The sequence below is a fragment of the Capsicum annuum genome, chromosome 11, assembly GCF_002878395.1.
Source record: "Capsicum annuum cultivar UCD-10X-F1 chromosome 11, UCD10Xv1.1, whole genome shotgun sequence".
Taxonomy (NCBI): Eukaryota; Viridiplantae; Streptophyta; class Magnoliopsida; order Solanales; family Solanaceae; genus Capsicum; species Capsicum annuum.
The window spans coordinates 176973197-177035242 of NC_061121.1; the positions used below are offsets into that span (position 1 = coordinate 176973197).

A 62046-nucleotide genomic window follows, 5' to 3' on the forward strand; every position below is an offset into this window, starting at 1 on the left:
TCTATCGATCATCTAATCCTCGATCTAGCTTAGCCCCACTGCTACATCATTGAGCGGAGATGTGAGAACTAAGCCAAATGCATTTATATTTAATACTTATTGAACCAAATAGGTCACTTAGGTATATTTCTATCCTAAGTGCAAATTACAACTTCGTTCTATAGAAATTTATAATCTTATTTTCTTTATCCCCACGTTCTATCCTCTTGTCCCTCCTCTAGGGCTCACAGGATGACAATGGATGTATTCTAAGGGTAGATAATCCTTAAAATAGTTATAACAAGGATAAATAAACAACAAAATATGATAATCAAACAAAAAAATCAATTCAAATCAATAGTAACCATGTTCTTAACCACAACCCCGGAAAAGGGCTTTTAGCCGCTCATGGACATAATCGTAATCACGATAGATGAATACATATTAAAATCCATAACAAAACTATAGTAAAGAAATAAAACCCCTAATTGAAGTGTTTTTCAGCCTCCCTACAAGTCTCTAAGTCGTCCAAGGTATCTAGCCTAATGTTTAAGTATCCTATTTGAAGGAGGTCAAATCTGCCTAAATTGGACTAGGGTCCGTGTCATGCTCTATCTCTGTACCTAGGGTGTGCGACACACCCTAATATTGGATAAAAAATTTTTTGTGTCCCTTAATAAGCTTTATATGTTTGTAATTCACCCCATAATATTAGATAACCTCCATGATGCGCTAGTGAACCCCAAGAGGTCCGTTTTACGTCAAATATTGTCTCGTGCTTTTATCCATCCATTCCAAGCCTTGTGATGTTGTGTACACATGATTCCCAGATTTTTTATGATCAAAATATCATCATAAAACTCACAAAGCATCCTATATCATCAAACACCATGAATTAGAGCTCAAAACAATACAACATCCAAGAGGGTGAATTAGAAACTTAAGCTAAGAATGCTAGTTTTGTCCTTTTATCTTTAACTTAGTTTTGACTCTTGGCTTAATTCAACTGATTCTTAAAAACCATAAACAAGGTGTTCCAGACATAATTACACAATCATACCATTAGTAACTCATTACGCATACTATATTCCATCAAGATCAACTAGAACAACACCTAGCTCAAGCTAGTAACACTAGTTTTCTCGTTTTCACTCTAAGTGACCAATTTAAGTACAAACTTGTTTGGAAAACACCTTAAACATTGTAATCAAGTAATTAAACATTTTTATGCTCAATTATATCATTATTTACTCATTAATCACTTGAGAACTCCTCAAAATAAGACTAATTAAGCTCGGATTACAACTCTGAGGTGTATAAATCCACCTCAGATCAAAGCTCTTCCCAAAGATCAAAGTAAATTAAGAACCTCTGCCTGGCGCAATAGAAAAATGTACCCCATGGATCCTTAAAATCTCTTTCATATAAATCTTAGCTAACATAGATATATTATAACCCACTCTTAAAGGATGAAATAAGCTGACTTGGTCGGTCGATCGATGATAGCCCATATATAGTCACACTTTCTCAAAGTATTAGAAAGAACCATAACAAATTCCACAGTTATCCATTCCTTCTTATATTTTGAAAAGAGAATTCTCTGGAAGGTGCCACCAGGTTTTTAATGTTTATACTTGACATACTGATAATTATGACACTTGTTCTTTAAATCTACAATGTCATGCTTTATTCTTCTCCACTAATAAAGTTGTCTCAAGTTTCTATATAAGTTAGTTATAACCGGATGTATAGAGTACATAGAATTATGAGCCTCTATAATAATAATAGGGATTAAGTTGTCCACAAAAGGTACACGTATGCACCCCAAATTCTCAACACTCCTTCATCAAGAATGAATTCTTTAGCCACCTTACAATACTTTTTTTCTAATGTTATTTAGCTTTTTAGCTTTGAATTGTCTACTCTTGATCATTTTGAAAAACATGGACTTAACCTTTACATAGGCTAAAAATCCTACCTCGCTAGTTGCCTACAATGTCATGAAATCATTAACCACCTCTCTAGCCAATTGGTATCTTGACATCTCCAACTATGACAAGATTTTCATGCTTATCGTCTTTTGGCTCAATGCATCTTCCACCATATTTCCCTTGCCTAAATAATATAGGATTGAGATGTCATAGTCCTTGACCAATTTTACCCACCCTCTCTATCTCAATCAAGTCTCTTTGAGTAACCACATGTCGCAAACTATGATGATTTATGAACACCTCATACTATACCCTATAGAGGTAGTGTCTCCAAATCTTCAAAGCAAAGACGACAGGCGCTAACTTCAAGTCATGTGTTGGATCTTTCTATTTGTTAAAATCCTGGGACTGTAGGTCACCGTACAAGAACAATTGAGAATGTCTAAGAATATTACTCATAGACTATCTAAAATATGAAAGGAAATATGAAAAAGTCTTTGAACCAAAATAAGGGACATGAACACAATTTAGAAGATTTAATGGTTGCTCAGTCATGGTGCTTACCCCTGAATCAAAGACTTGAACTACTAGCTAAAGTTAAGGTCTTATCTAAAATACTAGAAAATTCTCTACACTCAAAATAAAAACATAGAAAGTGTCAATACATTAAAAACTACTTGTAGGTATCATAGGTTGAATCAACTCAACAATATGCAAATAAGTAAATCAAATATTTGTAGTAGAGATCACAACAGAACTTATAACTAATGACAACTAGCCATAAATATGACACTTAAATTTAGGGCGAATATAAGTGCACAAATACAACTTTACACTTAAGTCAATTTGTCAACAAAATTCATCACAACAGATAAGTATAATGTACATTTAAATGCATATGATGAATGTATGTATACAAGATATGTATCATCACAATTATCTCATCATCATCGATGTCATTATGAACACCATTATTATCATCATAGTTTTAATTTCAGCATTAATATCATCAACTAATCTCTACAGTGACAACATATGACCATCAACAATAATGAAATATAATATAATAAAAATCACTATTACTGTTCGAAAATAGTTACAAACACTTAATTCAGATATAAGAACAGAGTCAAGAAAGCCTAATTTACACAAATAAACCATAACCTACCTCAATTCCTGCTTGAATCACTTCAAGTCCACAAGTTGAAATCTATAGCTTGTAAGGAAAAGACCGATGGGGGGTCTCCATATCTGTATACCTCGCCTGGACTCAAACTAGTACTTCCATATCAATATACTCATAATACGACCCAGATTCAAATTGAGACTAAAATATTCCTTTTCTTTCTAGAAAAATTCCTTTTTAAAATGGAGTTAAAATATTATATTTTACATCAAATCATAATATGTACCATGAATGTGTAAATCGATACAGGTAACCATCAATTAACCAATTCACCAATAGGATAGTATTATAATAATCAAGAGAAAACTCTACATAAGAGATGTTATAACCAAAGTGATACCTCGCCCGCTAATATTCTCAACTCGAAGGCCCTCACAATCCCATAAACAAAGATGGAATAACTAGAGGAGCAATACTAAATAGTACATGTAGGAAAAAAGTAATCTAATGAAGCAATTTACCCAAATCTAGTCTAAGACTTCCCAGTAGTAATCCTAATACTAAGAAAACAACCTAGGCTAAGGCCCAAGCACTAAGCAACTAGCCCAAGCACTAAGCAACTACCAAAACTAAGGTCTGATAGCAAGTTTACTTTCCCTTTTGATCCTTTCTTGATCTATAACAATAAATTTACACACCCATTTCAATTATTTCATCCATTATAATCACTAGGAATAATTAATAATCAATTTCAATAATGTATTTTCCCTAGTTCATCACCTTAGGGGTTTCTAACCATTAAAACCCTAGAATTCCACTTGTTTCAGCATGAATAATCATAGTTCTGCTCCAACTTGTATTTTTTAACACCCTAGGATCATTACCACTTGATTTTAATCACATTTCTATTAATTTTCATTTAGTACATAAATTAGGGATAAACCTTATTTCTACTACAAACAGGATTCAAGCAATTTTTAAGAATTCTAGAAAGTAATTCAAGTTTAAAAAGTAAAGAACCCTTACCTTTAAAGATGAAAACCCCAAAAGTGCAGAAAATTACCTTTGCTAAGCTTAGACTTGTTTTTGGAAAAAGTTGAATGAAAAAATTAGTTTTGGGGTTTTAAAAAAGCCAAAAACTGCATTTTTACTGTTATGGCAGTAAAGTTATTGCTGCAGCGGTACCACTGCGGCATAAATTACCAATGTAGTATTTCACAAGGCAATTGAGTCCACCACTGTAGTGGTACTTTTACCATTGCAGCGGTCTTGAGGTAGAATCTTAGGAACTCTTCTCAAAACAATCTATTTTACAATACACCCTTTAAAATATGATATCGCAAACTAACCCTTTCAAGTGAACTCTATAATCGGAGTTTTATTAACTTATTTTACGTATCAAAATTTGATACATCTTCCTAAATTCATTATATACTACAAAATCAAATCAAACAAACCCACCAATGCACTAATTATTACCAATTTTTCTTAGACTATCACACTCTCAAAATATACCTAAGACTAAATCAATCCTGAATTTTCAAAATTTGTCTAAGGGAAAATTAGTAAGAATTCTACTCCTTATTTTAGTGCAACAATGAACTAGATCATTATATAAATGAATGATGGACATACACTAGATGAATATGATTTTAGAGCTAAAATTATTATTGCTTGTGAGTTAAAGGATTTCAAGCTAGTGTTATGTCAAATATGAAATAAAAACATGGTGTTTTCTTGAAATCTTGTGTCACGATTGAATTTCTCAGGTTACAATGGCGCCTATTATAATCTACTAGTAGGCAAGCCAATAGCGTAGTTTGGAACTGCTAGTAAGGGAATACCAAAAGAATGAAGGAGATAATGCAAAATAGATGTATAAAATAATAACATATATAAGATAATCCCAAAACCTGGTGAAATTAGGACAAAAGCTTCTAACATAAGAAGGAAACAAAAGACGTACTAAATGAATATATAGAATATAACCATCTATGAACATAACATAGAGACTACTCTAGTACATAAGAGGGAGAAAAGTAATACTCAAAACGTCCGAAGCTCACCCTACGTCTCCAAACCATAGATGTTATGCAGGATGTATACAACAATGGCGATAACCTATACTATGATCTGCAGGTTGTAGAAGTGTAGTATGAGTACCAAACATGTGGTACTCAGTAGGCAATTGCTGACTAAACTCCAAAGATATATACAACATATAAACAGAATGGAAAACTACACCCAAATGTCCAGTAATCAAATAAGAAAGCCAATGAGATAATAAGGATAAACAATCCTATTCATGTCTAAGAAACTAAAATAGTAAGGCTAAGAAAATATTAAGGGTGAACTATCCTATTCCAGCCATACTCAGGAATCTTAAAACTATACCATATATCACCGACCAATATACGAAATAAGGGTGAAAACAAGATATATATCAGTATACAAGGTCAAGGAATGAATATATAATCTAAATAAATGAAAGAAAAGGATATACGGCAACTACATAGTTACATATGAATAGATATACATATATATTATATAAAAAAGGTCAGCTCGAGGTACAACCTATATCATAAGTCTAGTATTTTTAAGGCCTCATAACTATGCAGGAACTAGCACTTTAATACATCAGGGTTTCTAATCCAAACATCCAATCATGAGATAATCATGCATAGATACAAGAGCAAGAATCATACCTCAAATATCAATACTAAATCCTTAACCAATCTGTCACAAACTAGCCATAAAAATGATCATAACAATAATAATAACAATATCAACGATAATGTGAGTAATCAGCTAGTCCAAAAAAATACCTAACCAAACCTATCACGAACCCCCATACCCTAGGCTCAGAAGGTTCAATCAATATGTAACATACCACAATTCATACTTACCACCCATACCTATGTAACCCCCTATAAGGCAGATAGATATAGGTGCATACTGGTGATAGGCAATGCACATGTAAGAATAAATGCCAGAATATAATCCATAATACTATAACCAATCCAAATATCATAAGAAGTAGCAGGACTCAAATCGACAATCATAATCATCAATGTCATAATTAACCTTCAAAATTAAATCAGGCATAATCAATATCATACTAATCCTTAGGAATCAAACCAGATATAATCATCATCAATATCATCTTTCAGAATTGAATCGGGTATAATCAATATCATTATCATCTTCCAAAATTTAATCAAGTATAATCAATATCATCATCATCTTTAAAAACTAAACCAGGTATAAGCATATCATCATAATCATCCTCCGGTCTTCCCGGGTATATAAGCATATTATCAACACATATATATATATAACATCAATACTACAATTTATCATCAGGTTTTACCTGAAATTCATATCATCAATATTATCATCTTTCTTCATCCCATATCAGAGAGATGTGCATAGATATATATAATAGGTATAAGGACTTAAGTCGTGGCTAAAAGAGTGTAAATTTGTAAATCTATTACCCAAGTAAATTTTGGAACTAAATCATTATAAAAGTGTTGAAAGGGTCAAAATCTCTCATGACTGGAGTAATTAGTGGTACCAAACCATAGCCAAAATTTGTCTCAATAAAATCCTTAATAAATTATTATCAATCTTATTACACATAAGTCATCCATTAAGGTAGTGCCATTATTGTTACAAAGAAATCTGTTTTAAGGTAAAAAGTGAGATTTAACCTTTATTTAGGAAAAATAGCTATAAAATAATATTTTAGTTGGAATCATATCATTTACCAATTTAATAATCATGAAAGTACCGAATCTATGCATGCCATCACCAGTATTCAAACAATGGAACCATAAGCATCAATATATCTATAAACTACAACCACATCCTTTACCAGGATAAACACTTCCCGAATGTCAAACCAAAATCATAACACGACCTTGGTCATAATAATATGTCCAAAATAATTGCAACATCATAATTATATTCTTAGACCCACATATGTATCTAGAACCCATATTAATAATCATATCCATAAGCCATCTCCTATCTATAAGCCATAGAATATTAATGAGGCATATCGTATCTATAGGCCATAAATTATCTCTATAAGGCATCTCACATCAATGAGGCATATCATATCAATATTCCATAAATTATAACTACAAATCATATCACATCTATAGGCTATAAATTATAATCTGGGAAAATCATCACTGTTTACCAAGTCATAAAGTAACCTTTTACTAAAGTCTCAATTGTCTCAACTATGTCTAACATGTGTAAATAGGTCCACAAGGGATAACACAAGTCTTGGCCTATAGTGGTCTGAAAGAACCCACTTCTAATCCTTGAATTCCATAGTTAGGCAATTTTTTCACCGGACTAGGCTGAGGTGTCTATATTAACATCTAGATGGTACATAGGCCATAATTATCCCTAAGATAGGAATTCCATATAGAACATGAGAAATTAATTCAACTCTGCTAAAATTACAATTTAAGGTTGCTGAATATTCCACATAAAGGTATTCATACTTATCACACTTCCAACACTTAAGTTACATCTTAAATCTAGCATAATGGCACAATCATTTTATAAATTAGCTCAATCTATGAACAAAGTAAAGGGGAACCTAAAAGTTTAATAATCATTTCACCATATGGGTTAATCACTTATCTAATCCCTACGCATTCAATAATTAAGACTAAGTTATGGGTTTTACCCAAAATCAATCTTAACATTCACATTCACATACAATATGTAAAACACATCATCTTATGAAGAAGAGTAGATAGAACCCTACCTCAAAGTTGAATTATAAACCCTTGAATCGTCCATCAAACGTCCATGTAATACCCTAAATTTTAGTCCTTCAAAAATTGTTGAGTTATAAGCTCACTACCCTGACCACGACTAGTCCATATGAGTCGTAATGTGACTATATAATTCATAAAATATTAATTGTATCCTTACCATTGTAGGTGACAAATGTTCCTTCTTTAAACACACTAAACTCAGTGAGTCTTAATTACTCTATATGAGTCATAAGATACCAATCAAAGGGTGACTAATGTGATTACCCAATATATTTTATCTTTTGTACGACTAGGACTCTATGAGTCGAAGGGTTACTTGATGATTCATGTGATGTAAGTTGTATGGTCAACAGTATGGGTACCCAATAACACTACCTGGACTATGACTCATGGACACAAGTCATAATATGTCTTAACGAGTCATCATGAGACCCGTAGCGATTGGGCGGCAAAATTTCAGCATTTTAAGTAAGGGCATTTTGTTCAATTCCCTCATTCCCAACTTAAACCCCACATCCATAAAACACCAAAAAGCGGTTATTATCATCCATAACTTAATCAAATACAACTCTTTGCTCTCTTGAATTCCTCATTTACAAACAAGGCTAGGGTTTCAAGAAACTGGTCATCTAGGGCCTAAGGGTGATTTTTCTTCAAATTTCTAGGTGATTAAGGCATATATCTCTCTCCCTAAACTTGTATTTTAAATTATGGCATGAATTTCTTTGGTATTCACATGATTTTGATGTGGGTTTTGAATAACGGGTTGAGGGTTTTGGATAATCATTGTTTAAATATTTTTCCCATGGTTTTTATGGATTAATTATGCTTTGAATTGATGATTTATAAACCCATTAGCGTGCATGGGAATGGTGATCTAATGGGTATTGTGTATTCCCCAAAATAATGAAATGTTTGGTATTAAAATTGATGAGAACCTCAACCCATTTACATGCTTAGTTTTGGAATATAGATAACCATTTAGATTTGCCTACGACTTTAAACTAATTACTTGCATAAATGGATAAAATGGTTTTAAAAAGGTCTAAAGGGACATGGAATAGTTTTAACTTAGAATTTCAGAGTCCTATTGGCCGAGGGGTTAGAGTCTCACTTGGATAGATGATTTAGTTCTGACTTGGACCTTTTGTTTCCTATTATCTAAGGGATTAAAGTCCCTCTTTGTTGAATGGTATGGTTCCTAATTAGAGCATTAGAGTCTTTTTAGCTAGTGGGTTAGAGTCCTAATTGTCTAATTGTTTCAATTTGGCATAATGATATTTGCTTGCAAGCTATAATTGGTATGAAGATACCACTTGATATTGCCTAAATGAATGAATACTTGATTTAATGAATGGGTTATGTGCTAAATATTTTAATTGGCTTAAACAGGGTTGTGTAGTTTACCATGAAAGTGGAGGTCTCAAGAGGACTAATACAAGAAATCATGTTTGCCAGTGTGGGGGTAAAAATGGCCAGGTGTTCAAGTCACCCTTGCTTTATGATTGGGTGTTCATGTCACCCTTGATGTATGACTGGAGATTTGAGTCCCCTGTTCATATACATTATAATTATTCTCTAATTCGTACAGTTACACGCACTGGAGCCCGACCAGGGGTGAGAGCTGGGGCCCATATAGCTCATTGGTACTATTAAAATGGTTACTTAACACAACCTAGGCTAATGTTTTACTTTCATGCTAAACCTTGTTCCCTCTTCCATCATTATATATATATATATGGATTTTTACATGTGCATTTATTTCTAATTTGTCTTGGATTAATGGCATTATTTTATCCTCTTATCCCTAAGCTATATGCTAGAGCTCAACCCACTAACCATATTCGGATGTTATATCCCTATATGATGTAGGGATCGAGGACACATTTATTTTTTTGGCACAGTGATAGGTGATTCTTGGACCGTTTGCAATTCATGCTTGAAGTGGTGAGCCTCATTCTTTGGTAAGGCCATTATTTCTTGGTTCATTAGTGTCATAGACTATTTCTAATAGTTTATTTTGGCTATCATCGGGGGCATGTCCTAACTTAAATTGGTTTGGTTTGTTTAGAGGCTTTGTGGATTACTATGGATTGGGATGTTGTTGAGATTCGTAAATTACTTTCTAAGTTGCCTATCTTGTCATATGTTCATAACTTAGCTTATCTTGTTATATAATCAGGATTCATCTATTATTTGTTGTATTGTGTTTTGTTTGGCTAGATAAAGAGGGTGGTCTCCAGTCCACGATGAACTAGAGATACCCATCATGGTCAAGCCTTGGTTTGCGTCATGAAAAGTTGGTATAAAAGCCTAGGTTTATAGTTAATTGGGTGTCCACAAAGTTGTGTTAAGTAGAGTTTCTTTTATGGGTGTGTAGTATGTCATACTTATAAGGGGGAGGCTATAAGGCATTTAAGAATGTGTCCCCTTCTTATCATCTATTTTTAGGCTATAGAGTCTAAGGTCTTGAAAACTCCTCCAATTTAGCTTTACGTATTTTAGATCATGCCTCCTCGAAGATCTGATGCTCTTGGAAACTCTTTTGTCCCGCCTAAGGACAATGTTAATGGAACTCGTCCTACTCACAGAGTATAGACCCGGTCTATGATCCAGCTCTTAATGGTACTACCCCTCATGGAGTTCCACCAGTTCTTACCAGTCCTTCTCAAGCTTCTAGGGCTGATGATGATCATGCCCCACCGCCCCAAGGAGATATTTCCAATAGTGAGTTTCATCAGTCTACTCATCTTCTGACTTAGTTGGTGACTTCTTAGTCTCATCAGCCTGATTGTGTTAGTTCTGTTGCTCTATATTCTGAGGTCACTAGGGTTGGCTAGTTCATGAGGCTGAATCCCCCAACTTTTACTAGATCTAGGGTTGAGGAGGATCTTTAAGGATTTATTGATAAGATAAAAAAGATATTCAGGGTAATTCATGCTTCTGACTCTGAGGGTGTGGAGTTTGCTACATATCAGTTAAAAAATGTGGCATATTAGTGGTATGAAAAGTGGGAGCAGTTGAGAGGAGATAATGTTGAGCCAGTGATGTAGGAAGACTTCTCTAGCATTTTTTTGATCACTTCTTTCTTCAAGAGTTGAGGGAGGCGGGGGATGAGGAGTTCATGAATCTGAAATAGGGTAAGATGAGTGTGAAGAATTATGCACTGAAATTTCATCAGCTATCTCGCTATGAACCTGAGCCAGTGTATAGAATAAGGTCTAGGATGAGAAAGTGTACTTTGGGCTTGTCTCGGGAATTAGTGTTGGAGTGCAAGGCCTCCTTGCTGAATTATGACATGGATATCTCTTGGTTGGTGGTATACATGCAACAAGTGGAGGATAAGAAGAAGAAGCATGTTGAAATATGGAAAGGCAGAGTTACAACTTCAGGTATTCTGAGCAAGGTGAAGGCCAGCAGAATAGTGGTAGAGATGGCAGGCAATGGTCTAAGAAGAAGTGGGGAAATTTTGGTTTCTATTCTCTCGCTAGTGGTCCATATCCAATGTCGCTTGATGATCTTTGATTTCAAATCGATAGTGGGTTCAAGGTACAAGGTGCCCAATCTCAATCCAGTAGATCTTAGTCAGCTTCATTATATCCTCCTTGCAGATTTTGTGGGCAGGTGCATCATGGAGTGTGTGATGAGGGGAGGAATCGGTGTCTTTGGTGTGTTTATCTTGGTCATATGCAGTCGGATTATCCTTTATCTAGGATTGCAACAGGAGTAAATAAGGTCTTGGTTGCTACTTTTTTATCTCCTGAGCCAAAGGGTGCTATCTGTAGCTCCTGCATTGGTCAGAACCGTCTTTATTCTATTGCCACATGTTAGGAATATAAGGCATCTCCTGATGTTATCACTGGTACTCTACTACTCTTCTCTCATGACGTTTATTGCTTACTTGATCCTGGGTCTACTCTTTCTTATATGACCCCTTATGTGGCTATTCATTTTGGTTTTTGTCCTGAGTGTATTTATGTCCCCTTTTCTGTCTCTACCCTAGTGGGTGACTCTTTTATGGCTAGAAAAGTCTATAGGGGTTGTGTTGTATCTATCTGTGGTATGGAGACGTTGGTGAATCTGATAGAGTTGGATATGTTTGACTTTGATGTCATTTTAGGATGGATTGGTTCCATTCGTGCTATGCATATCTTGATTGTAGGACCCAAAGGGTAAGTTTCCAATTCCTAAATGAACCAGTGATTGAGTGGGAAGGTAATTCCCTAGTGTTGAAGAGAAGGTCCATTTCTTATCTTCTATCCCGGAAGTTTATTTCCAAGGGGTGTCTTTATCACTTGGTCCGGGTTAAATATTCTAACTCAAAGGGTCCTTCTTTACAGCCTGTCCCTATCATCTGTGAGTTTCCCAAAGTGTTTCCAGATGAATGTCATGGCCCGAACCAGGGTCTGGCAGTGACGGGTATCTCAAATCCCACATGGACTGGAGACCACCCCTGTGCACCTAACCAAACAACACAATATCCCCAAAGTCGAATGAATTCTAAACATATAACAAGATAAGTTTAAAGAATAAAGGGTATGTCTATAACCAATAACCATCGACCGGACAAAAAAATTGACCAACATCACCCAATTCCAAAGTAATACAACAAAGCCTTCTAACACAAGAACCAAAAACTAGTCTTGGTCAGGACAAGTCCCCGACTCTGACGGATGACAATGACAATGAAAATGATAATGTTAATGATAATGAAAGTAACTAAACTCAAAGATAATAATAAAAGCTGGTGAAATGTGTAAGCTTTTTGGAGAATGGAAGCTCACCACTTTACCACAACACAACAAACTGATGAACTGAGCCGACCAACCTAACTCTTTGCAGGAAAAGTAAAAGTAGCTCTAGTTCCTGCATCGCATAGGGATACAACATCTAAAGACGGTTAGTAGGGTGAACACTAGAATGAAACTCATGCATAAGGATAACATAATTCCATGATCAACAGTTCCAAATCATTCCAAACCAATGCACATAATCAAATGCATATACATATATATAGGGAAAAAGGATTAACATGCACTTTAAAACTTTAGCCTGGATTGTGTAGCTCAACCGTCATAACATACAAAGGCAACCAAGGGATATATGAGCCCAGCTCTATCCTAGCTAGTAGGGCCCTAGTACGTGTAGTTGCACGAACCAAAGGGTATACATATACACTGTAGGGGACTCGAACCTCCAAGCATATCAAGGTGACACAAGCACCAAATCACGTAATATAATATGGAGGACTCAAATATCCCAATCATATGATAATAATAGTAAGGGGACTCGAACCTCCCGATAATATAGACCCCCGTGTTGGCAACCAGGGTTTCCAGTGTTGGTCCCTCGAGACCTCCATTTTCATGTCTCAGCTACACATCCCTCTTTTAAGCCCAATTAAAATAATTGTCACACATTCCCATTCATTAAACCATATTACATATTAAGGAATACTTTGTAAGTATCGCCATTCCAACTGCACTTGCAACGTAACAACAACATGCCAAAACAATCTCATCACTTGGGGGAATTCACAACCCCTAAGTTCAATTATGACATAGCTTGTGAAAACACGAAACCCACAAGGTTCAATTCGAAACTATTATGCCTCATTAGCTTTTCACATTATGCAAAGCTTCAAGAGTAGTTCAACATGCATACTTTTCATATTCAACACTAATTTCACCATATGGGGTTGAGGTTATAGCCACATCAAAAGTCACTAATTTAGGGAAAATCACAATTCCTTATTTCATTGACCACACCCATGAACCCATAAGTTCAAAATTGCAATTAAAGAATCAATAATCATATGTAAACCATGGAAAAACATTGTTCAATTAATAAGAATTCAAAACCCTCAAGCCTTGTTTCAAAACCAACATAAATATCTCAAGAACAGTACTTTAAAACATATTCTTTTAAGAAATTAATAATAAAGGAAGAGTAACATGCCTAAAATACCAAGTTTCGTGAAAAGAATTCAATCTTTGAGCCCTTGGATGACCTACTTCTTGGAAACCCTAAGTATGGCTGCTTGAGTGGATTTGAGAGAGCTTTGGAAGTGTTTGAGTACTATATGAATGAAAATAACTTCTTAACTGCTTTATGAACATGGGGTTTTAATTGGGTGAGAGGGGAATTGTCCAAAGTGCCCTTTAATTAAAAGTTGGATATTAGTCGTCAGTGATTGGGTCGTTATATGACTCATTATGACTTGTCACCATGAATCATAACCAAGATATTCTCCAAGACAATCAAACTTTGTTGACCCTATGATTCATAAATTATGACTCATAATGGGGCCCTACGACTCGTAGGGTTCAGTTGTAGTCAACCCAGTAACTATTTGGGGTATACACTGGACACCCTATGATTAACTTCCAACGACTCATAACAAGTCCGTATGACTCATAGTCAGCCACTCGTACTCAGAGCAGAACTCAGACATATGCTTACTTATTTGGTTATGATTCAAGCCCAACAACTAGTCAAGACTCCCTTCGACTCATCAGGGGAGTCATAATAAGGATAGTAACTCAAGTACCATTCACTAGACACCTTATGACTAGGTTCATCTGACCTATTAATACACCCTACGACTCATAGGTTGAGTCATAGTCAATACAATAAGAATAAAATTTTAGAAAATTTTCAAAGACCGAAAACCTAGGCCATTACATACTCCTTCCTTAGGATCATTCATCCTCGAATGATAGAATAAGGTATTTATTATACGATTTAACTCCACACACAACTACACTTACCTTTAACAAAGACAAAAAACCAAGATATTAAGGAATACACATACCTCAAGCACGATTATCCAGAACGGGAAACAAGAACAGATACTCTAATTTCATGTTCTCCTAGGCTTCCCAAGTGGCTTCTTTGACTTTTTGGTTTCTCCTAAATACCTTTACTGATGCTACGTTCTTGGTCCACAACCGATAGACTTGCTGATCCAAAATCTTAATCGGGACTTCCTTATGAGACAAGGAATCTAAAATACCAACCTTTTCCAAAGTAACAAAATCTATATTAATTATCTCTCATTTCCACACTAGCACCTTAATCTCCTAAGTTAACGCACCGGACCTCAAATGCTCTACCTTCACTTGCTAACACACTACGCACTTAGCCATAAAATTGGCCACATCCCTCTTTGTAACATTCTACCAATAGATATCCTTAAGATCATGATACATTTTTGTCAAACCAAGATAAATAGTATAATGCGACTCATGAGCATCGACCAAAATTCTTCCTCGCAACCCATCAACATCAAGAACACATAATCTACCTTGATACCTCAAGAAACCATCACCACTAATCTTGAAAAAAATCACCTTCTACATACCTACATTATTCTTAATATACATCAAAATAGGATCTAACATCTATTTCTCCTTTACCTCAGCACAAAGAGAAGACTTTGCCACCTCTTGACCAATCACACCACCACTTTTGGAGTCCAAAAGACGAACTTCAAGATTAGCCAAATGGTGAATATCCTTCACCAAATCCCACTTCTCTTAGACAACCTGCTAAGAGCATCAGCAACCACGTTAACTTTACCTAGATGATAGTGAAGACTCGTTTCATATTTCGTGAGCAACTCAAGACATATCCTTTGTCAAAGATTTACTTATTCTAAGTGAACATGTATTGATGGATCTTATGATCGGAATAGATTCGACATGGACCCTATACAAATAATGTCTCTAGATCTTAATAAAAATACCATAGCTAACAATTCCAAATCATGGGTCGGATTATTTTTCTCAAGGACTTTCAATTGTCTAGAGGCATAAGCAACTACCTGGCCATGCTGCATCAATATATAACTCAGTCCTATGCATCACAATAGACAACAAAACTATCACTGCCCTAAAGTAGAGTCATGACTGGAGCCAAAGTCAACTTGTCTTTTAGCTTCTCAAAACTACCCTCACAGGCATCAGACCACAAGAATTTCACCTTCTTCTAAACTTACTCAATGGGGCAGTAATAAAAGGAAAATTCTCCATAAACCTTCTATAATAGCTGGCTAAACCCAAGAAGCTCCGAATGTCAGATAGAGTCATAGGTCTAGGCCACTTCTTAACCATCATAACCTTCTGTGGATCCACTATGATCCCTTACTAGAAATAACATAAACCGGATAGGTCACAATATTTAACCAAAACTCATACTTAGAAAATTTAGCATACAACTACTGCTCCTTAAGATTCCGCAACACCAGGCAAAGGTGATCGACATGACCAGTCTCACTCTTAGAGTACACCAAAATATCATTGATAAAGACAATCATAAATAAAACCAAGAACTGATAGAAAACTCGATTCATAAGATCCATAATGTTGCCAGGACATTGGTCAAATTGAAGGAAATCACCAAAAACTCAAAGTGACCATACTGCATTTGAAAAGCAGTCTTAGGGATATCCACCTCCCTAATATTCAATAGATGATAACCCAGCCAAAGATCAATCTTAGAAAAGAATTTAGCACCCTAAAAGTTGATCAAATAGATCCTCAATTCTTAGAAGGAGATACTTATTCTTTACGGTCACCTTATTCAGTTGGGGGTAATTAATACACATCTGAAAGGACCCATTCTTCTTATGCATGAAAAAAGCAGGAGCACCCCACGAGGATACACCTTGGTAGATAAAAATATTGTCAAGAGGATCTTTTAACTTCTCTTTAAATTCTTTCAACTTAGTCAGAGCCATTCTATAAGGAGGGATAAAAATAGGATGAGTGCTTGAAAGAAGATCAATCCCAAAATCAATTTCTCTATTAGGAGGTACAGCTGGAAGATCATCAAAGAAGACCTCAGGAAATTATAGACCACAGGGACAGTCTACATTAAAGGAACTTCGGATCTCAAATCCTTAACATGCACTGAGTGATAAAGGTACCCTTTTGAAACCAATTTCTAGGCTCTAAAATGAGAAATAAACCTTTCCTTGGGTACTAGGGATCTTCCTATTCAATCACCGGCTTATTTGGGAAATAGAAACTGAGCTTTCAGGTCCGACAATAAAGAACCACATAGCACGAATACAACTAATCCATCTCCAAAATTACATCAAAGTCTAACATGTCCAACTCTATCAGGTCTACTAGGGTCTCTCTACCATAGACCGACATCATACAACCCCTATAGACCCTTTTAGACACAATGTAGTCACCCATTGGGTTGGGCATAGAGAAAGGATCTGAAATACATTAAGGATCAAAACCAAAATAGATAGCCACATAGGGGTCACATAGGAGAGGGTAAACCCAGGATCAAGTAGATAATATCATGAGAGAAGAGTTTGAGAATACCAGTAATAACATCAGGGGATGCCTCAAAATCCTGGTGAATGGTAAGAGAATACAAACAGTTTTGACAAGTACCGGATCCAAAAATAGATGCAGCACTTTTTGGTACGAGAGCTGATGAAGTGGCAACATGAATCTTATTTGAGCTAAAAGCAACCTTAGAAGGACAATCTCTCTGCATATGACCAATCTGACCATGTTTAAAGCACTTGTTCCTCCCCTCTTTACAAACACTATGGTACACTAGAACACAAAATCTATAGGGAGGTACAATGGAACTGACTTAGCCCCACTAGCCTAAGGTTGGGTTTCAGGTTCTCTAAACCCACTATTACACTGAGAATGACAATCATTCAATGGATTTTGATAAAGAGCACTACTCGTAGAGTATGAAATAAAATTGCCCCATTTTTTTAGACTATTTCCCACCGTCTCTACCACTTTGCTGTTGACCTCCACCCTGATCTGAATAGAAAAACTTCTTATTCTACTTTTACTCATCTTTGATTGCTTTTTCATTTCCTCTTCCACTTGTTGTATGTAAAATACAAGGATATAGATGTCCATATCCTTGTTCAAATAGGCATCTTTGCTCTCCAAGATTAACTCACGAGACAACCCAGAGGTTAACTTCATTATTATAACCCTCATGCTAGACACCAATTAGGGAGAATAATATAATAGCTGATGAAAGTTTAAAGCATACTCCTTTACTATCATCCTTTCTTACATCAAATTCATGAATTACTTGATCTTCACCTTCCTCAACTCCTAAGGAAAGAACCGATCAAGGAAGGCACTAGAAAAATCATCCCACAATGCGAACTCAGTATTATCTCTCTTAGACTGGTCTCATTCCTCATACCACTGATACGCTACATTTTTCAACCAATAAGATGTGAACTCTAAGCCCTCCACATCAGTAGCATGCATCACACTGAAGATTTTTTCCATCCCAACAATGAAATTTTAAGGATCTTTATCAACTTTAGAACTAGTGAAAATAGAAGGACCCAACCCATAAATTGGCCAACTTTAGTAGCCTCAAAGAATAGATCAACATAAGCAACATGCTCAGTTTAGGAGGCCACATACTAGGTAATCAAATCAAGCAACTAGCAAAACTCACCATTAGACATGTTGGCCTAAGGTGCTTGATGAGTAACAGAGGGAACTGGTGGAGCTCCCTCAAGGCAATTAGAAGCAGCGACCTACAACTGGGTCTGAACTCTTAGAGTAAGGTGATTTACATCCATATTATCCTCAGATAGGACAGAAAAGTTCCCACAGATATCATATCTTCTTTGAGGTATAATACTAAAAGCGAGCAAATAAGGATTAGAGATATTCAAGACCTTAGACTCTATAGTTTGATATAGAATAATAAGAAAAGAGAAATATTTCTAAATATGTTGTAGCCTCTCCCTCATAAGTATGGTGTGTTTCATACCCATAAATAAGACTCTACTTGACACTGCTTTGTAGGGCACCCAATGACACCAAACCTCGGCTCTGATACCATCTTTCTCATAACCCAAACTAGGGCCTTGACGTGGTGGGTATCTTAAGTTTCATGTGGACCAGAGACCACCCATGTGTATCTAATCAAACAACACACTATCACTAATGTTGAATAAATTCCAAACATATAACAAGATAAGTTTAAAGAATAACGGTTATGTCTATAATCGATAAACTTCGACCGGCCAAAACAATCCACCAACATCACCCAAGTCCATAGTAATCCAACAAAGCATTCTAACACAAGAACCAAAAACCAGTCTTGGTCAGGACATGTCCCCGAATCTAACAAATGACAATGAAAATGATAATGTTAATGATAATAAAAGTAACTATCAACTCAAATCTAATAATGAAAGATAGTGAAATGCCTAATCCTTTTAGAGAATAGAAGCTCACCACTTCACCACAACACAATAAATCGAGCTGATTAACCTAAATTTATGAAAGAAATATAGAAGTAGCTCTAGTGCCTGCATCACTTGGGGATACAATTTTTGAAGATAGTTAGTGGGGTGAATACTAGTATAAAACTCAAGGATAAGAATAACATAATACAATGATCAATAGTTCCAAATCATTCAAAATCAATGCACATAATCAAATACATATACATAATTATATATCACATGTCGAGGTTGGGAATAAGGGTTACCATGCGCATTAAAACATTAGCGTGGATTCTATAGCTCAACCAACATAACATACAAAGGCACTCAGGGGATATATGGGCCCAACTCTTCCCCAACTGGTTGGTCCTTAATATGTATGGCCTCATAAACTAGAGGGTATACATATGCACTATGGGGGACTCAAACCTCTTAGCATATCAAGGTGACACAAGCACCAAATTATGTAATATAAGATGGTGGACTCGAACCTCCCAATCATATGATAATAGTAATAAGGAGGACTCAAACCTCCTGGTCATATAGACCCTATGTCGGCAACTACGATTTCCAGTGTTGGTGCCTCAGTACCTCCACTTTCACGACTCATCTACACAACCCTCTTTTAATACCAATTAAAATAATTATCAGACATTCCCATTCATTAAACCACATTACACATTAAGGCATATTTTGTTGGTATTGTCATTCCAACTACACTTGCAAGGTAACAACATGCTAAAACAATCTCATCACTTGGGGGAATTCCAAACCCTCTTAGATTAATTATGAAATAGCATGTGAAAACACGAAACCCACATGGTTCAATTCTAAACCATTATGCCTCATTAGATTTTCACATTATGCAATGCTTCAAGAGTAGTTCAACATACAAAGTTTTCATATTCAAAACTAATTTCACCATATGGGGTTGAGGTCATAACCACTTTAAAAGTCACAAGTTGGGGGGAAATCATAATTTCTTAGTTCATTCACCATAACCATGCACCCACAAGATCAAAACCATAATTAAAGCATGAATAATCATATGTAAACCATGGGAAAACATTATTCAATCAATAAGCATTGAAAAACCTCAAACCTTATTTCAAAACCAACCTAAATATCTCAAGAATAATACTTTATATCAAATGCTTTTAAAAAATTAACAATGAAGGAAGAGCAACATGCCTGAAATAACAAGTTTCATGAAAAGAATTTAACCCTTATGCTGTTGGATGGCCTACTTCTTGGAAACCCTATTTATAGCTTATTGAGAGGATATGAGAGAGATTTGGAAGTTTTTTAGTATGATATAAATGAAAAATAATACCCTTAAGTGCTTTATGAATGTGGGGTTTTAATTGGACGAGAGGGGAATTGTCCAAAGTGCCCTTAAATTAAAATCTAGAATTTAATTATTAGTGACTGCCGGTCACTATACGAATCATATATACTCATTATGACTTATCACTATAAGTTTTAACCAAGATAGTCTCCAAGCCAATCAAAATTTGTAGACCCTGCGACTCATATAATACTACTCGTAATGGAACCCTATGACTCATAAGGTCCAGTCGTAGTCAACCCAGCAACCATTTAGGGTATACACTAGATACTCTATGATTAACACCCAACAGCTTATAAAAAATCCTTATGACTCATAGTGATCCATTCGTACTCAGAGTAGAACTCAGCCATACATTAATTGATTTGGTTATGAATTGAGTCCAACTACTTATAAAGACTCTCTATGACTCATTAAGAGTGTTGTAGTTAGGATGGTAGCTCAAGCACCATTTACTGGACACCTTACGACTACGGTTACTTGACCCATCAAGACACTTTACAACTCGTAGGGTGAGTCATAGTAAACACAATGAGAATAAAATTTCAAAAAAAATTCAATAATAAAAAAACCAAGGCCTTATAATGACCTTCCTAGTATTTTTCTCGATAGGGAAATTAATTTTGGGATTGATTTTCATCGTATATCTATCCTTTCTTATAGAATAGATCGGCTGAGTTAAAAGAACTTAAGCAACTGTTGAAAGATCTTCTTGCTAAGGGTTTTATTCACCCTAGTGTTTCTTTATGGGGTGCTCCTATAGTTTTTATGTGTAAGAAAGATGGTTCCCTTCGGATATGTATAGATTACAACAAGTTGTACAAAGTGATAGTGAAAAATAAATACCTTTTTCCTAGGATTGATGATGTGTTTGACCAGCTTCTAGGAGCTAAGTACTTTTATAAGATTGATCTTCGATCGGGTTATCATCCATTGAAGATTAGGGAGATGGATATCCCTAAGATTGTATTTTGTACCCGATGTGGTCACTATGAATATTTGGTGTTGTCCTTTGTTTGACTATCATTTCTTCATTATAAATTGAGATCTTCTTCGAACTTGATGCACACTAATCCTCCTATGGCATTCATGGATCTAATAAATGTCTTAGATTAGTTTGTGATTATATTAATTGATGATATTCTTATATATTCTAAGAGTCAGGAGGATCATGTCGGTAACCTACGTATAGTGTTCTAGACCCTAAAGGATCAGCGGTTGTATGCTAAATTTTCTAAGTATGAGTTTGGGTTGAATATTGTTACTTTTTGGATCTTGTTTTTTCTAGTATAGGGATCATGGTGTATCCTTAAAAAGTTGAGGCAGTGAAGAAGTCACCTAGACCCACGACTGACATTTGAAGATTCTTGGGTTTAGCCAAGTACTATAGAAAGTTTGTGGAAAGTTTCTCATCAATTGCTACTCCATTGACAAAGTTGACCTAGAAAAAGGTAAAGTTTCTATGGTTTGATGCTTGTGAGGGATATTTTGAAAAATTAAAAGACAAGTTGACTTTTGCTCTGGTCTTGACCTTGACCGAGGGTATGGATGGGCTTGTTGTTTATTATGATACATCCCATATGGGACTAGGTTGTGTATAGATGAAGTATGGTAATGTGGTAGTATATATTTCTAGGTAGCTAAAAGTTAATGAGAAAAATTATCTAACACACGACTTGGAATTGTTAACTGTGGTATTTGCTTTGAAGATTTGGCACCATTATTTGTATGGGATTCATGTTGATATATATTCAGATCATAAGAGCTTGCAATAGGTGTTCACCCAGAAGGAGTTGAATCTCAGGCAAAGGAGATGGCTCGAGTTGCACAAAGATATGACTTGAGTCTCCATTATCATTCAGGTAAAGCTAACGTGGTTATTGATGTTCTTAGAAGGTTGTCCAGGGGAATATTATCTCATGTGGATGATAAAAATGGAGGTTTAGGGAAGTATATTCACTACTTATCTAATTTTGGAGTTCATCTTTTAGATTCTAAGGTTGGAGGTGTGATTATGCTAAAAGTAGTGAAGTCATCTCTTGGTGATAAGGTGAAGTAAAAATAAGTGTCGGACCCTATCTTGATACATATTAAGGATTCAGTAGGGGGTCACAAAATTTGAGATTAGTGGCGATGGTATCTTGAGGTACCAAGGTAGATTTTGTGCTCCTAATGTTAATGGGTTGCAATAAAAAATTTTGGTTGAGGACCATGAGTTGCGGTAAGCAGTTCATCTAGTTTCGATGAAGATGTACCATGATTTTAAGGAAATTTGTTGGTGGAATAACATGAAGCAGAATGTGGCTAATTTTGTGGTTAAGTGCATGGTGTGTCAACAAGTGAAGGTAGAGCACTTGAGGCCTGGTAGGTTATCTTAAGAAATTTATTTGCCTGTATGGAAGTGGGAGGTTATTATTATGAAGTTTGTTATGGGTCTTTCATGATATCAAAACTAGTTTGATTCAATTTGGGTCATTGTGGATAGGATGACTAAATTTGTTTATTTCTTGCCTATAAGGACTAACTATTCTGGGGAGGACTATGTGAAATCATTTATTCAGGAGATCTTGAAGTTACATGGTGCTCCAGTTTCTATCGTATCTGATTGAGGTACTTAGTTCTCATCCTATTTTTGGCATTTCTCAGAGAGGTTTGGGAACCAAGATGAACCTTAGCACCACTTTCCACCCTCAGATAGATGGACAAGAAAAGAGGACAGTTCAAACTTTGGAAGATATGTTAAAGGGCATATGTGATTGGCTTTGGTAGTAGTTGGGTTAATCATTTGCCTAGCATAGAGTTTGTTTATAATAACAGTTATCACTCGAGTATTCAGATGACCCTATTCAAATCTTTGTATGATAGGAGGTGTATATCTCTTATTGGGTGGTTCGAAGTTGATGAGACTAGATTATTTGGTCCTGATTTGGTACACTAAGCTATTTAGAAGTTAAAGGTGATTTGGGATATGTGTAAGATCACCAAAAATTGCAAGAAGTCCTATAAGGATATGAGCCGAAAAGAATTAGAACTTGATGTTAGTGATTAGGTATTCTTGAAGGTGTCTCCCATGAAAGGAGTGATGAGATCTGGAAAGAAGGGGAAGCTCAGTCCCGCTATATTAGCCCATACTTGATTTTGAAGAGAAAAGGAAATGTGGCTTATGAGTTGGAGTTTTCTTTGATTTTGGGTTCTATCCATCCAGGGAATCATGTTTTGGTGTTGAAGAATTGTGTGGCTGGACCTTCCTTGATTTTTTCTTTAAAAAGTGTGGGTATTTCGGATTCCTTGTCTTATGAGGAAGTCCTGGTTAGAATTTTGGATAGGCAGGTCCATCATTTAAGGACTAAGGATGGGGATTCAGGAAAGGTTCTATGGAGGAACCAAAAGTTTGAAGAAGATACTTGGGAAGTCGAAGAGGATATGAAGTCAAAGTATCCATTCTTGTTTCCCGGTTTGGATTATCGTTCTTAAGGTATGTGTATTCCATAATATCTTTATTTTCTTCCTTTAAAGTAAATTGTGATTATGTTCTGTGTTCAATCATGCTAATTGATGCCTTTCTTGATTATTCAAGGACGAATGTTCCTAAGGAGGGAGAATGTAACGCCTCAAATTTTGGTCCTTGAAAAATCCCTAGGCTTTAATCTCACTTCCCTGACCACTACTTGTCCATACGAGTCATAATGTATCTATACAAGTCATATAGCGTAAATCATCCCCTCACCGGTGTAGGAGCCAAATGTTCTTGCTTTGATTATGACTAGACTCAATGGGTTGTAATGACTTTGTACAAGTCATAAGGTACCAACCATAAGGTGACCTACGTGATTACTTAAATATTCTGTCTTTTGTATGACTAGGGCTCTACGAGTTATAAGGTCACTTCATGAGTCATTTGATGTGAGTCGTAGGGTCAATAGTATAGGTTCTCAATGACACTACCTGGACTACGACTCGTGGCGATGAGTCATAATGTTTCTTAACGAGTCGTCATGAAACTCGTACCAACTGGGCAGCCAAATTTCATTATTTTAAGTAAGGGCATTTTGGTTAATTCTGTTATCCCCCACTTAAACCCCACATCCACAAAACACCAAAAAGGGGTTATTAGTATCCAAAACCTAATCAAATGTAACTCTTTACTCTCTCAAACTCCCCATTCAAAGACAAGGCTAGGGTTTTAAGAAATTGGTCATCTAGGTCTCTAAGGGTGATTTCTTCTACAAATTTCATGGTGATTAAGGCATGTATCTCTCTCCCTAAACTTGTGCTTTAAATTATAGCATGAATTTCTTTGGTATTCACATGATTTTGATGTGGGTTTCAAATGATGGGTCGAGGGTTTTGGATAATGATTGTTTAAATATTATTCCCATAGTTGTTATGGATAACTATGCCTTGAATTGATGATTTATGAACCCATTGGGGTGCATGGGCATGGTGATGTAATGGGGATTGTGGATTCCCCTAAATAAGTAAAATATTGGTATTAAAATTGATTAGAACCTCAACCCACTTGCATGATTTAGTTTGGAATGTTGATAATCATCAGGCTTTACCTACTACTTTAAACTAATGCCTTGCATAAATGGGTAAAATGGTTTTGGAATGGTCTTAAGGGACACGGAATGGTTTTAACTTGGATTTTCAGAGTCCTACTAGCCAAGGGATTAGATTCCAGCTTGTCTAGATGATTTGGTTCTGACTTGGACCTTTGGATTCCTATTGGCCGAGGGGTTAGAGTCCTGCTTAGCTAAATGGTATGGTTCCCACTTGGAACATTGGAGTCTTGTTGGTTAGTGGGTTGGAGTCCCAATTGGCCAATTATTTTAATTTGGTATAATGACATTTGCTTGCAAGCTATAGTCGGTATGACGATACCACTTGGTATTGCCTAAATGAATGACTCCTTGATTTAATGAATGGGTTATGTGTTAAAGGTTTTAAATGGGCTTAAAGGGGGTTGTGTAGTTCACCACGAAAGTGGAGGTCCCGAGAGGACTAATACTGGAAACTGCATTTGCTGGAGTAAGGGTCTAAATGGTTGAGTGTTCGAGTCACCCGTGCTTTATGATCGGATGTTCATGTCACCCTTGATGTATGACCAGGAGGTTTGAGTCCCCTATGCATACACATTATAATTATTGTCTGATTCATGCGGCTACACGCACTGGGGCCTGACCAGGGGGTGAGATCTTGGGCCCATATATCCCATGGGTACTATTATGATGGTTACGCTACATAACCAAGGCTAATGTTTTACTTTCATACTAAACCTTGTTCCCTCTCCCAGCATCATATATACGTATATGTATATGCATGTATTTGTACATGTGCATTGATTTTGAATTGGTCTTCGATTGATGGCATTATTTTATCCCTTTATCTCTGATTTACATGTTAGCTCTTAAACCACTTATCATCTCTAAACATTGTTTCCTCAAGCGATTCATGGAATGAGGTCATTTCTTTTTTTCTGCATAGTGATAGGTGATTCTTCGACCGTTAGTAAGCCAGCTTGAAATGGTGAGACTTCTTCTTCCGGAAGGTTGTTACTTCTTGGTTAATTTAGTGTCAGAGAATGTTTCTCATGGTTTATTTTGTTTATTGTTGGGGGCATGTCCTGACTTAGATTGGTTTGGTTTGTTTAGAGGTTTTGTGGATTACTGTGGATTGGGATGTTGTTGAGATTCTTAAATTCCTTTCTGAGTTACCTATCTTGTTATATATTTTAAACTTAGCTTATCTTGTTAAATGTTTAGGATTCATCCACTGCTAGTCGTATTATGTTTTGTTTGGTTAGGCAAAAGGGGTGGTCTTCGGCCTACTGCGGACTTGAGATACCCATCACGGCTAGGCCCTGACTCAATTCATGACAGTCTATATTCACTCCACGATCTCGAAATGCCGCTGGATTATTAAAATTGTAATCCATGTATTATTAGGAGTAGAAACAAGACCCATATTTCCATATAATAAGTCAGATCAAATTTCGGATCGAGAACGAGCCTATGGGGCCCTCTAGTGAAATCCAAAAATTGAACCCATCACGAGGTCCCTCAAAGGAGAAGGAAGTTGTGCTCAAAAATTAAGCACTAACGGAACACAAATCAAATCTCAAATCAACCCTTAAAGTTTAGGAATTCAAAGACATAATTTCTAAGAATTTATCAAGAAATCGAAGGAATCTTACTAGGAATTCGAAGGGAAATCATAGAATAATGGATACTCAAGCTCCCCAAATCATCTAGAACTTCAATCCCACTTAATCTCACTCTTTAGGGTGTTTAGCTCTCAAGAAACAAGTGAGAAATAGGACCAAATGAGCTGATAATGGGGTATTTACACCTACTCCAAGTTTTTGGGAGTCGCTATCGTGATTGTCATATCTTGTGGCTGCATATGCTAGCCACGATCGCGACCAGAGGCTCGCGATCGTAACACATGGGGAATGATCAGACTTGTCCCTATCGTGACATATATACTGCGATCGTAGTATATTGGTGACTACCAAGGGTATCACGATAGCGACCCTTGACACCGCGATAGTGATGCACCATATACAACAATAGACTTGGAAAATCTCCAAATCTCCGCCAAGCCCTTGGAATTTACTTGGAATCCATATACACAAATGAACTATGTAGCCATACCAAATTCAACATTCCAGACACAATAGAGCAACAAAATTTTCCATCTGAGTTCGTTGAGACCAAATGTGGGCTCCACACCCATATTTCTTTTTCTTAACTTTCTGACCAATTGCTCGAAATTAGCCTACGTGCCTTGAGACTCAAACCAAGAGTCTGGCTAGCCTAAAATAGTCATTTCAGAGTTATTTTCGTAGTCAAAATTTGCTTTCGAGGTCATCTACTAAGAGTTTTGGTCCGAGACCAAATCCTAAACAGCAAAAGATCTAAAAATAGGGAAATGAGCCTAAAATCCAAACAAATTGTCTGATTACCGAACCGATAGTTCCAACAATTCATAGATGACCTGTAGCCATTGTGGGAAGGCTCGAAATATCGAAAAAGGCAAGCAAATTGAGGAAATGACCTAGAGGGTCATTACAATATCCATTACTAAAAGGACTTTCATCCGTGAAAGCCAATGGATAGAAAGGTCTCAAAAGTTCAAAGGGATGAGGTACTAGGCATGCATGCTCCGAGCATGACTTTTCAGATAACCTCCACAAAGAGAGAACACTTTTAAGGGATTTTTACACAGGTATCCCTTTTTTAACCAGCCCTCTCTCTTCACGTCCAAATAGCCAAAACACAACCTCAACCAACAACTAGCCTCCAACTGAATCGAAAAAGGTTGATGCACACAGATCAAAACCACAACACACTGATAAAATCTCGATACCTATACAAATCAACAAAGGCTCATCCAAGCCAAAAGTAAACTAAGGCATGAGTCATACAACCAACTCCAAATCCAAATATTACCTTCCTTTACCATTCCACACCTGTTATCCACCCCAAACCAGGAGGAAAATTACCTGAGGTTTGTCTGTGCAATCTCATCATAGAGAACTCAAGGAACTGAAGTTGATCCGTTGAAAGTCCATACAACAAATATGAGAATAAGCCCATAAGGCACTATCTGGTCAAACAAATGGAGAGAATCAAGGAATGCAATCTATGCCAGTGCTATAACTAGTCTGTATGGTAGCCGAAACTGAAATCTAAAAGATCAAGGCATAACTACTCATCACTAAATGATTTGCTCCAGGATGTCCCATCAACAGAGAATGAAGGAAAACTGAATCCAGATCAAGCATACTACTGCCACTTAGTATATCATCCAAAATTTTCAAAGAAAACTGAAGATCTGAGGTCAAAGCTAAAGGAACCAATACAGGGTCCATGGGCTATTATCTGAATACTTATCAACTATAATCTATCCAAGTCAAGAAGACCGTATAGGTAACCACAGAGTAGGCTCAGCCAACCTATAAATGAAATAGGAACTGAGACAATCTAAAATAAAGGCTGCACTCAAGCTCTACAACTCCAAGCTGAAATCTCAACACCAAGGCTGATTCGCTCAATCTCAACTACCCAAACCAAACCTAAAGATGGGTAGGCATTCATACTCCAGTCTATCATAACTTCCAAATCTCCATTCCAAGTTGTCAAATCCAAAATTGAGATAACAAATCTAAACTACAGTCAAATACTCACATCGACCATAAAATCCAAATCAAACACATTGTACTAAATCATGTTGAGACAAAATCAAAACATAGCTAAAGATTAAATCACAAGAAAAATCATTAGTTGAAATCACAAGGAATCAACTCCATGTCCACTAGAGCGCATGAACTATCAAAAAATGCTCAAGAACTCCCTAAGGTTGTAAACCACACTAGTAATGGCAGAAACTCAAGCAACTCGAAGAAATACTACCTTAGCCGAAAACTAACCAATCAAGTACTCAATCTTAGTAAAGGATAGCCATAAGCATTTATCACCAAGGAGAATAACTCCACCAAGCCTCATTAGGCTGAACAAACTCTAAAATAGGGATTTCCTAAATCCATCCAAGCATGACAATCATAAATCAAACAAACCATGAATCACCTCATCGAGGAAGAAAGTACTAAGTCTGACACTTATATCAAGGTCAAGATCACAACCAAAAAATAAACCAATAATTCAAGATAAAGAATTTCCAATTTGCCGACTCAAGAAGCGATCATAAGAAAGAACACATGGAGAAAACCATCATAAGGAGATGAACCCAATAAATCTAGGTCATCTTGATATCAATATCAAACCACTATCGGGAGATGAAATAGCCACAACCAAAGAATGGACCCTAAACTGGTCAACCTCAAAAACAAGCTATATAGGAAGGATATCCACCAGAAAAACCTTCGCAACCTCAAAGGCAAGTCTAAGAATCTCAAACTCAAGAATGAGCAATATAATTAAATTGCCAACTCTAGAATCATAACAGATCCACAGAAAGTCAACTTACCTTCAATACCATAGTATGCTCCATGATCAATCTAGATAGCTAACAAAAGAGGAAAACAACCAACCTTACCTCACTATAGAAAAAAAATCATCCAATCGGGCTATAGCTTCCTGAGCCTATGAATAAGAACCATAAGGAAGGGCATTCTAACTAGATAACACCAGTATAAATAGCTACCCAGTGAGTATTAGTAAAATCAATCAATGACAACAATAACGACAATAATATAACATCAATATAATTAGTAGGCGATACCAAAAATAAACATCAATAGCAAGTACCACTCAAGGGCCACAATAAGGCCAATATGCTAAAGTAAATGGAACTCAAACCCAAATGCTACACCTATAGGGACAAAATATCAATACAGATCTACTTCATCCACTACTAAAAGAAATAAACCACGTGGGTAGTAATATAATCATAAATTTAATAACAAGGCACACACCAACCAATATGAACTCACCGAGGTAAATAATCATTAATAGGTATGAAGACCCCATTACACATAATGAAAAAGGCAAATACGAGGAAATAAAATTACACCAATCATGGTGAAATCTGCAACCACATGCCTGATGGATCTAAGAAAGAATAAATCTAAACGGTTCCAAACTCAAACTGACTGATAGAATTATTAATCGAGAAGCCAAGCACAATATCTCGCTCTAAAGGTGCTATAACATCACAAGGCTGATCTAAATTATCTGAATGATTAGCAATCCCATGTTGGTGACACTCTCTAAACTAGTGACCGATCTCTTTATAGTCGTACCAAACTTTTGAAGCCCTAACCTAGCAAGAAATACGAACTAATCCCAAATGGTTGGCCAACTAATGTTGAGAGCACTCTCTACTACCATGATCATCCTTCATGTAGTCATAACCTACCTCAAGAACACTAGGATGATGGGGAATACATGCTAACTCTATCTGATCAACTAACTCGTGTTTGGGGCACTCTCTGAACCAATTTCCAATCTCACCACAACAAAAACAAGCTCCTAGAATATTTTAAGGTGCTACACACTCTAATCCAGAATGATCACCAAGACCAACCTGAGAGTCACCTACAATCTAAAATGCTATCTATGTAGAACTATGGGCAACAAGTAAAGCCGACCTCTACTGGAAGGATCCTCACTCCCAGATAAAATATTGATTGCACTATACTAATGGCATGGCCTCTTGCTGCCACCTCCATAAGTTTTAATACAAGCTCTCTCTATGGACCTTGTATAATCAACAACCTGAGAGAAAAAAGGCCCAATTGTTATCAAGTGCTCCAATTCCAAATGGAGTGGTAATGCTAATTGTCTAATAAATTAATGCACCATGTCCCACTCTGAAGGATATAGCATCAAAATATGATTGGCCAACTCAAGAAATGCAATCTCATACTCAGAAATTAATTGAGAACTTTGATGAACACCAACAAATCTCACTCTATCCTGAGAACTTACTCGATAAAATGGATATCATCCCTAACTAAGAGGTATCACAAAGAGACTTGGGATCCTTAAAGATAAATGTCGAAGGTCTGAAGTATTCGTGAGCTCTACTAGAGCCTGAGATGGCCTTAAATCCTTTGCCTTATGCTAAAGATCTTTGATATCTATCCTAGACTCTCTAATCTGATGTTACACCAAAACACGTGTTAAAGTCTCATTCGCATCTATCGATAACTTGCATCATCTATTAGGGATAGAATAGGATCAAATTCTTGAGTCTCATAGCAAAGATTACACATGACAAGGAATCAAGAAATGAATTTCCTAAGAATATCTTTGTAGACTCTCAAAGATGGGATGGACGTCTCTGCACTGATCTACAGGACTTTACTAAACACTTAGCTCTTATACTAATACATCAGAAAACCTAGGCTCTGATAACAATTTGTCACAAACTAATTTCTCAGGTGATGATGGTGCCTACTATAACCCACTAGTAGGCAAGCCAATCCTATAATCCAGAACTGCTAGTAACAAAATACCAAGAGAATAAAGGGAAAAATGTGAAATAGATGTATAAAAGAATAACATACGTAAGATAATCCCAAAACCTAGTAAAATTAGTATAAGAGCTTCTAACATAAGAAGGATACAAAAGAGGTACTAACTTCATATACAGAATACAACCATCTATGAACACAACATAGAGACTAATCTAGTACATAAAAGAGAGGAAAGTAATACTTTAAATGTCCAATCACCAAACGTCTCTAAACTATAACTGCTCTGCATGATACATACAATAAGGGAAATAACCCATACTATAATCTGTTAGCTATAAAAGTATAGTATGAGTACCAAACACATGGTACTCAGTAGGCAACTGCCGACTGAGCTCCAAAGATAATGCAGATATATACAACATACAAATAGAATGGAAAACAATGCCCAAATGTCCAAAAATCATATAAGAAATCAAATGAGATAATAAGGATAAACTATCTTATTCATGTCTAAGAAACTAACATAATAAGGCTAAGGAAATATTAAGGGTGAACTATCCTATTCCAGCCATACTCAATAATCTCAACACTATATCGTGTATCATCGATCGATATAATAAGGTAAAAAAGAAGATATATATGAGTATACGAGGCCAAGGAATGAATATAAAATTAGAATAAATAAAAAAGGGATATGCGGTAACTACAAAGTTACATATGGATAGCTATACATGTATATATGAACAAGGTCAACTCGAGGTACAGTCTAAATCATTAGTCTGGCATTTATAAGGACTCATATTCAAAGCAAAAACTAGCACTAGAATACAACAGGGTTTTTAATACAAATGGCTAATCATGCATAGTAAAATAATTATAAGATATAAGAGCCAGAATCGTACCTCAAATCTTGAAACTGAATCCTTAACTAATTTGTCACAAACTAGCCATAAAATGATCATAACAATAATAATAACAATAGCAATGACAACGCAACCAGCTTGTCCAGAGAAATAATACCTAATCAAGCCTTTCATGAACCCCCACTGCCTCAAGATCAGAAGGTTCAATCAACAAACAGCACACCACAAGCCATACTCATCACCCATACTTGTTCAACTCCCTATAAGGCTGATGGATATAGGTGTATACTGGTGATAGGAAATGCACATGTAAGAATGAATGCAAGAAGATAATCCATAATACCATAACCAATTCAAATATCATAAGAAGTAGTCAAACTCGAATCGGTAATCATAATCATCAATGTCAAAATCAACCTTTGAAATTAAACCAGGAATAATCAATATCATACTCATCCTCAGGAATTGAATCGGGTATAATCATCATCAATATCAACTTTTGAAATTGAACCAAATATAATCAATACCATTATTATTTTTTGGAATTAAATGGGGCATAATCATTATCATCAACATGTTTTGAAATTAAACTGGTATAAGCATATCATTATAATCTTTCTCCAGCCTTGTCAAGTATATAAGCATATCATCGACACACATATATATAACATCAATACCATAATCTATCATTGAGTTTTACCTAAAATTCATATCATCAATATATCATCCTCCTCCGTCCCATACCAAAGAGATGTGTATAGAGATATACAATTGGTGCACAAACTTAAGACGTGGCTAAAAGAGTATAAATCCATAAATTCATTGCTCGAGTTAAAATTCAGGACTAAATCATTAGAAAAGTATAAAAAAGGTCAAAATCTCTCACGACCAAAGTAATTAGTGGTATTAAATCATAGAACTAAATCTGTCTCATTCAAATCCTTAATACATCATTATCAATCTCATTACATATAAGTCATCCATTAAGGTCTTAGCCATTTAAGTTTACACTTTAATAATTATAAATTAATAAATAGATCTTTGCAGGATATTAAAGGACCGCCAATGATAAAAGAATGAAGGAAGCAAGTAAGGAAGTTGGCTCCAAGAATAGAAGGACATCAAATCATGATCCGCAGCATCCAAGTGAATCAATAAAAATGAAAACCAACGGAAAGAAAATCTCAATCCTAAAAATACAGCAAATCAGATCAAATCACAATGAAGTAAAAGGAAGGAAAGATCACAAACAATCTCAGAAGAGCATCAATCACTACAAGAACTAAAAAAAGAAAAGATCACAGACATATCTGATATGGATATGAGTAAGATCCATAATTGGACATATCTGATATGGATATATCATATGGCTATATTCCTCAATTAAGGAATCTACTTAAATCCTTGATTGAGAAGAGATCTCTTGGGTTTCCTTATGAAGAGTAGCAGCCGGAGACCATAAAAAAGGAAGATTAAAGGTGGACACAGGTTATGCAATTTCAAAGAAGAATATCAAAGTGTCTTAATCTTAGTCTCACAAGGTTTTGTAACTTTTAGTTTAGAATTTTTATATAAAGACTAGGATCGAATCAACTTTGTAACATCAACAAAAGTTGTATCACAAGATCTGAAGAACAAAATAAGTCTTCAGAATGTGTTTGTCATCATTGTACTTGATCCAACTTTGAATGATCTAAGGAAACTTTGAAACCCAAGGGGACTGGAAATAGGCACCACATTAGTGTTCTGAACCAGGATAAATCTTGGTGTATTTACTTAATGTTTGATTATTTATTTTCTTAATTATTTTAAATCTAATTTATCTAGTGAAGTGTGTTGACCTGCAGGTAAGTCGACTGTGAAGAGTCAGTAGTTGACTCACAAAAAATTTTCAGTCAGTAGTTGACTCACAAAAAATTTTCAGTCTACCCCTTCTTCTTAAATTTTAATTTGTATCAGAGAAGGTCTCACTAATAGTATTGCTTAACGGCAAGTGAGCAAAGATCAAATGGGAAATTATCAAATTCCTGGTGCTCTTCTTCAAGATGGCCACTCCTCCACAAGACCGCCATACTTCAATGGACAGCACTACTCATACTAGAAAAATAAATTCAGAATCTTTGTCCAATCAAATGACTTCCAAGCCTAGGTCATCATCTAGAAGGTTCTAAAGCCAATTCTAGGACTTAAAGAAAAGAAAAAAGACAAGGACCAAGAATCCAGCAGTGTCGACATAGAAGACCTTAAAAGTTTTGAGGTCACCATGGAATAGCAAGAGGTAATCCAAACTAATGCATGTGCTATAAGTTTACTTCTGTGTGTGTGCAGTTAGTAGAGAAAAATACGACAAGATATCAACTTGTGAAACCATAACAGAAATGTGGGACAAATTAGAGGTAACCTATTAAGGAACCACCAAAGTCAAAAATTCAAAGATCATTGCCCTGGTCAATGAATATAAGTTGTTCAAAATGGAAGAGAATGAGCACATTGAAACAATGTTTGCTAGGTTCAGTAAGATCGTATGCGAACTGAAATCACTCGGATAATTTATTCACATAGCCTCCAAGTCCAGAAGCTGGTTCAAAGTCTTCCAAAGAATTAAGAAACAAAGGCTACCATTCTAGAATACAAAGATCTACACAACATAACTTATGATGAAATACAAGGTAACCTCATTGCATATGAACAAAATTATATCAACAGGTACCATAAGAAGAAAAAAAAGAACCAGTAGCCTACAACGCTACTCCAACTGAAGAAGAGGACATCTTGAAAGATGTCAATAGCAAAGGAATTTCCCTCATTAATTATGAAGAAAGGCAAATCATGAGACAGAGACATCAAAGATCACAAGGAGCCAAAAATAATGACTCCACTAGAAACATCATTGTTACTACTACGGAAGGCCTAGCCACTTTAAACAAAACTGTCCTGAACTTATGAATTAAAACTTTGGAGCCTAGAGTGATGAAGATGAAACCAAAGAAGAAATAGAAGCCGCCAATATATGTTTCATGGCAACGGGTAAATCCACTGAGGTAAGACTACACGATTGTCATAATTCTAATACTCTTGAATCTAATTTGGATATGATGACTGACAAGCTTTAAAAATTTATAGATAAATATAACAAGCTCACTCAAGAGAAGAAAAGCTGTGAAGCTCAATCTAAATAAAAACTCAAGGGAAACAAAGAAGGTATCAAATAGAAATTGAGGCATATCAAATTGAAGTTGACTTACTTCATGAAGAGCTTATCAAATTGAAGTTGACTTACTTCATGAAGAGCTTAATGATGTAAAAATATAATTAAAAATTATTAAGAGATCACCAAGTCACAGTTTTTTGAGATCAAACTCTTCTAAAAATAATTCAAGTTCCTTATCAAAATTGCTTAAATCAGCAAAGACCTCTTTCTCCTATCAAGTACCTATCTATTTTAACTATGGATAGAGAGGGCACAAATCCTACAGCTGTAGGCATAATCCTAAAAAGGTGTGGGTGTGGAAGCCCAAAGAAAACACTGCTAACCCATAAGGACCCAAGACCGCTTGGATACCTAAACAAAATTAATTTTCTTATTTTGCAGGAATAGGTTTGCAAGAGCTATAAGAAGGGAATGTGGGTCATTGATAGCGGATGTCCTAGACACATGACCAAAAAGAAAGAAAATTTTTCTACTCTAAAAAATTGGATGAAGGATTAGCCAGATTTGGTGATAATGCTAGAGGCAACGTCATCGAAGTCGGCTCAGTAAAACTCAGCTCATCATGTGAATTCATTGAAGTATATCTAGTAGATGTCCTTAAACATCATCTTCTTAGCATCAGTCAGTTGTGTGACGTCGGATTTAGAGTTTTCTTCAAATCTAAAAATTGCTCAATTAAATACGATAAAAGAGACATATCTCTCATTGAAAGTTGCAGAGAGAGGTTGGACACCTCATACTTACGTTCAGAGTGATCATGGAAGAGAATTAAAAAAATAAGGCATTTGAGGAGTGTTGTGCTCAGAATGGATACTCTCAAAACTTTCCCTCATCACGGTCTCCTCTATAAAATAGTGTAGTGGAGCGAAAGAATCGGTCTCTCTAGGAGACTTCCAGGACTATACTGTTAGAACATAATCTCCTAAATCACTTTTGGGCAAAAGCAATAAGCACAGCATGCCACATCATCAATAGATGCCTGATTAGACTTATTCTAGAAAATACCTTATGAACTATGGAGAGGAAAAAATCCCAACATCGGCTATTTCTATCCTTTTGGCTGTAAATATTTTATTCACAACAATGGTAAGAATAACTTGGAAAAATTCAATTCATGAAGTGACAAAGGTATTTTCCTAGGGTACTCTCCCACTATTCATGCTTACAGGGCCTATAATAAAAGAACTTTATGTGTTGAGGAATCTATGTATATTGTTTTTGATGAATATAATCACCCCCTATGAGTTTAAGTGTTGATAAAAAATAGGTGAGTAATTCTATAGTTTGGATAAAATAACAGCACAAGCGTTGAGCCATCACAAGAAGATTAGACTACACCCCCTCCAGAGTCGACTACCACAACAAAAATAGTGAAACTAAGTGTTCCAAGAAAATAGAAATATGATATTATCCATACAAACAAACTCATCATTGAAAATCCAGAGGATAAAGTGCAGACAAGAGCATTATTAAGAAGACGAGCATATGTTGACTTGGTGTCTCAAATTAAACCAAAGAAAACTGATGAGTCCCTTAAAGATAAATCGTGTCCCATAACTACGAAGGAAGAATTGGACCAGTTTGAACAAAATCAAGTTTGGAGCTTGGTTAAAAGATCGAGAAACTGCTCAGTGATTAGAACTAGATGGATCTACAGGAACAAATTGAATGAAGAATGTAAGGTTATCGGAAATAAAGCCAGACTTGTAGCTGAAGGCTATTCCCAACAAGAAGGTATTGATTATGATGAGATCTTTGCCCCTATGTCGAATTTAGAGTTAATTTAAATTTTATTAGCTTTTACTGCCTTCAAATGTTTTAAGCTATATCAAATGGACGTTAAAAGTTCCTTCTTAAATGGTTTTATTCATGAAGAAGTTTTTGTAAAACAACCCCTAAGGTTTAAAAATCCATCATATCCAAAACATTTTTTCAAATTATCAAAAGCACTCTACGGCCTCAAACAAGCTCTAAATGTTTGGTATGAGAGATTGAGTACTTTATTACTAAATAATAATTTATAAAGGGTTAAAATTGATACAACTCTGTTCATACAGAAGCTTGATTCAAATCTTCTCATTATGCAAATTTATGTTGATGATACTATTTTTGGTAGTTCTAATGTCTCTCTGTGTGAGAATTTTGCTAACTTGATGAAAGGAGAATTCGAAATGAGTCTTATGGGTGAACTAATATTCTTCTTGGGATTACAAATCAAACAAATTCCCAAAGACACTTTCATCAGTCAAGCCCAGTACACGAAGGAACTCATCAAAAAATTTGGTATGGAAAAAGGAAAGGCCTATGGAAATCTAATGAGCCCATCCACCAGCCTTAATTTAAACAAATATAGTAAGAATGTTGATGAGAAAATATACAGGGGAATGATAGTATCACTACTCTACCTAGCTACCAGTTGACCAGACATCATGTTCATCGTATGTAGTGTGCGAAGTTCTAGTTGACTCCCAAAGAGTCTCATTTGACTGTCATCAAAATGATCATATGATACCTTATAGGAACACAAGACATTAGACTATGGTACCCTTGATCTTCTTATTTTGACTTAATTAGATACTCAGACGTTGACTTTGCAGGTGATAAAAGTGATAGAAAAAGCACCAGTGAAACCTGTTAAATTCTTGGTGATGCCGTAATTTCCTGGCATAGGAAGAATCAAACTTTAATTGCACTGTCAACAAAGGAAGCCGAATACATAGCTGTTGGAAGTTGTGGTACCCAAATTTTATGGATTATGCATCAACTACTTAATTTTAATTTGTCTTTTGAATCTGTTCCTATTATGTGCAATAATACCAGCGCTATTAGTCTGTCTAAATATATTGTGCATCATTCTAGGGCAAAGCACATTGATATCAAGCATCATTTTATTCAAGGTCATGTAGAAAATAGTGATTTTTTTGTTAACATTTGTTGATTCCGAAAATCATCTGGCAGGCATTTTTACTAAATCCCTGTTGGAAAATAGATTTTGTTATCTTAGAAAACGACTTGGTATTCTTAGAATCAATGACTTGTGAGCTTTAATTTTGGACAAAAAAAATTTGTGCATTTGTTTTAAAGAATTTTTTTTATTTTCAAAAGGAAAGTCATCATTACCCTTACTATTTTTCACACCATTATTATCGCCTCTTCAACCCTTTACCTTTCCAATACTCCTTTGACTGCCACCCTTTCACCTCCATCAGCCACCCTTTCCCTTACACCTCTTCAGCTTCCCCTCATCCATCTTTTCCAACAGTCACATACTTTATCCATACTATCTTTAAGTTTTAAGATTTATCCCTTATCTTTCATATCTGTGGACTTCTGGTATATGAGGATACAGTTTACATATTTTATCTGAATCTTTGCCTCTCCCGTGATAGTGGTGAACTCGAGACTCTCGTGCTTGGAACGAGAATCATTGTGAATAATTTTTTATTCGAGAATGCCTTTGATACTAAGTTCTTCGATCATATTTGCTTTATGAATGGTAATTGGCCCGATGATTTTGAAGCCACCTATGAAGAGACCAAGAAATTTTTGTTGGACACTGACTCTGCTTTAACCAGCTTTGTTCCCCTATCCCTCTATTTTAAGTTTCGTATTATGGCTCACATAATTGCTACTACTCTTAATTCCCCAAAAATGATCTCTGAGTGATATCACCGGTCGAGATATTTTTATCCTGTATTGTTTAGTTAAGAAAATCAAAATCAATTGGGCAACCTAGATCCGTGAGTACATGCTTAAAAGTGCAGTCGATGCACATACCTTTGCCATTTTACCATATGGCTAGCTTATTACTCGGATTCTTCAGTATTACTCCATTGATCTATCTACTTACACCCAGTACGGGTTGCTGTCACTTATGACTCTAAGACATTTTCAAGCATGGGTATGTCTTTGTTGAAGAGGAATGCTGCAAACAAAATTCTGCTCGGGCAAGGTTGGAACTCCCAAGGTAAGAAAATATGTCTTTAACCCTATGATTCCTATTTTAAAGGTACTGGAGGAGATTATGGATCGACTCAAAGCCATCGAAAAAAGTGTTGCGCTATTGTGGAGTCGACATCTACACTTCTGGACATCGAGAAAAGTACCAGAAATGACATAGGCATGGTTCAGTTGGCTCTTGATGGGTTCAAACTGGAGAGCATGCAAATCTTCACTTGGATGTTCACCCGAATGGATTCCCTCAAGACCTAAGTCCACTCCTCCAATGATGATCTCGCTATTTTTGTCCAGCATTTCTATTCCTCCTTCTTCAAAAACGTCAAAAAACTTTACGACACCTTTTGTCATAACATGCATAATACTCTGACCTACTTTCTCAAGAAGCGATGAACAATGATAACTTTTTGTTTTTATTTAAAAGGGGGTCCTGTCCCTTGTGTTGATGGGTTGTAAGATGATTTGTTGCACTTTAACTGCTCCATTATTTTTGCTCTGCCTTGTTAATATACTATTTCGTACGCATCTCTGCCGCTTGTTGTGTGTTTTATATTTTACTATGCCAAAAGGGAGAGAAAAGAGGAACATCAGGAACTCGAGAAGCGCCCACTAGTCAGGGGGAGCAAGCCGACTGATGATAAATGAAAGTCGACCAATATTCAAGAAGCATATACAAGTCAGGAGGAGCAAGCTGACAGATAGAGAAGTTAATTGATGTTTACACTCATTTATCATTATCAAAAAGAGGGAGATTGTTAGCCTCCTAAGTTTACGTTTTAATAATGACAAACTAATGAGTAGATCTTTGCAGTATATTGGAAGACCGCCAATGATGGAAGGATAAAGGAAGTAATTAAAAAAGCTGGCTCCAAGAATATAAGGACATCAAATCATGATCCGCGGTATCCAAGTAATTTAATCAAAACGAAAACTAACAGAAAGAAAATCTCAGTCCCGAAAATACAGCAAATCAAATCAAATCACAATGAAGTAAAGAAGGAAAGATAACAAACAATCTCGAAAGAGCATCAATCACTACAAGAATAAAAGGAAGAAAAGATCATGGACATATCTAATATAGACGTAAGTAAAAGCCATATTTGGACATATCTGATATGGACATATCATATGGCTACATTCCTCCAATCAATGAATCTACTCAAATCCTTGATTGAGTAGAAATCTCTTAGGTTTTCTGATAAAGAATAGCAATTGAAGAATATAAAAGAGGAAGATCGAAGGTGGACACAGGTTACGCAACTTCAAAGAAGAATATCAAAGTGTCTCGATCTTAGTCTCACAAGGCTTTGTAAATTTTAGTTTACAATTGTTATATAAAGAGTAGGATTAAGTCAACTTTGTAACATCAACTGAAGCTGTGCCATAAGATCTAAAGAATAAAATAAGTCTTCAGAACTTGTTTCTCATCATTGTACTTGAGCTGACATTGAACGATCTAAGGAAACTTTGAAATCCAAGGGGACTGAAAGTAGGCACCACAATGGTGTTCCAAACTAGGAAAAATCTCGGTGTCTTTACTTTATGTTTGATTATTTATTTGCTTAATTATTTTAAATCTAATCTGTCTTGTGAAGTGTACTGATCTATGAGTGAGTCAACTGTGAAGAGTCAGTAGTTGACTCACAGAAAATTTTCAGTTCACCCTCCCCCCCTTCTTGAATTTCATAAGGTAGTGCTATTATTATTATGAAAAGATTCATTTTTAAAGTGAAAAATGGGCTTTAACCAAATCTATGTATGGAAAAACAGCAATAATATTTTAGTTAGAATCATATCATTTATCGATTTAATTATCATAAGTGTACCGAATCTATGCATGCCATCACCAGTATTCAAATAATGAAACCATAATAAGTATTAATATATCTATAAACTACAACCACATCCTTTACAAGGATAAACACTTTTCGAATATCCAACCGATATTATAAGATGGCTTTGGGCCCAATAATGTGTTTGGAATAATTACAAGATCATAATCACGGCCTTAGGCCACATACATAGCCAGAACCCATATCAATAATCATATCCATAAGCCATCTCATATATATAAGCCATAGCATATCTATGAGGCATATTGTATCTATAGGCCATAAATCATCTCTATGGGGCATCTCACATCAATGAGACATATCATATCAAAAGACCATAAATTTTAACTATGAGGCATATCACATCTATAAGTCATAAATCATAATCCGAGAAAATCATCACCATTTACCAAGTCACGAAGTAATCTTATACTAAAGGCTCAATAGCCTTAACTATGTATAACATGTGTAAATATGTCCATAAGGTCTAACACAAGTCTTTGCCTATGGTAGACCAGAATAACCCACTTTTAATCCTCGAATTCCATTGTTAGGCAATTTCTACCTCGGACTAGGCTAAGGTGTCTATATTGACTTCTAGATAGTACATAGGCCATAATTATCCCTAAGATAAGAATTTCACCTAGAACATGAGCAATTAAGTCAACTACACTTAAATTATGATTTCAAGGTCGCTAAATAGTCCACATAAGGGTATTCATACTAATCATGCTTCCAACACTTAAGCTACATCCCAAATCTAGTATAATAGCACAATTATTCTATGAATTATCTCAATCTATGAAAAAAGTAAAGGAGATCCTAAAATTGTAATAAACACTTCACCTTACAGGTCAATCACTCATCTAATCCCCAAACATTCAATAATCAAGACAAAGTTATGGTGTTTTACCCATAATAAATGTTAACATTCACATTTACATGCAATATATAAAACACATTATCTTATGAAGAAGAGTAGACAGAAGTCTACCTCGAAGTCAAATCGTAAACCCTTGAATCATCCACCAAACGTCTATCTTTACTCCACAATCTTGAAATGCCGCTACACTATCAAAATTATAATCTACACGTTATTAGGAGTAAAATAAACTTATATTACCATATAACAAGTTAAGTTAACTTTTGGGTCAAGAACAGACTTGCGGATCCTTCTAACAAAATCTAAAAATTGAACCCATCACAAGGTCCCTCGAAGGATAAGAAAGTTGTGCTAAAAAGTTAAGCCCAAACGGAACACAAATCATGTCTCAATCAGCCCTTAAAGTTTAGAAATTCAAAACTCTAATTTCTAAGAATTTATCAAGAAATCAAAGGAATCTTATCATGAATTCAAAGGAAAATCATGGAATAATGGATAATCAAGCTCCCCAAATCATCTACAAGCTTCAATCCCATTTAATCTCACTCTTTAAGGTTTTTAGCTCTCAAGAAATGGGTGAGAAATGGGCAAAAATAAGTTGATAATGGGGTATTTATACCTACTCCAGGTTCTCAAGAATCTCTATCGTGACTTGACAGTTGTGATTGCTACATCTTGTGTTTACACATGCTAATTGCGATCGCAAATAGAGCGTCGCAATTGCAACACATGGGGACTAATCAAACTTAGATTGTGACATATATACTGCAATTGCGGTATCTTGGTGACTGCCAAGGGTATCACAATCGCGACCCTTGGCACCGCGATAGCGATGCACCAGATATAACAATAGACTTGAAAACCTCCAAATCTCCGCCAAGCCCTCGAAATTCATTTGGAATCTCGTATCCATAAACAAACTATGTAATCATATTAAATTTGATACTTTAGACTCAATGTCGCAATCAAATTGTCCATACGAGGTTCTTATGATCAAATGTGGGTCCCACACTCATATTTTATTTTCTTAATTTTTCAACCAATAGGTCGAAATGAGTTCGGGTGCCTCGGGACCCAAATCAAGAGTCTACCTAGCCTAAAATTAATATTTTAAAGCTGATGATGCAGTCAAAATTTGCATCTGAGGACATCGACTAGGATTTTTGATTCGAGACCAAATCCTAAATAGCGAAAGCTCCAATATAGAGAAATGAGTCTAAAATCCAAACGAACTGTCCGATCACCAAACCAACAGTTTCGATTAACTGTACGATCACCAAACCGACAGTTTCGACAAGTCATAAATAACCTGTAGTCACTGTGAGAAGGCTCAAAATACTGGAAAGGTATGAAAATTAAGGAAATAACTTAAAGGATCATTACATCTTGTGATGAATATACTATTTGCCTACTCGGAACATTAAAAAATGTGATTGATTATGAATGTCTCTTTACAAGTGAATTTGATCATAACAATTCTTTATTATGTAAGGACATAAATATATTTGTGATAGTATTCTTTAAATAGCATGAGAAGTGTGATGATATCCTTTTTGAGCCTAAAAATGTCAAAAATTTAAAATATTTGACAATTCTTTATTTGGTGAAGATGTTCAAGAAGGTTTGAAAAGTGATTTTTGTGTTGATAATTTGAGTCACTCTTTGAGTTGTGCTAATCTTGATTGTGTGATTTACAATGATCATAATTTGAAAATTGAATTTGAAAGTGTGAACACTATTGATGAAGTTTGATTGATTGGTACATTTTTTGTTGACTTATGTGCACTTGATGAAAGTGATGATTCAAAACTTAAACAGTGCATGATTTATGAAAATAACTCTTGTAGCTTGATTGAGGATTTTAGCAAGCTAACTCCCAATATATTAGTTGAAAGAATTTTTTTTGTATTGAAAAGTCCTCTAAAGTTTAAAAACATATTTTAAAGAATGAGGGAGGCAAAAGAGATAGTAGTATTAAATTTGTAGATGCTAATTTTTGTATCAATTTATTTACATACTCTAATCTTTCCTTTGAAAATATTTTTTGAATTGAATTTTTGAATCCTTCTAGAAAAAAATATAAATATAATATATTTGAAGCATTTTCAAATATCTACGTGTGTAAATATGATAATCCTTCTTTTGTTGATTTTATTAATTTTTTGATTTATTTGTGAAACATTATCAAGAGAGGGTCTACAAAGAGGTAAGATACTGAGAGCTCTTCTTGGGCTACAAATAGGTTTAAGGTATTAATGTCTTCTAAGAAAAAAAATATTTTATTTGAATAACTAATGCTTATTTTTTGGATTTCTATAGTCATGAAGGTAAATTTCTATGTCTATCTTTATAGTAACAACTTTGTTATAATTAGTTTAAATTCTTTGATGTTGCTATTTGATTCATGTTGTGAGTTACTAAGTGAGAAATTCAAGAAAATTTTGAAGTTGAGGAATATATACTTGTACTTAAGGTTTGTGAATAATATTATTGATTATCTTAATGTTGTGGTTAGATGAGTATAATCAAATTATGAATTGAGAAACTATTTAGTCCAGTCTGTTGAAGAAGCTAGTTTTGACTTGAAAAATTTTATGTGTAGAATTATTGATTTCTTTCATTGATTTTATAATTGTGGGATACTTTTGAGTCAAGTTCTTCTTACTATGCTTGCGTAGTTGATTTTTATGGGATTTTATGATTCTTGTCTCTATTACAAAAGTATGTATTTTTGTGTGTGGTATGTAACTTACCCATTTATGATTTATAAGGTTTAAATATGAGGTTAAATTCTTTTCAATAAGGGGAGAATGATGCAAGTTTAGAAAGTGCTTATTGCATGAAAATATTTCAACTTGACTTCAAGAGCTTGGAGTGTTTCAAAAGAGTATAAAAATCAAGAATCAATACAAGGAAATATTAATATACTATTTTAGGATTCTTTTGATGATAATTTGATGTACATGTAACTAAGGATATTTATGTCTTTTAATTTTTACTTAATCCTTGTACTATAAATATAATAAAATGGAGACTATTTGAGGTAGACTGCATTTATAGTGAATATTCTTGTGAGTTTTATAAGTTGAACCCCATTGGATCTCTCTTGTATATCTTTTGATAAGATTATTATGTATCAGTTCAATTCTCTTCTTCCTTACATTTAATCATGTGATTATTTATTCAAATTAAAAAATTATAAATCTACATTTGTTGGTCTCTAATTTACTTCAATTATGAAATTATTCTTTCTTTCTTCTCTTTCTCTCGTTAATTTTTAATTATCTCTTAAATCTCGCTATCTGGTAACTTATTATACATCAAGTATAATGCATGAGACGAAGGAGTCTTGTGAACCATGTGTGGAGGTCAAGGAACCAAACTTAAAGTCTTGTCCTCAAGATAAGTGTTTCCCTCCTTCTACTCTAAATGATATTTGGAGACATGATGACATTTGTGATGTGGTGGATAGACTCTCAAGAGTGTATGATCTTATACCATGTCATAAACATGATAATTTCTGTCAACTTGCATCTTTATTTGATACTATTTTTTGGATGTCAAATCTATTTTTAGTCCTTGAAAGAGTCCATGGGTTACAGTTGCTACTAAGATCATGTTGCGAACTTCTTGTCACCATCATATGAAGGGACAACTTAAAGTACTGGATTAAACTCATGGGAGCATGTCTAAATCCTTGATTAGAAAGAACCCATCTTCTTGGAACCATATATATTTGATTAAATTTTTCCTTAATTTGTTCCTCACCCCTATATTGGCTTTTTATTGTATGACCCACTTATTTGGAAAGATTGTATAAAAGAGAAAAGTGATATATGCCCGCATGGCTTTATGTTATTTTTATGTGTTCATACTTGTAAGTATAAACTTGATAAGATTCTTGTAGTCAATTATGAACTTGCATATGAGTAAATCATAAATGAGACTATTGATCTCATTACCTTTATTTACTACCTTTTTATATATGATAATATTCATGATTGTGTTGAGTATGCATCTTATGTGGGCATAAGTTGTTTAAAGAGGAAAGGTGATATGTTCCCAAATGTTATCACTTCATCCTTGGGTGTTCATTTTTGTTACAATTTCTTGAGCTCAATAGTATACTTGAATATGGTACTCCTTGGATGAGGTCAATATACTCGACACCTTTCGTTACTATCTCTTTGTATTTGATGATGTGTTTACTTGTTTTGAATTGTATGTCATATGGATAGAAATTTCATAGGGAATATTTGGTTGCCTCTTGTGCTCCATATATTGATTTGTTCTTTATGGCTATGAGGAATACTTAATTTCCCCTTGAGAACTTGCCTCCTTAGCGTGATACTCTTTATGTTAATCATTGTGTTGACCCTTATACTATAAGGAACTTGTGGTTGCTTATCTTTCCTTTGTTTTTGTGCGATTTAGATTCAATGATGAATTCTTTTTTAAAAGGGAAGGATGATATGATATCACTGGCATTTATGCTTGACCTATACTTCCAGATCTACTCAAGAGGATCCAAGCCCTACTGACTACTAGAGCACGAAAGTGAGCTTTGAAAAGTTTTATTGGACTCCAATTGAAGCAATTTTTCATTTGGATGATAGCTTGGAACAAGAGAGAGATATGAATAAAGGGAGAAGACTCCAAAAACATGCAACGCCTGCACCAAGCTTAACATTAACTAGGCATGTTCCCAACCAAGAAGAAGGAGTATACTTCTATCTTTTCTTACTTTATTCTGCATTTGATTTCACTTGATTTTATCCCCAATTAAGATCTTATCACATTTCAATATGATTCGTTGAAAATATTTTGATTTGTTTGGATGTTCTTTAACTTATGGCTTATAAGTCATAAGTTAAAGAATTAGAACTAATGACTTATTTTGTTTTTATTTTAAATATAAATGCTTAAAGATATTTTTTTTATTTTACTCAAATACTAGAAAAGTGCTAATAAGATCTTTTTGCTTATACCACCTAAAATAAGCCAATTCAAATATGCTCTTTGTCCTCGTCACAACTTCTTTATTCTACAACTAATAAATATTATTTCTAATTGTAATCAAAATAATATGAACAACAAAATAAAATTCAAACTATTTCAAGAAAAATAGTAAAAATGAAAGAAAAGATAAAAATCAAACCCACTGAATTCATAGTGTGTCCTTAAAAAAATATTTCCCTCAAGTACCCAAGGTTAATAAAACATATTCTCCCCGAATAGAACGATTTACTTCAGCAGAATAATGGTACCTCAAATTCTGATGAACAGAGATCTTACTAAATGATAATAAATCACACTAGAAGACTTTAAGGTGTAAGAAGAAGTAGAGTAGAAATTTAGAAAATTCGTATGAAAAATCCTAGGATTCAACAGATATATATATATATATATATATGTATGTATATATATATATAGCCATTAAGGTGTTGCTTCAGAAGAGAAGCAGTGACTCGGAAAAGTTCACCTCTTCATGAAGGTGCAACTCTTCAAAAAAGGTGCAACTCTTCGAAAAAGTCGCAACCCATTTGAAAGGTCACAATCATCCAAAGTGAAAATGTGTTTATTCGAGTTGCATATTTTCTCTTAGTGTCTTTTCGGAAAAACACCTATTCATTTTTCATTTGCACCTCTTGAAAATCTAACAATAAATAGGGAGCGTCTTAATTCACAAAAGAGACCAACATTCTAACAAGAAGTCAAAGAGAGCTCATGGATCAAAAAATGCAGATTTCTATACAAGCTACAAATATTCAAGAACTCAAGTATCTGTCTACCAGTTTTAGAAATCAAGACGAAGATTCAAGATCAAATTTCAAGCTCTTCGATTCAAGCACAAGCGATAATTAAATTCATAAAATTTAAGATCAGACTTAAAGAACCTTGTATTTATTTCTAATTAGAAGACTTATAGAGATTGTAACACTCTATTGAAATAAAATACTAAGAATTTAGGATATTTTTTAATCTTGATTATTACCTTTTCGACTTTAATTTTACTGTCTACAATTTTTGACACACCCCATGGGACAATCTCTATCCCTTGTGTTTTCTCTTAAGTTTCAAGAACACCTAAAAATTCAAATAAAGATCAATTTCAAATTTTATACTATTTCAGTTATTGACTCTAAAGGTGAATAGGAAGTTCCATGAAGCGTATTTGTTGAAGCAAAAGAAGCAAAAAAATTTTAGTACACGAGCTTCAAGTATCATCCAAGACTAGTCATGTTTCTGGTTCATCTTCTCTAAAAGAGGTGGTATTTTCTTCTTGCATGCTAAAATAAGTGAAAAATATTGTTGAGGTGTGGAAAAAGTTTGGGTCAACTCAATATGCCACGAAGAGCGTCATTGCAAGTCTGACAACCCTTCATGCAAGAAGATGATGATGATGATGATATCTTGAATGTTCAATATGCTTCAATTCTATGTCAAGTGTATCCCTTATCCAAGCTCTATTCAAAAAATGATCCACATAATCGTCATCCTCTCGGAGGATCGTGCAACCAATGATGATTGACGTTTTCATCAGAGAACAACAACTTGCAAGTTTGATTTAAGAAGTTGAAATTTTGACAAAGCACATGCAAGAACAAGATGCTAAACATTCCAAGTTGAGAAATTAGGTGGAAAGCATGGCTCAAAAAAATGAAGCCAAGCATCTATGAAACTTCTTGAAATTTAAAGAAAGGCTAGTCCTTCGTAAAGTAAACAACGATCAAATAGATCCAAATCTCCACCAAAGATTTGATTCCTATTAAACAATTGATCAAGGACTTTATCATGAGGCCATCCAAGAAAAATTTGATTCCTCATCCAAATCTTCTCCACATATGCACTGTCGAATGTAAAGAATTGAAAACTTGAACATGTATATTGGCAATCAACCTCCTAAGTGAAACCACTTAAGGGCAAAGGAACTCTCAAATAATATATAATGCACTTTATTAAGACGTGCAACAGTATTAGGACTTATTATGATTATCTTGTCAACTTTGGTGGACTTTTAGAACCACCAGATCCTTATAAATGATATTGACTTTTTATGTAATTATGATAAAATATAGTAAAGAAAGAAATATCAGAAAATTAGAACAAATAATAAACATGTCGTAATTGAAATTATTATTTTTTTATAGTATTATTAGGGTCGTGTAAAGTACGGGCTTTCCTTTTCTAGTATATAGAGGATAAAAATTTCAAGATGAACTTTCAAAAAATGACTATAGTTTGGACTTAATAAGAAATTTATAGCTATAGTTTGCTTAATTATGATTCATAGCCACAAATAAGAAAGGGGAGAGAGGTGAGTAAAATTTTGAGAGAGAGGAGAGAGGCGAGCGAGATTGAAAGAGGGAAGAAAGAGACGAGCGAGGTTTGAAAGAGAGAGGATGAATACATATTGTATTTGTTGTATCAAGTTGTATCACGAATACAATTAATTTGTACCAACAAATAAAATTATATCAAGTGTATTAACGAATACAGTAGTGTCAAGTTGTATTAACGAATACAATTGTGTCTAATATATCTATTCATTATGTATCCATTTTGTATCAAGTGTATCAACGAATACAATTGTATCATTAAATAAAGTTGTATTAATTCGTATTTGGGCGAGATGGAGAGGGGGATAAAAGGAGAGGGGAGCTGGGAGCGAGGGAGGAGAGAGGTGGATTAGAGAAGGAGAGAGGTGAGTGAGAGTTTGAGCTATAAAACCTTATGTATAGGTATGTAATGTAATTCTTTTTAACTCTAGCTGTGTAAAATAATACGTACTATGGGTGTGTTTGGTATGACTGAAAATATTTTCCAGAAAATATTTTTTCGATTTTCCCTTGTTTGGTTGCAACAAAAGTTTAGGAAAATATTTTCCAAGACAACTTATTTTCCACCATTTGATGGAAAATGACTTCCCTCATGGGCCAAGGGAAGTCATTTTCCAGAAAATGACAAGTGTGACTTATGACCTCACCCTCACCCCTCTTCCCACCCCAACAACACTTATTTTCACATGACTCAAAAAATTTACATTTCTCAAAAATTTACATTACTCGAAAATGTTTTTCACTGTGCTTTGCTTCAATTTTTCACTGTTTGAAATAAAAGATAATGAAGCCCGAATTTTTTTCATTTTCAATTCGTTGAATATATTGTTATTTTCATATGCATAGAGGAAGACTTACTTATGTTACTTTTGTCAATTACATATTTCATTTTGTTATTGATGTAACTTGTTTCACGAGGTTGAATAAGTTTGTCGTTTTGTTATATTTCTATTAATTGTAGTATCTTGAGATTGTCCTAACAAAATATTGAAAAGTGTCTCCTATATTAGTTAATTAATAGTTGCTTAAATTTAGTGATTGTAATATTTTAGTATTCGATATTGATATTATTTGTTATGCTTAAATTAGTTCTTACAAATTGTTGCTAGAGGCACTGATATACTAGTTAATAGATAGTAGTATTTTCTAAAAAATATTTTTTCACTCATCAATCGAACACTAGAAAATATTTTTCTAGAAAATATTCTCTACTCATCAACCAAACACCATAAAATATTTTCTGAAAAATATTTTCCATTCACCAACCAAACATGAGAAAATAAGTAGAAAACCAACTTATTTTCTAGGAAAACATTTTCCAAAAAAACATTTTCCATGAAAAATATTTTCCATCATACGAAACACACCCTATATGTTTGTCTTACTATGTAATTTTCTCAAATTTTAATTGGATTTGGAGGCTAATAACCTGTCTAGTTAAGCTTCTAAAATTAATTTATTTTTAAAAACTATTTTTGGTGAAAACCAATGTGTTTAACCAATAAATTTGTACATTTTTTAGAAACAATCGATATTTGACCAAGCTTTTTAAAAGTGTCTTTTAGAGTATTTTTCTCAAAAGCATTTGTCTGAAAAGTGTTTTATTCATAAAAATTGTCTTTTTTAGCTTCTACAAGACAGTTTCGACCACAAAAGATCCCTTACACGTTTTACCTAAATTCCTTAGCTATGAACATTAAGACACCGTATATAATTGAGGATAAAAATTTTAAGAGGAACTTTTAAAAAATTACTATAATTTGGACTTAATTAGAAAAATATAGCTATAGTTTGCTTAATTACGATTCATAGCCACAAATAAGGAGGAGGAGAGAAGCGAGCGAGATTTTGAGAGAGAGGAGAGAAGCGAGGGAGATTTTGAGAGAGAGGAAAGAGACGAGCGAGATTTGAAAGAGAGAGGATGAACACATATTGTATTCATTGTATCAGATTGTATCACGAATACAATTGATTTGTACCAACGAATACAATTATATAAAGTGTATTAATGAATACAATAGTATCAAGTTATATTAGGTTGTGTTAATGAATACAATTGTGTCTAGTATATCTATTAATTATGTACCACTCTGTATCAAGTGTATTAACGAATACAATTGTATCATTAAATAAAGTTGTATTAAGTCGTATTTAGGTGAGATACAGATAGAGAAAGAAGGGGGGAGGAGAGAGGGAGCTGGGAGCGAGGGAGAAGAGAGGCAAGTGAGAGAGGCAGATTGGGAAAGGAGAGAGATGAGTGGGAGTTTGAGTTGTAAAACCCTAAGTATAGATATGTAATGCAATTCTTTTTAGGGTAACTTACATAAATCCCTGAATCTTTAAGTGATATTACATAAAATTTCGATTATTTTGTTAATTACATTTTATCTTGATTTTTTAAATGGTAATACTTATGTTATAAGGTGATACATATAAAAAATTGATATATTTGAAACTGACAAAGATATTTATTTAAGGAAATAATAGATTCTCTTTTATTCATTGTATTCTTTTATTTAAGGAAAGATATCTATTTTTTCTCTATTTTTAGATTTAATTTAGGTGTTTTAATTATGTTTCTCTTTTTTCGTCTTTAATTTCATCTTTAACTTTAGTCTGCTTTTTTTAGATTTAATTTTAATTATGTTTCAATTCTGTTTTTCGTCTTTTTTTAAAAATATTATTACTTTTGTTTCCTACACTGACTACACCATTATCTTTCATTAATAACATATGAATCACCCAATAATTGAAATAAATAATTGTATCTACCATATGAATCACCATAATACCATATATATCACTCATTAATATCATATAAATCACCTAATAATTGAAATACATAATTGTATCTACCATATGAATCACCATAATACAATATATATGAATCACCCAATAATTGAAATAAATAATTATATCTACCATATGAATCACCATAATACGATATATATCACCCATTAATATCATATGAATCACCCAATAATTGAAATAAATAATTGTATCTACCATATGAACCACCATAATACCATATGTATTATCCATTAATATCATATGTATCACCTGTTAAAACCATACAAAATGTATCTATTGTATGAATCACCATTATACTCATATAATGATATCATATTTATCATTCATATGGATCACCATTAAAAGAATAAACATGTATGAATAAATAAATTTATATATGTATCAATAGATTTTTTAGAAAAATATGGGAGAGATTTTAGGAGAGGAAAAAAAAAGTTGCATACGTTAATGGAGGAAAAAAATTAGGAAGGAAGATGATTTAAGCATTAATGGAAGAGAAAAAATCAGGAAGAAAGATGATTTAATTGTTGATAATTAGGGGGATATTTTAGGGAATGAAATCTTTGGAAAAAAAATAGCTTGAATGAGTTAATGGTGAAATAAAAATAGGATGCCGGGTTTTGTTGATATGTATCAAGAGGAAAGTTGAAAATTAGAATTTTATGTAAATTTTAAAAAGTACGGAATATTAGTTAATATAAACTCTTAATATGGAATTTGTGTAATCTATCTTTCTTTTTAACTATATCTGTGTAAAATAATACATAGTACATGTTTGTCTTACTAGTTAATTTTCTCAACTTTTAATTGGGTTTGGAGGCTAATAACTTTATTTGGTTAAGCTTTTAAGATTAATTTATATTTAAAGAATACTTTTGGTGAAAAATCATGTGCTTGACCAATAAATTTGAACACTTTTGAATATCAATCCATGTTTGACCAAGCTTTTTAAAAGTGTTTTTTTAGAGTACTTTCCTTAAAAACATTCGTCAAAAAAGTGCTTCATTCGTAAAAACTATTTTTTTTTTTAGCTTCTACAAAACAGCTTCGGCCACAAAATCTCTTACACGTTTTTACCTAAATTCTTTTGGTATGAACATTAAGATGCCGTATGCCCCCACCCCCAAACCACTCACCCACACCCACACCACAAAAAGAAAAACAAGTAAACAAAGACGAACACAACCACCGAGCACATTTTGGACAAAATTGGGTTATATTTTGGTACCCTCCGAGGGGCACTCTTAACGGACAAAATGTTCATTAACTGACATAATTCCTTCGTTTATTGCATCTGGAACATCTGGCACACCCGGAACAACAATCACCATAACAATTTAAAAATGAAATCCCCATAAACACAATAATTTCCAGAACTCATGAATTAGTTAGCTCACTAGTAATGAATTTTCCGAGGAGAAACACATTACTCTTTTAATGAGACCACCTACAGCTACTATATGGAAACAAACCAAAACAATGATGTCAGAAGAATTGGAGTTTTTAGCAAATACATGCATTCATCAAGACTGCTAACGTGCATTGTATAATTTCATTGGAAATGAAACCAGATCTTCACCTACTAATAAAACTCTGTTGCAAATGACTGCGTCTAAATGGAGCAACTGGGGAACCAGCAAGTTAGGCAAAAGTTCCAGAGAACTAAACAAGTTGCAGATTTGGTTGCAAAAGAAGGAATGAAGCGAGAACTTTTGACATTATTTGGTCTATGCAACTAGAACTAGATAGATCAAATTCCAGTACTACAAGGAATATCTCAAACTATGCCTGTGCGCAACTTATTCACGCTAAAATGCGCCTCTATCTATAATGACGTTACTTAAGTTATTAACATCATGCATATATTAACATTAAAAACTAGAATATAATAGGATTGTTCCGTAACTCCGGTATACATAAAACAAACAGTAAAATAGAGGTGCCAGGACAGCAAGAATCTGAGGTGAACCCCCCACAGTGTACAAAATGAATTTTAGCTGGGTACAAACGTTTCTTTCCTCTCCATATGGCTTATTGTGTAAATAAAACAAAAAAAGGCTATACTGGCCAAAGTTTGTAAAACGAGAACAAATAATAAATAGCATAACTTGTAGGAACTCCTCGCACTGTCGCGCAAATAAATTCCTGAAACTATCTCGAGCAAGTTAAGGTGAAAAGAAAACGTACTTAAAGAGAAACACAAAAACTGCACTCATTCTATTCAATCAATCACCTACGTTTCAATCCCAAACAAAGCACTCATTTTGTATTGAGACACCCCCCAAGGAAAATTATTCACAAATCTACAATATACAAATGTAAACTAACCTAAAGTGAAATTCCAACATGCCATAAGATCCACGTTTTATATGGCCAAGGAACAACTATAATTTTTGCTGACTGTTTCTCATCAAGATGTATTCAATTCCAACAATCAAGTTAAAAGAACACCGCACAAAGTAATCCAGTACCCAAATTCGCAGCAGCAAGCCAGATAAGGCGAGAGCAAATGAATGAACATCCAAAAGCAACTAATCTGACTAAAATCCGTTCTGCAATCATGCCGATGAACATAAGAGATGTGGACCAATGAGGATTGGTCTCAAACTTGTGTACTTGAAAGACATCTCCATTGCCCAACATGAGGTCCCTTGTCTAAAAGCATTAGCAAGCCCGCCCTGTTGGCTGTCAAACCAAACAAGTACCTAAACAAGCATATTGATTATTTCAGTGCCAATTATCTCAACTGACTCAAACTAGAACTGGCAGCAGGCACAACGAGATAACAGATTTTCCTTTCAAAGCAATACAGTAAAAGCAACTAAATAAAAGAGTACTAGCTTTCTAATGATCAAAACTCACTTGCATCGATGTGCTTTCCTTCTCCACAAGACACAGGATATTATCCACTGAACAGGGAAAAACAGATAATGTATCAGCAGTTATATCTCAGAAATCATGACAGCGGAGAGCCAAAAGAAATGATGGGAATTAAAGGGTAGTGGTATCAAAAAGCAAAATAGGCTCTCTATTCCATCCCCGCACAGAAAAAAAAGGGAAGGATCAGAATAACAGAATTCAGGGACATGAAATCAGTATTTCAGTAAGAATATCACTCAAATAACCAGTGAAGGGAGCTGTGAGTCAAACATAAAAGTCAATATGAATCAAACAATTAGGTACATCAACAAATGAGCAGCATGTAATAAGGCATCAAGATCTCAGTGATCTCAAACTGAAGCCAAAAGTAATCCCAATAGCAAATTTCATACAACTCGGTGTGAGGTTCCACCCAAAATTTTCACATTGAGCTCGTCCTATTCTTGGATAGGCTCAATATCTTACTTAAACATAGGTCAATATATTTGATAATATCAAAAAGTTCAATATTTTCTTCAACTATGAAAATCAAACTTTTCTTAAATAGACTAGCTATGAGTCATACCAATTCTAGCCAACCCTATGAAGCCAAAATATACCACGGCTCACGCCAAATGGAGGTAATGCAAGGAATATTATCAACACAAACTAGATTTTTCCACAGCTCATGAACCAGAAAAAAGTTTGCCTCATCATTTTATTTTCTGAAAACTGACAGTGAGAGTTTGCCCACATTTTCCGCCCCAAGCACGGATGAAAGAGGAGAGTGGTGGTAGGTTGAAAAGCCATCATAAAACTAATCTATTTATGATCAATACTCACAATATTAAATACGGCCTTAAGCAAGCAACATTGATAGTAAGAATTCATATAGCCGATTCCAGCTAGCTTGGATAGAGGCGTAATAGTTGTATTCTATGCCAGAAAGGATCATCCTATTACAAACACAAAAACTGCAGAATAAGTTGATAACTAAAATTTGTTAGAGTTTGCTCTTCCAAAACTTCAACCAGTAGGAAACAAACAAATTGCAAGACCGATACTCATAGAGAATAGTCAGAATGAGTACAACAACAACACCACAATACCTAGTGAAATCCCACAAGTGAGGTCTGTGGAGGGTAGAGTGTACGCCGACCTTACCACTACCTCATGGAGGTAGAGAGGCTATTTCCGAAAGACCCTCGGCTCAACTACAACACATCCAGGTACAAAGAAGGAAACGGTAAAGAAAATATAGCAAAGTCTACAATAAAGAAACAAGAACAACAACAAAATAATGTGACAGTCATTCATAGCATCAGTAAACCCGAAAAATATTAACGTACTTGATTGAAGCACAAGCGTTGGACAATCACAGAATATGCACAAAATAAAGTACGATAAATAACAAACAGTACTCATCGATCAACCCGAGTTTGGAGGTGGTCATCAACCTAGAAAAGGCTTATGATAAGTCTTTGGTAGGCTAGAGGTATGCCTGTGGCGTACACTAGGTCAATTAAGGGCACGTATGATGGAGCCAAGACGTGATAAGGACAGTGGGAGTAGACCCGAAGCACTTCCCCGTTTTGATGGGGCTTTACCATGGATCATCTGTTAGCCCTTTTTAGTTGCCTTGCAATGGATGTATTGATGCGGCAAATTCAAAGTGAGGTACTATGGTGTATGTTATTTGCGGATGACGTAGTTTTCTGGAAATTTGGAGATAAGACCCTAAAGCCTTAAATCCAGGTTGAGTAGGACCAAGACAAAATACTGGAGTGAAAGATCAGCGATGTGGTGCATGAGGCTGACGTGGAAGTAAGGCTTGACACAGATGCCATCTAAAAGAGAGAGAATTCCAGGTATTTTGGGTCTTTTATCTCGGGAATTGGGGAGATTGACGAGAATATCATTCACCGAATCAGTGCAGGATAGATGAAATGGAGGCTCACATTCAGGGTTATGTGATAAGAAGGTGCCACCAAAACTTTAAGGGAATTCTAAAAAGTGGTGGTAAGGCTAGCTTTGTTGTACGGGGCGGAGTGTTGGTCAGTTAAGAACTCTCACATTCAGCAATTGAAAGTGGCGGAAATGAGGATGCTATGATGGTTGTGTGGCTAAACTAGGCGAAATAGGCTTAAAAATGAAGTTATCCAAGACAAAGTGGGAGTGACTTTAGTGGAAGACTAGATGCGGGAAACGATGTTGAGATGGCTCGGGCATGTGATGAGAAGATGCACAAATGCCAAATGCAGAAGTGTGAGAGGCTGGCTATAGATGAATTCAAGAGAGGTAGAGGTAGACCGAAGAAATATTAGAGAGAGGTAATTAAACAGTCACGGTGCAATTGCAGCTTACAAAAGACATGACCTTAGATAGTAAGGTGTGGAGGACATTGACTAGGGTAGAAGGGTAGTAAGTAGAGGAGTATTGACTTGTTGTCCATCTTTATAAACGTAGCATTAGCCTTGTTTCTTGTTCTTCGATTTTCGTTATTATTTGTTGTTTTGTGCTAAGTTGCGCGGACTCTTCACTTTCGATGCCGCACCCATGTCGGATTCTTAAAAAACACACTAGTTTTGACAAATCCGACACGCACCCATTGTCACGTTTGAAGAGTCCAAGCAACATAGGTTTTGTGTAGTTTGATTATAGTATCTTTTGTTGTAATATATTAGCTCTACTACTATCTGTTGTTTGATTACTACTTGTTGTTTCTTTTATTTCAATTACTTCTTTTTCTAGACTGATCTTAGGTCCATCGAAAAAAAATCGTCTACCTCTGAGGTAGAGGTAAGGTCTGTGTGCACTCTACCCTGCCCCGAGCCCACTTTGTGGGACTACATTGGATTTGTTGTTGTTGTTAGTACTCACCGATCACCATTTCTACTCCAGGAGCCTCATGTCATGATAAGAGGAAAATTAAGCTATTATATATTGTGAGAATTAATGGAGAAAATATTATTGAAAAATTGTGTTAACATAATTACATCGAGACCCTATTTATAGACACTATAGTACAATCTTTTTCCAAGTAGGATTTGGTATATACTATTCATATTTCTAATCATATTCTAACATATATTACAGACAATCTTTTTGCATTCATTTTTTTTTAATCTTATCATCTAAGAAGTAGAGAAACAAAATTGGTAAAACTAATTTGAAGAGACGTAGGATGACTTCTGGTCAAAATTGTTCATAGCCATGGGATTGTAACCAAACTAGGTGAGATGTAGTGGTTCAAAGAAATGGAAATCAGGGAAGATAAACAAGAGGTAATGATTGTAATATAAAGTGGCCCAACATACAGGAAAATGGAAGATCCAAAGCATCTCCAGGATCCAGAAATTAGAGTGTTCATTCCAGAAAAATCAGTAACAGTTTGTATTATGGTCCAACAGATGTTCCAACTGTGGTTCCCATGATCTAGGACAATAATCATATGCACCACATACTTTGATATGTGAAAATGAATTTATTGAGTACAAAAATTGTAGAATAACTCACAGGTAACATCATACCTTGAATATTGGCATGAAGGAAAAGCTCCTGATTACAGATGTCTTCCTCAAAGGTGTCCTCCTTGCTGGAGACGCTTCTTTGCACAACTGCTGAGCAATTTCTTTAAGCAATATCAGCTGTGCTTTATCAGTCCTCATAGAAATGATAGCCTGCCTCATTGATTCCCGATCAGCCTCAAGGGCCTGCAGCCTAATATAAAGCTTCGTGACCACAGGATCTCCAAAATCTGTATGATTTATTGAATCCCTTGGGGTATGAACAGAAGCCTTGGTCTCTGAGTCACCATTACATCCAGCACCCTGATGTATAGAGTCAATTGTATAAACCCTGTCACTCATTTCATCGGCACCTTCGGATGACTCATCCACCTTCCTCAAGTTTGCATACTCTTCTGCTTCTGAATTTTCTGATTTTCTAACATTTCCAACATACTTCGGAGAATCTGAGATGAAATCTGAGATTTTTTCTTTATTTGTTACAAATGGAGACTGAACAACTATTGCTTTTTCAAGAACATTGTTGTTAAATACTTCTCCGTCAGTCTGACTACTTGGCGTTGTTTCCAGCTGATTGATCCTCTTCTCCAGATCTTGCAATTGATCAGATGATCGTGGGGCTTCCCCAAATGCATATTTCTCAACATCCACAACCTCATTATCAACCTCAGTGTATACTTGGTTCTCATTTACAGTGCACTTCAAGGGAGGGTAATCATAAGAAGGAGTTCCAAAGCGGCCATATAAACTCTCACCTGAACTATTGTTCAGGCTAAAATGGCCCATCTCTTTCTCACCATCATCCTCAACCTCAGACTCCAATAGCCCATAACTCAACATCCTGTGCTTATACATTTGCACCTCACAAGTCAACGACTGCATCACTTGCTCCCTCTTATACAACAAATCCTCCAGTGCGATTATCTCCTGCTGGTCATGAGCCATTTTCTCCTCCGTGAACATTTTGAATTGCCTAAATTCCATTTGTGACTCAGCTTTTTCCCTTTGCAACCTCAAAATCATCGACATCGCTTCATTAGCAGCTGAGGAGGCTGCGTTCCTCTCTTCCTCCAACTCAACACTCAATTCCTGAATAGTTTCCTGTTGGTCACAAACCATTTCCCTTAAAGCAATACACTCATTTTCCATCTCTATACGGGCCGTTTGCGGCAAAATTAAACCGGGGATCACAAATTTCTTCTCACTCTCATCATATTCATCAAATTTTCGCTTGACAGTCCGTAACCAAGTCCCCGAAAAGGAGCTGTTTGTTATGGAACAATTGCACTCGCAATCACAACATTTGACCCTGCTGGTGGAGGGGGTCGTATTTACAGAATCCATTGACTAATAAAATCCTAGAAACCCTAAATCAGCAATAACCCATAAATTGAAAAATGGAAAATTATAAAAAAAGAAATTGAAAAATTCACTAACCAAAACCCATAAAGCGCAATCAATGGTGTGCAAAACATCCTGAAATCCCTCCCCCTATTTTCAAATAGATATGCACGAATCTTCCCTTTTCCCTCATGTATGAAATTCTGTGAAAAGAAAATGATTGAAATCAAAGTTAGGAAAATAGCGTATAATTGAATAGTTAGAAGATAGGGAAACTGGGATTGGGGAAAGGGGGAAAAAAAAGGTGAATAGATGAAGCTGATAAAATGAGGTGAAATATTCCCGGGAAAGATAAAAGATTTTAGCGAAAAATAGGAAGAGAAATGGAAAATACCGGGAGAAAGAAAGGGAGAGGGAATTTGGTAACCCTAATTTTCGGCTCGGTTTGATTTGTTTGGTTCGTGTTTCCTGAATAAAAAATGAAAACGATATCCTTTGTTTGTCTTGTGAATTTTCTTTTTTTACTTTTCTTTTCGGGAGTGAAATTAGAAAAATGGAAGGAGAGAGAAGGGGCTGAAATTGGCAAGCGAACGAGCGGGCGTGAGGCCAGTGGGCGTAGGAAGCTGGCCAGTGGGCATGGGGCCGTTTGACCATAAAAGAATGTTTGGTATGAATATAAATTATTACTACTTCTTCGTTTTAAAAAGAATGAATTATTTTTTATGATCTGTTTAAAAATGAATAATTTTATTTTTTTCAGTAATACTTTAATTTTAATTTTTCACATGATATATTTAGGATCATAAAGGATATTTTGATATATTTGACACAACATTAATTTAAGGTCATAAGATTCAAAAAAATTTTTTAATTTTTCTTTAACTTTAGGTCAAGTCAAAGTAGATCATTTTTTTTTAAACGAAGAAATATATTTTTTTGGTTGCGGTTGGAATTTGCTGCTGATGGAGAAGGTCTGACATCAAGAAATAGTCAAGAATAGTAGTGAATATTCTTTAATGTCCTTAATATGGAGAGATGACTTTGGTACGAAAAGAGTGTTTTTTCTGATAAATATCTTTTTGAAAAATAAATTGATTTATTATTTATTTATTAATGTTTGATAAATAAGTAAAAAAATATTATTATAAAAGTATTTTATATGTAGTCTGGAAAAACTATAGGTGGGAGGGAACGGAGTGAAGGGCCCTTAGGGTGGCAAGGATGGGTCACGAGGTGAATGTTGGGTAGATGAAAAAATATAATAAGAATAGAATGTCACTAATAAAATTTATTTTTTTGTTAAGGAAATTATTTTTCTCATTTTTAAGAACCTATTTTTCTAAAGAAAATATTTTTAATTTTTTTAAAACCAAACATGAAAAGATAAAAAATATTATTTGAAAAATATTTTTTCCCGTACCAAAACACCCTAAGAGTAATGCTATTTGTGCACAAATATGTACATAGAAAATGAGGAGAAAATAAAAAGTATATATTGTCCTTCTTTAGTTTTGACTTCAAAAACATTTTTAATTAAACCTGGGCCGTTGCACCTTTTTATTGCTTATCGAAATGAAATAACAAATCCCAAATAAATTAAAAATAAAAGGTTGGTCCAATCTGACACAAATGTTAAAAGAAAAATCTAGAGCTATCTATCACATGTCTATGTTTCATTTGATTCTAAAGTTTTTTTCTCTAGACAAACCCTTGATCTTCGTCTCCAGTATGTATCTTCTTTTATTTGACTTTTTTTATTGATCTTTTGTATCTTGCATTTTGGGTTGATTATACATGTTTTGTTGTTTCTAATTGTAGATTCTTTCTATTTACAAATTGTAGGGGTACGAATAACTTTAATAGATTTATTGTAAATTGTAGGGGGTGCAGATAACTTTAATAGATCTATTGTAACTATGGATTTATTTTTATTTGTACGTGGATATTTCTTAACTTTTCTAAATATTTTTATTTTATTTATATTCATATCTTGGGGATGATTAAATGGTATTTGATTAAATGTTTTACTGTAGTATTCTTTAG

General features: G+C 34.8%; 1 protein-coding gene across 7 annotated transcripts; it reads right to left on the bottom strand.

The window, feature by feature from the left end:
• Positions 1–54472: 54472 nt before the first annotated feature.
• LOC107855219 (myosin-binding protein 7) lies at positions 54473–60652 on the bottom strand. Of its 7 annotated transcripts, none has more exons than XM_016700215.2 (5): positions 60398–60652; positions 60100–60206; positions 58666–60009; positions 55139–55185; positions 54473–54981 (listed from the first exon to the last, which is right to left on the bottom strand). In XM_016700215.2, the coding sequence occupies exons 3-5, from the start codon at positions 60004–60006 to the stop codon at positions 54879–54881; spliced, it is 1491 nt and encodes a 496-aa protein (XP_016555701.1). In that variant the 5' UTR covers positions 60007–60009; positions 60100–60206; positions 60398–60652; the 3' UTR covers positions 54473–54878. The 7 variants fall into 7 exon arrangements, 6 of the variants coding, with proteins under 6 accessions (XP_016555701.1, XP_047255074.1, XP_047255071.1 ...); XM_047399118.1 differs by having other exon boundaries at positions 58666–60020; positions 60398–60578; XM_047399115.1 differs by having other exon boundaries at positions 58666–60206; positions 60398–60559.
• Between the last annotated feature and the right edge of the window lie 1394 nt (positions 60653–62046).

Bases quoted from the DNA above. Each gene is read 5' to 3' on its own strand.
- LOC107855219 (XM_016700215.2), bottom strand. From the start codon at position 60,006: ATGGATTCTGTAAATACGACCCCCTCCACCAGCAGGGTCAAATGTTGT. The intron at 55,186-58,665 runs GTATGATGTTAC...TTCCCTGTTCAG, and splicing joins CCTTCATGCCAATATTCAAG to TGGATAATATCCTGTGTCTT. The intron at 54,982-55,138 runs GTGAGTTTTGAT...ATGCTTGTTTAG, and splicing joins AGGAAAGCACATCGATGCAA to GTACTTGTTTGGTTTGACAG.